Source organism: Cervus elaphus, chromosome 24 (genome assembly GCF_910594005.1).
Source record: "Cervus elaphus chromosome 24, mCerEla1.1, whole genome shotgun sequence".
In the NCBI taxonomy this organism is placed as follows: Eukaryota; Metazoa; Chordata; class Mammalia; order Artiodactyla; family Cervidae; genus Cervus; species Cervus elaphus.
The window spans coordinates 12,059,349-12,120,296 of NC_057838.1; the positions used below are offsets into that span (position 1 = coordinate 12,059,349).

The 60,948-nt window shown below is 35.9% G+C and overlaps 2 protein-coding genes and 2 pseudogenes across 2 annotated transcripts; all 4 read left to right on the plus strand.

The window, feature by feature from the left end:
- Window positions 1-4,485: 4,485 nt before the first annotated feature.
- Window positions 4,486-5,418, plus strand: LOC122683196 (olfactory receptor 4C46-like). Its single transcript, XM_043886811.1, has one exon. The coding sequence runs from the start codon at window positions 4,489-4,491 to the stop codon at window positions 5,416-5,418; it is 930 nt and encodes a 309-aa protein (XP_043742746.1). The 5' UTR covers window positions 4,486-4,488.
- An 8,789-nt stretch (window positions 5,419-14,207) lies between these two features.
- On the plus strand, window positions 14,208-15,136 carry LOC122682482 (annotated as a pseudogene).
- Window positions 15,137-22,714: 7,578 nt separating this feature from the next.
- Window positions 22,715-29,788, plus strand: LOC122683197 (annotated as a pseudogene).
- A 20,780-nt stretch (window positions 29,789-50,568) lies between these two features.
- Window positions 50,569-51,501, plus strand: LOC122683052 (olfactory receptor 4C46-like). The gene has a single exon (XM_043886566.1). The coding sequence runs from the start codon at window positions 50,572-50,574 to the stop codon at window positions 51,499-51,501; it is 930 nt and encodes a 309-aa protein (XP_043742501.1). The 5' UTR covers window positions 50,569-50,571.
- Window positions 51,502-60,948: the final 9,447 nt, after the last annotated feature.

Consider the following 60,948-nt stretch of genomic DNA (forward strand, 5'->3'; position numbering starts at 1 on the left):
ATTTCTATAAAAGCAATTAAAATTTGAAAGTAGAAACAAGATGTTATGTAAAATACCATAAAACATGAACTTTGATGAGCATATTAAGAGCATATTTAAAAATGTAGTCAAGATTTATATATGAAAACCATAAAATACTATTGAAAGTAAATCTCTAACTAAACGGAGATATATGCTATGTTGATAGATTAAGAGATTCAATATGTTTACCATATCAATTTTTATAATTTTAGAGCAGTTCCAATAAATATAGCCCACAAGATTCTTGAAGAAATTAAAAATCATATTTTGAAATATATATTGAAATATAAACTTTTAAAAGAAACTGGGATGAAAAATAACTCTCAATAAAAGGACAAAATTGGAAAATAATTCTACCAAAATTGAAAACTTAGTATAAACCTCTCATAAACATGTTGTATAGTATTGAAACAAATAGAATATACATAAAAAAGGTAAATGTAGAGATTATTTTTAAAAAGACATCAAGTTAATTCAATGCAAAAGAATAGATTTTTCAACAAATGCTGATTTTTCACAAGTGATTATTGTGTCAGGTCTAAAATATTGATCTACCTCCACATCAAGTGTGTTTGTTCTAGAATTTTTCCAGGCTTAAGTTTAACATCTAATTATTTGACTCATTTTGCATTATTTTTTGCATAAAGTAGTAGCTGAAGTTCATTTTTTTCTTATATGGATAATCTAGAATATATAATAGTGCTAATTAGCATTATTACTAAGAAAATGTAAAGATTTCTTTTTTTTTTTTTAATTTTATTTTTTTTTTATTCTTTGAATCAGCCATGGATTTACATGTATTCCCAATCCCGAAGATTTCTTTTATAGGCACATTGTGGAGAAGGAAATGTCAACCCACTCCAGTAATCTTGCCTGGAAAATCCCATGGGAAGAGGAAGCTGGTGGGCTACAGTTCAGGAAGTTGCAAAAAGTTGAACACTGCTGAGGACAGACACACACATAGGTACTTTGTATATATATGCTATATATATATATATACACACACACACATATATACATATATACACACATATATATATCATGTAAATATATTTATGTATAAAAGTTTATGCACACAATTTTATATACTACATAAATTTGTGTGTGTGTGTGTGTGTATATATATATATATATATATATATTTGTACCTATATCTAGAATATATAAACCATCTTTACAACAACTTAGTAATAAGAAACTCAGATATCATTCTTAGATCATGCAAAAAATTTGAAAATAAACTTCCAAGGGCAAATAAACAGATACATGAATGGCCAATAGAATATTTTTTAAAATATGTTCAACATCGTTAGTCATCAGGGAAAAGAAACTAAAACCTCAATAATCTATCACTGCACATGTCCTAAAATGACTAAAAGGAAAAAAATAATCACGCAAAGTGATAAGAATGGTGAACAATTCTTGTGTTTGAATTTAGACCTCCCTTCCTGAGCTTTAGATATCTCTCCACATGTTTAATGTTGCCTAGGGTTCCATAATGACCGACTCATGGATTCCTGAGATGACTTAACTGGAGGCATTTATAGTTTCTGTCCATTCTAAAAGTACTATGATAACTGCAAAAAACTGGTTTGACATTAAGTGTTTTAAAACCACTGCCATTATTACGTCCTCATTGCTTTTGGCTGTCTTGGCAATGGATACCAGGTTTCCAGTAATACCTTAGTGTGGATAAGACAGACGTTTTCTTTCCAAAGTGAGTGCACAAGTTAACTACATCATAGGCTGCCAGGCTGGAATTAAAGCCACCCTTGCTATTCACAGGACATCAGCCTTCTTAGAAAGCTTGGTTCAGATAGAATAAGAGCACTCACATGTTTTGGTTGCAAGTGCAGGGAATACAATTCTCCACTCAGGAATGAAAGTTTTATAAATGCATGTCTCCAGAATACCTGCTTCTAAGACAAAGCTTTAACAGCAAAGCAAATAATTAATTCACTGGAGAGAAAATAGCATCTACAAGACAAGAACGTTTATGGAAATCTCTTTAAATATCCATGCATCACAGATGAAAATGTTTTTCCTGTTTTCATCTTCAGAGCAAGATTCATCAAGTATGCAACAACACATTTGCATATGTTTTTACCACTCTTTCTGCCTCTTGTCTGCAGGACTAAAACTACTTGTTTTGGCCATTTCCCCATAATGTTCCAAACTAATGCATTCTAAATTCAAGCCCCAGATTTTCTTTGTAAACTTTGTGAGCCTTTAGGCTAGAAAAAAAGACTTAGACTTATAAAAATGATTCTATTTCTACTGTGAATAATCTGAACAGGGTCTTTTGGAATATGTCATATATTTCATACTGAAAGCTACTTATCCCAAGATGAGGTGGGATAATTTGAAAATGGAATTAGTTCTGAACACTTTGAAAATCATTAAATATCATCTAAGACCAGAAGGTAAGTTTTTTGATAGTGTCAATCATAGAGATTGTCATTTTCTGTATGCAGTAATCATTATGTTTCAACAGTTTTCAAATATAGTAATAGAGCAATTTAACTTCACCCCATTCTTCAAAAGGTAGTTTGTAAATATCATTAACATAATTTTACAAAAGAAAAAATTATGGCTCATAGAATTTAAGAAATTTTTAAGATCTAGCTAAATATCAGATATAGTTCTTTGGCCATGAGATACTTCTTTTAATGATTAAGACTAATCATGTGAATGAAAATAAAGCTGAAATATAATTTACACATATGTAAATAAACATAAATATTAAATTATATAAATGATCACTTGTTTAGTTCAAACATGAAAGTGAAGAACCTTTCCTGGGATTAACTGCTGTGCATAATAAGGGTCTCTATGACTTCATTAAATATACAATTGGAGATGACTCTTCCTCACTTTAATTGGTTAATCTATTTGTATTATTGCACAAAATGTCAATTTTTCTTAATGCCGTGTTCATAAATAGAAGAATAAATGAAATGCCTTTATGTGTTCTCCATAGTGTGGTGGATATATTCATACATGTTTCCTCAATCTCTTTTTATAACAACCTGTGAGGTAGACACTATTGTTCTCACTTGATTAGAGGAAACAAGGATGGAAGCTGCAAAGAAATGTACCCCAGATCAAGGAGTTGTAAGTAGGGGAAAACAAGATTCTTATCTGGTCTCTCTGATTCTCAGAACAACATACTTTACCACTGGGACTGTGATTTTCAACATTTTGCAGAAGAATCTGTGAGATTGTATTTTATAGGGGACTTGGAGAGAGAACAAAAAGGCTAAGGGGACACAAAAATAAAATGGATCTACAAAGAAGGCAGCACCGTATGTTATTGTTCTGTTGTTCAGTTGCTCAGTCACGTCCAACTCTTTGTGACCCCACGGACTGCAGCATGCCAGGCTTCCCTGTTCTCCACCATCTCCTGGAGCTTACTAAAACTCATTAATTGACTAACATTTGAGGATTCAAAAAAGGTATATTGTGTGTGGATGTGTGGATGTTCTTGTGTTATTTGCCTGATATACACTTGTCTCTAAAGTTATTAAAGTAATTCAAGTCATCATGGTCATATCAAAAGAGTTTACTAGTTAAATATTGTTTATTATGACATAATATAGAACATGAGTTAAAAATCTGAAGCACAGTCAGTATTCATTAAGTTTTAGTTAATGATTATTATTATGACTAAAAGTAGTCTTTACAATTTTTTAATCCTGTGCAAAAAATGAAATAATACTATCCACATAGGTTGCTATCATGCATGATGATGTCAGTCATTGAAAGTATGTTTGCTAGCATTATAAATTTACTGGAATTAGGCAACACAATGCTCATTTGATTACAGTAACTGTGTTCTTTCATTTCCTTCTCATCAGCAATGCTCTGTTACAATTTATGCCACCTATTACAATTAGTCTGATCCTGGGGTTGCCTTATCTGTTCTCCTTCACTTTTCTGAACCTCAACCTGTTTCATAAAAATCACACAAAGACCTCTATTAGAGTTATATCCAGCATTCCCTCTTTCTCAAATGCTTCTTCATCCTTCCACTAGTATTCCAGTTACTTTCCCTGGTTTCTCATTTTCTAAGATTAAAAGGAAAACTCTTTAACTTTGAATTGATAGCCTTTGCATCCACTTTCTATTTCTTTTTTCAGGCTTAGTTGCCACTATACATGAGACCTACTCCTTCTACTAAGGCCCTAAGTCATCTTACGTGATTCAGTGTATACAGATCCCCTCTTGCCTCTGTGTTCACTAAGTTCCTCATGATTCTAAGCATTATCTTCTCCTAGAAAAGAATTTGAGCAATTTTTCAAGATATCAGAAGCTCTTTTTTTTTTTTTTTTTATCTCAAATAAACTCATAAGGTTACAGAACTCAATAGAATTTAGGTATTTATTACCGGAGATAAAGAATTCAAGGTTGCATTATGAAAAAGTGACATTTTTTTCATGTAATGTAATTAACCATAATATTAGATACATGGAGAAAAGGAATAATGTAACAGAGTTTATTCTACTGGGACTCACACAGAATCCGGAGATGCAGAAAGTCATATTTGCTGTGTTTCTGGTCGTCTACGTTGTCTCTATGGTAGGGAACGTGCTCAACTTGGTCACCATCACCACCAGCTCATTATTGGGGTCCCCCATGTACTTTTTCCTGGCTAATCTCTCTTTTATCGATGCTTGCTACTCCTGTGTCAATACCCCTAAACTCATTATAGATTCACTCTATGAGAAGAAAACCAGCCCCTTCAATGGATGCATGACTCAAATATTTGGGGAACATTTCTTTGGAGGTACTGATGTCATCCTGCTCACTGTGATGGCCTATGACCGCTATGTGGCCATCTGCAAGCCCTTGCACTATACGACCGTCATGAATCGGCGGCTGAGTGGACTGCTAGTGGGAGTGGCATGGGTGGGAGGCTTTCTTCATGCAACCATTCAGATTCTCTTCATCTTCAGGTTACCCTTCTGTGGTCCTAATGTCATAGACCACTTTATGTGTGACCTGAACCCCTTGCTCGATCTTGCCTGCAATGATACCAACACTCTAGGGCTCTTTGTTGCTGCCAACAGTGGGTTCATCTGTCTGTTAAACTTCCTCCTCCTGATGGGCTTGTATGTGGTCATTCTGCATACCCTGAGGACCTACAGCTTGGAGGCGAGGCAAAAAGCCCTCTCCACCTGCATGTCCCACATCACAGCGGTCATCTTTTTCTTTGTGCCCTACATATTTGTGTACATGAGACCTGCAGCTACTTTACCTATTGATAAAGCAGTGGCTGTATTCTACACTATGATAACTCCCATGTTAAATCCCTTAATCTATACCTTGAGAAATGACCAGATGAAAAATGCCATTTGGAAATTGTTTAGTCGGAAAGCTATTTTAGATGTAATATAAATGTACCAGGACACCAAAGTCAATTGAACAGAGGCAAAGTTCAAAAGTATATTTTTGACCAAAGAAAGAAACTAGTATAAATTATAAATTCTACAAAGTGGGCAGAATAAACTGGTGTAGAAATGGGACCAAAAAATAGGCTTTTGCCAATTTGGAAAACTACCAAATTTTTACCTATTTATCTAACTTCATTAATGTTTATGGATTCAAAACTATTTTTCTAATAAAACAAAAGTAACAAAATATGCTGATATTTATTCATCATTTCAATTACAATCCAAAGTGTAGACATAGTTATTATCGCCATATTACAAGTGAGTCAACAAATGGCAATAAATATGTTTCAAAGCAAAAATACCGAGGAACCAGTAACCAGAACCTACCTGAACTGTCAGACCACGTTCTTAAATGCTGTGAGGCAGGACCAGGCCATAATGATCAACAAGCAACATAGTTACATTTGTTAACATTTATAGAAACAGTTCTGGTGAAATATATATTGATATAGATATATATTATACCTTAGCATATATACTAGCATAATGTATATATGTATACTTAGTTGTTGTTATATATGAATAAATGCTAATGATTTTAATTAATAATACTGACCATTTTTTATGTGTCATGGCTGATGGTTTTATGTCAAGTAGTGTGTTATTGTGGTGTGTAACTATTCTAGGAATATAAAAGCAATGGACCATTTAACATCTAAGTAATAAGTGATATACCATATTTCAAAATTTCCTATTGCATTCAGAATCACTTCGAATCACTCATGTAACCATCTTATCCTGATAAGGAATCAGAAGGATGGATGATTCAAATAAAATATGATTTAATGTCAGATGGGAATTTCAATTTATTAAGTATATAAATAGTCATACTCCATAAAGTATTGCCTACTTGCTAACATTTTTTTTACAATTAGCCCAATGTCTGGTTCATAATAAATTCTGAATAAATAATAAAAGTGTAAAGAGAGATGAATAACACTAATAAAATGAAGATAAATAAGGTTGTGAAAGAGATTAGGAAATTTTTTCTACTTTTACATGTTTCAGAGTCTGGGATGAATTCTAGTTTTATCTCCTTGGAAACCACAATTTTTATTTATTCCCACTTACACTATGAAAAAGAAAGAAACTAAAGCTGTTTCTGTAATCAAATGAGCAAATTATTTACCTTTTATTCTTTGTGCTATTACCAAGATTTCATTATTGTGTTACTGTGGACTTTTTCTGTTATCTGTGAATCAGTTTGCTTTTGGGTAACATTATATTATGAAAAGTTTTTCTTTTTTTTTAATAAGTAGCTTCAGTTACATAGGAAGTAATTTCAGTATAAATGTATTCCATTTATCACTTTCATCCTTCATTCATTAAACAACAAATAGTTTTGGGTCCAAGGAATGAATAAAGCACATTAATATTTGCTTGGGTTTCAGTGATAAAGTGGAGAAGGAACTGACACCCCACTCCAGTGCTTTTGCCTGGCAAATACCATGGACGGAGGAGCCTGGTGGGCTACAGTCCATGGGGTCACGAAGAGTCGCACACGACTGAGCAACTTCACTTTCACTTTTCACTTTTATGCATTGGAGAAGGAAATGGCAACCCACTCCAGGATTCTTGTCTGGAGAATCCCAGGGATGGGGAAGCCTGGTGGGCTGCTGTCTATGGGGTCGCAGAGAGTCGGACACTACTGAAGCAACTTAGCAGCAGCAGCAGCAGTGATAAAGAGAAATTCAAGAGACGCCTTCTCAAAGTTTAGGACCACTGAGAGACCCCCAAAAGTATAGGTGGTTACAATGCAGTTTTACAAAAAATAAGACAGTGGAAACACGGGATGCTATGAAAGCATGCTTGATGGATATACAACAAAGACTTTGGAATCAGAAAGTCTACAGAGTGAAAAAAATGTCAAAAATGAAACTCAAAGTATGAGAAAATGTTTCCAGAGTAAACAGGCACCAACTGAAGTAAGGGTGTTCTTGGAGATGGAATATATAACAAAGGCTAGAAGGTGAATATAAGAATGCAGGAATCCTAATAATTTTGATAGAGCTGTGAAATCAGCTATTCATTTAATTTTTTTATTGTATTCCTGCTATATGCCAGGAAACATGCTGGGCATTTAGCTTATAAAGTGAAAATAGCAAGAGGTAGACATAGGGAAGTTAAAGAAGGGTCTCATAATTGTGTCAAGGCTTGATGCTATGTACTATGTGGAAAAGACTGAATGGTCTTTTAAGATAGCAAATGATGCAGTTAAAGTGGAGATTTAGGTGATGACTCCGGATACAGTACAGAAAATAAATTGAAGGGAGCAAGACAGGCAGCAATAGGGCAGTTAGAAGGTTACTATAATTATCTGGGTATGACAGGATAGAGGCTTGAGCTGTGGCGGAACCAGTGATGACACAGAATGTGGTGGCCAAGTTGCACCCGGTCAGACCTCTCTCACTGGGCCGGTGTACCCAGGAGTAGCTGCCATATGGCTGAGCAGCTAAGAACTCACAACCCCATCCTTTCTGTACAATTGCACCAGAGAAAATTGGAACTGCTTCACTGGGGATTACTCTCACCATCCCAGGGTCCACCACTGGCCAATAAATGACTGGATTGGGGGTGAAAGGCTGGTCTCCTTGCCTTAAGGTGGAACCAGTATCACAGTACAATAAATACTGCAGACCTCTCTGGGTTCCTGGGTAAATCCAAACACTAACTGAGACTCTATTCCTTTCCCCCTGTACTAGAGACAGCTTCCCTCAACATTTCTCCTTAGAAATTACTTTTATAAATTTCCCTCTCTGCATTTGCACCTAAGAAAACCAAAGTAAAATGGAGAAATACAGAAGGGTTCCAGAAATATTCCAGTGATATAAGCAAAATAATTTCATATATAAAATGAAGATTTGAGAAAGAAGAGGCATGATGAAATCCAGATTCTATCATAGATCACCGGAGGTTTGAGTAACCCAGGAAGAGGGAACAAAAGAAAACCAAGTCTTCTTTGCCAATAGAAGAGATCTCCCCCCAGCCAGAGGACCTGACCTCTCATCGGCTATCTGAAGGACTAGCCCTGCATTGGTTGAGGAAACTGCAGCCATTGTGAAAGACAGTGTTACATTCCTGAATAAGTGAAAAATAATATTACCCAATGATCCAGCTTTTCCAGTTCTGGACATATTCCCAAAAGAATTGAAATCAGGAATTCAGATATTCGTAGGGTAGTAGCACTACTCAGAGCAGCCAAAATTGTTAAGGAACCTAAGTGCCCGTCAACACATGAGCAGATTAACAAAATGTGGTATACAGTTAAAACAATATGATTCAACACTTAAAAAGAATGGGTCTCTAACACATGCTACAACAGAAAATATGAGGATGAGTTAAAATAGGCCATTCATTTTTCATAAACTTTGTATTTTATAAGTGGTTTATATTTATAGGCAGGTTGTAAAAAAAAATAACAGTTTTCATATACCCTATATTGATGCTGGGAGGGACTGGGGGCAGGAGGCGAAGGGGATGACAGAGGATGAGATGGCTGGATGGCATCACTGACTCGATGGGCATGAGTCTGAGTAAACTCTGGGAGTTGGTGATGGACAGGGAGGCCTGGCGTGCTGCGATTCATGGGGTCAGAAAGAGTCGGACACGACTGAGCGACTGAACTGACTGACTGACTGATATTCAGTTTCACCTGTATTCATCTTACGTTAGTATGGTACATTTGTCACAACTAATTAACCACTGATATTACATTATTTTTAACTAAAATCTGTAAATTAATTAGATTTATTAGTTTTTATTGATGCTGTATTTCTCCTCCAGAATCTGATCCAGGAAACCATCTCACATTCAGTTGTTAAGTTTTCTCCAGCTCCTCCAAAAATGAAAGTTTCTCTGACTTGTCTTGTTTTGGATGACTTTGACCTTGATAGTTTTAAGGACTAGGCAGATACTTTGTATAAAATTTTGCATGGGGCCATTAGAGCAGGGTTATGGTTATTGGGAGAAAGACCAGAGACATAAAGTTCCACTTTCATCATATCATATCAGTGGGTACATACTCCCAATGTGACCTGCCACTGTTGGTGTTAAATTTGATCATCTGAAAAAAAAAAAAAAAAATTTGATCATCTGACTCAGGTAGTATTTGCCACATTTATTCATTATAAATTTACTCCTTTCCCTAATTCCATAGTGTTGTCTTCGGAATGAAGTCACTTAGATGTGTGCTTAGCTGACACTGAAAAATTGGAGCAACTGAGTACAAAGTATCTGCATACATTATTTGGAATTTTGTGTATTCTCCTCCATCTAGTAATTGGTACAGTTATTTATATCATTATAACTCATGGGTATTTATTTTATACTTTGGATTATATTTCAGTTGTCTGTTATTTGCTTTGTTGCTGAAATGTTTTTTTCCAGTTTGGGCACGGGGGACATCTTTTCTTTGACTTCTGTGTTCCTTTGGCTTATTCTCATCACTGTGCAGATGTGTGTGCTTTAGGATTTCCTTACTTTCTGTTGCTGCTCTGGTTCATGTTTACATTCCTTGCTGCAGACCTAGAATCTGCCAGTTTTTTTTTTTAAGAAGTCCTGATTCATTACTTGAAGAATGTTATCAGTAAACAAGACCTGTGTTCTGGATGACCATCTTTGTTTTAATTCTAGTCCAAAGATGACACTTAGGGCCCATGTAAACATCTTTATTTGAAGGTATAAGCCATATTTTTTCCATAGGTAATAAGACAAATTGAAAATTAAGTTGTTTATCACATGTGGTTCATTTCTCTTAATTGGAAGGGAAGGGGCACTTTAGGGAATCACCTTCTGCAGAATTCTATATTTTGTATCATTCATATTTATGTACTCCTCCAAGAAGGCAAAAGAGAAGTACTTCCCTGGTCAAAGTCTTGTGTGAGAGTGGCTTTCAGAAAGTGTGGGATGAATCTGGAATCCACTTAGTCTGTCTTTTGGCATGCTGGCGAGGACCTAAGTCTCCTTGTGAGATCAAAGAATTCCTGTTCCAGATGAACAGGTTTTTAAGATCATTTAAAATGATTTTTCATTTGAGTCAAGGGTGTCCAAATTACCTTGGGATGAAAAAACAACAAGTGAACATCCTAACTTCTGCATAAATTCCTACAAACATGGTAAGATCTTAAAAACCTCAATGGCATCTGAATATAGTATAGTGTGAAACCCTACTAGACTGTATATATAGGTTATTTTCTTAAAGCTTCCATTCACTTAACAGATACTGGTTAAGACCCTGCTCTTTTCTAGGCACTCAAATTCAGTTGTTTATGAACAAAAATTCCTGTCCTTACTTAACACTTAACTTCCTAGCATACAGTGCTGTCACCTTATTTTGTTTACTTTAAAATGTATTTTTTGATGTGGACCATTTTTTAAATGTTTATTGAATTTGTTCCAATATTTCTTCTTTTTTTATGTTTTAGTCATGAGACATACAGGTTCTTAGCTACCTGACCAGGGATAAAACCCCCACTCCTTGCATTAGAAGTCAAAGTCTTAACCACTGGACCACCAGGGAAGTCCCTGTTATGCTCCTAATAATGAGTTAACCAACAACTGGTATAAATAAAACTGCCACCTCTTATTTATTCAGTTCCCTTCACATATATTTTAAGACCATTCTCATCTTTTGCTCTCAGAGAAAAGGTTGTAATGATGGTCTTTGATCCTGTGAGTAAAAGTATCTGTAGGCAATGGAATCACTAGACCCATATGCTGAGTGCAGTTGTAATATTATAGATGTTGAAAATTATCCCCTAACTAGTACAGCCACTATGGAGAACAGTGTGGAGATTCCTTAAAAAACTGGAAATAGAACTGCCGTATGACCCAGCAATCCCACTCCTGGGCATACACACTGAGGAAACCAGAATTGAAAGAGACACGTGCACCCCAATGTTCATCGCAGCACTGTTTATAATAGCCAGGACATGGAAGCAACCTAGATGTCCATTGGCAGATGAATGGATAAGGAAGCTGTGGTACATATACACCATGGAATATTACTCAGCCATTAAAAAGAATACATTTGAATCAGTTCTAATGAGATGGATGAAACTGGAGCCCATTATACAGAGTGAAGTAAGCCAGAATGAAAAACACCAATACAGTATACTAATGCATATATATGGAATTTAGAAAGATGGTAACGATAACCCTGTATGCGAGCCAACAAAAGAGACACAGTTGTATTGAACAGTCTTTTGGACTCTGTGGGAGAGGGCGAGGGCGGGATGATATGGGAGAATGGCATTGAAACATGTAAATTATCACATGTGAAACGAATCGCCAGTCCAGGTTCGATGCATGAGACAGGGTGCTCGGGGCTGGTGCGCTGGGATGACCCAGAGGGATGGAATGGGGAGAGAGGTGGGAGGGGGGTTCAGGATGGGGAACACATGTACACCCGTGGAGGATTCAAGTCAATGTATGGCAAAACCAATACAATATTGTAAAGTAAAATAATAAATAAATTAATTAAAAAAAGAAAATTATCTCCTAAGAGACTGAGCCCTCTTAGCCTCCTACCAAAAATGTGTAAATTGACTACAACCCACAACTTGTCAGCACTACACATCAACAGACTGCATCACAAAGATTGCTTTATTCAAAAATGGGTTAAAATGTTATTCAATTTGAATGTATTTAACTGTGAATGAAATTAAGCATAATTATCTATATTTAGTTGTATTTCACAAGAAGAGCCTTTGTTAAAATGGATTCTTTTGCCCATTAATTATTTTACTGTGCTTTTCTAAGATGAATAAATGAAATCTATTTATACTTAAAATTATGCTTTCGTCTGGCATGTAAGTTGTAAATATACTTTACCAGTTGGACATATATAATTTGTTACTGACTGTTTGTTTGGAGACTATAAAGACACATAAGACAAATTTTTCAGTGATTCACATATAGCCAGATATGAAAAAATGTTCTCTTTATTTTTGCCTTCCTTTACTTGAGGTAACAATATAAGCCATTGAAAATATATATTACAAGAATTCTACTGAAAAAATTACAGGTATTGCTTGTAGCTTTCTGGGTCCACTTTATAAATTCCTAGTACTTAACCATAAGCCTGAAATATTTTTAAAAAGTTCTGAATATGGCATATGTTCATTTTTGAAATTTTTCCTTCATTTAAGAGATGGTGAATCTCTGAGTTCAAATTTAACTTTGAACAACATAGTATAATTTAAAGACTAAAATTAAAATAAATAAATAAATAAGAGCTGAATTTAAGATTGTCAACATCTGGAGACTTTCCTGGTGGTCCAGTGGTTAAGATTTTGCCTTCCAATGTAGGGGATGTGGGTTCAATTCCTGGTCAGGAGCTAAGATTGCACAAGCCTTGCAGCCAGGAAAAACAAAACAAAAAACAGAAGCAGTATTGTGATAAATTCAATGAAGACTTTAAAATACTAAAGAAACCACATTAAAATTGACAAATATTAAAATTGTAAACAACTAGACAGGTTTAAGAAGTAAAGTAAAAATTAAACTTAGTCAAGGCAACAGATTCAAATAAATGTAATGATAGGCTGGATCAACTGGCTGTGAGCTCACTGCTGAAATTGTATGCTTTCTATTTCTCCCCACTCAGTCTGTCACGTGTGTCTGTGTGAATGCAGTGTGTGCGTGTGCATGTATTTGTGTGTGTGCTCTCCTGTAGTTCAGGCACTGAGTTATATCCGCCTCTTTACGACTGCAGATACTGCAGCACACCAGGCTTCCCTGTCCTTCTCCATCTCCCAGAGTTTACTAAAACTCGTGTTCTTTGAGTCCATGATGCCATCCAAGCATCTCATTCTCTGTTATCTTCTTCTCTTCCTGCTTTCAACCTTTCCCATCATCAGGGTCTTTTCACTGAGTCAGTTCTTCTCATCAGGTGGCCAAAGTATTGGTGCTTCAACTTCAGCATCAGTCCTTCCAATGAATATTCAGGACTGATTTCCTTTAGGAATGACTAGTTTGATCTCTTTCCTGTCCAAGAGATTCTCAAGAATCTTCAGGTTTTTTTATGAAAGACATTCTGAAATGTTTAGACAATCATTACTCAAAGCAATATTGACTAGAAGAGTATTTTATCACTGGACATTTTGTTGAAGATGTGACAGCATATTGAGTAAATTAGGTAAACTGTTTCTCTACTTCTGCAATGGGGAACATTAATATCAATATGTCCTTGATAGAAATTGAAGATAACCTTCAGCTGAAAAAGTTATTCACTCTTGTGAAATAACTCAAATTAATATTCATGGCATCTGAAGAATTATTTACTTACTATTTTCAATTTCTTACATTATTATTTTCAGATGCATTTAAGAAACATGCTGAATGAGTATTATGAATTCCATTTAATTCAGATAAAGCATTGTATTGCAGTAAATGATTATGCATTGGAAGGTGGCAGTCCATGATCATGTGTACCTATTAGGGCTCTATCATGCTAGTGGTAAAAAAACCCACCTGCCAAAGCAGGAGACAGACACTGGTTCAGTCCCTGGGTCAGGAATATCCCCTGGAGAAGGAAATAGCAATCCATTCTAGTATTCTTGCCTGGAGAATTCCGTGGATAGAGGGCCCTGGCAACTACAGACCATGGGATCACAAAGAGTGGGACATGACTAAAGTGACTTATCACACATATAGCATTCATGTCATTTTCTTTCTGTTTTTCTCCTTTGCAGATACTTTCTTATCTGAGTGTTGCCCTCACTACATGAAACAATGCAGCAAAATAACAGTGTAATGGAGTTCATACTGTTAGGATTGACTCAAGATCCTAAGAGACAGAAAATGGTATTTGTAATCTTCATTTTCTATGTAGGAACATTGATGGGTCATTTGCTTATTATTACGACCATAAAATTCAGCCGTACACTTGGGAGCCCCATGTACTTTTTCCTATTTTATTTGTCTTTGGTTGATACCTGCTTTTCAACTTCAGTAGCCCAGAGATTAATTGTGGATGCCCTGTTTGCAAAGAAAAGCATATTTTACAATGAGTGCCTGACTCAAGTCTTTGCACTGTATTTATATGGATGCATGGAGATTTTTGTCCTGGTCCTCATGGCCATGAATCGGTATGTGGCTATCTGTAAGCCCTTGAATTATGCAACCATCATGAGCCGGCATGTCTGCATCATCCTGATTGTTCTTGTATGGATAGGGTCTTTTACACATTCTGTGGCTCAGATTATTCTGGCCTTGAGATTGCCCTTCTGCGGATCCAATTTGATTGATCACTATTGGTGTGATATGCAGCCACTGTTGAAACTTGCCTGCATGGATATTTATGTGATGAACTTACTGATGGTGATTAATAGTGGGCACTTTGTGCAAGCAATTTTATTATTCTGATGATCTCTTACATTGTTATCTTGCATTCGCTGTGGAACCACAGTGCAAAAGAGAGGAAAAAGCCCCTCTCCACCTGCACTTCCCATGTTATTGTAGTTGTCTTATCATTTGGTTCATGTATATTTATATATACTCAGCCCCCAACCACATTCCCCATGGACAAAATGTTGGAAGTATTTTACATGATTGGAACACCCTTCCTCAATCCACTCATCTACACATTGAGGAATGCAGAAGTGAAAAATGCCATGAGAAAGTTATGGCATGCCAGAATTACCTCAGAAAGCAAAAGATGAATTGTGGGCCTGGATTGATTGTTTAATTGAGTCATGGTTTTAGTGAATCTGTACAAATTAACATATATGGCAATGCTTGACTCTTGTGGGAATAGCATAAAAAAATCAAAGTATGCTTTGCTTTATTTTTTTTTTTATTTCACAGGCAAGATGAATACCAAAGCTTCTCATTCTTACATGGACCAAACTTGCCAATTCTAATCATGATCCCCTGCCAGAGTTTATTTTTCAATCAGTTCAGTTCTGTTAAGTTGCTCAGTTGTGTCCGACTCTTTGCAACCCCATGGACTGCAGGACACAAGGCTTCCCTGTACATCACCAACAGAGCAAAAACAGCATTTAAAAAAAAATTCTCATGCATTTGTACTTTTTGGGACATTGCAAAGTTCAGTGTCTAAACTGGCAACTCAAAAGTTTACTGTGATGCATTAGGAGGCCCATATGTATAAAAGAGAATAGAAGTGTCATAATTTTGTTACAAGCTCATCTAGTCTAAATATCCCTCATGCCAGTAAACAAACAGTCACAGACACATACACTTACTATACAGGGGTTTGTGGTTATTTGTACTTCAGATCACTGAATGGATGAACAAATGTAGGAGATATAAGAGAAGAAAATATGCTCACATGCATATGAAAACATAAAGTTTAGATAATAGAACAAATGTTATACAGGGAAAGAAAACTTAGAAGTTTGTATGTGCTTCAGAAGTATTTGCAGCCAAATTAAATAGGGGAAATGGTGTGATTTTAAATGATTTTTGGAAGATGTTATTAATATAAACAGAGTGTATAATTGTGAATAGTCATCTGCCCTCAAAAGTGATTCACCTAAAGGAGAAACTCTCAATTCTAAGTATACTTTCATTTCTCTCAGGAAGAAGTAGAATTCCTGATATTTCCAGTCCCTTTTTTGCTATCTCAGTTATGTCTCAAATATATTATAAAGTGGAATATGTCTTTCAAAAGCACAAATAGCAAATTCAGAACAAATAGCAATTTTCTGAAGTTCCCAGAGTAAACCCATCCTGGAGATTGTTTGCTGAGAAATATAAGAAATATAAGAAGGAAGGTTTCAAAACAGTTTCAGATGTCTTCCTTATCTCTAATACATAATAAATGCCTCTAATCCACTTTATTTAAACATCTACAATGTGAACTAAAACACAGGAAACATTAGGAACTGATGAAGTGGTCATGAACTGGTTTTATTCTAGCTTTGAAATGGGGAGTAGAATATAATGATTAAGAGCATTAGCTTTGGGTTCAGCCTTTATGAATCCAAATCCTTGTTCTATCACCTCATAGACCTGTAACTTCAGGAAAGATAGATGGACTTCTAGGCCTCAATGTTTGTCTATCAAATGGAAATTAAAATAATCTCTATGTTATTGGCTTGTCATAAGGGTTCAAGATTGCATTCATAATGAAATATAGTATGTGCTATTGTTACATAAATGAATATTAAATATACTTACTAAAATTTCTATTTTTAATTAATGGCCACCACATATGTTTGCCAGCAATATTTTATTTTATTTAGAGAATACAAGTTACAGTTATAATGGAAGGAAAATCAAACTGAAGATATCCATAAGCATTGGCTTTATGTGTGTGTGTTGTTTTGACATTTTAAAATATATTGGTACATTGTCAATTTACAATGTTCTGTTGGTTTCAGGTATATGGAAAAGTGAATCTGTTATGCATATACACATATCCACTCTTTTTGTTTAGATTATTTTCCTATATAGGCCATAACAGAGTATTGAGTAGTTCCCTGTGTATACAACAGGTCCTTTATAGCTACCTGGTTTATATATGGTAGTGTGAACATGTCAATCCCAAGCTCCCAAATTATCCCTGCCCCTCCTTATTCCCTTGTAAGCATAAATTTATTTTCTACATCCATGACTCTACTTCTGGTTTATAAATAAGTTCATTTATACCCTCTTTTTAAAAATCCCACATATAAGTGATATCATACGATATTTGTCTTTGTTTGACTTACTTTACTCAGCATGACAATCTCTAGGTCCATCCATGTTGACTCAAATAGCATTATTTTGTTCTTTTTATGACTGAGTAGGGCTTTCCTGGTGGCTCAGACAGTAAAGAATCTGTCTGCAATGTGGGAGACCTGGATTCGATCCCTGGGTTGAGAAGATCCCCTGGAGGAAGGCATGACAACCCAGTCCAGTATTCTTGCCTGGAGAATCCCCTGGACAGTGGAGCCTGGTGGGCTACAGTCAGTGGGGTTAAAAAGAGTCGGACAGGACTGAGCAACTAAGCACAGCACAGCATGGTTGAGTGACATTCCATTGCATATTTGTAACCACAACTTTTTTATCCATTTCTCTATCGATGGGCATTTAGATTGCTTCAATGTCCTGACTATTATAAACAGTGCTGTAATGAGCATTGTGGTGCATGTACGTTTTCAAATTGTTTTTCTCCTAGAGGTATGCACAAGTGTGGGATTGATGGGTCATGTGGTAGTTCTATTTTTAGCTTACATCATGATAAACGCTGAGCTGGAGGAAGCACAAGCTGGAATCAAGATTGCCAGGAGAAATATCAATAACCTCAGATACGCAGATGACACCACCCTTATGGCAGAAAGTGAAGAAGAACTAAAGAGCCTCTTGATGAAAGTGAAAGAGGAGAGTGAAAAAGTTGGCTTAAACCTCAACATTCTGAAAACTAAGATCATGGCATCCGGTCCCATCACTTCATGGCAAATTGATGGGGACACAGTGGAAACAGTGGATGACTTTATTTTTGGGGCTTCAAAATCACTGCATATGGTGATTGCAGCCATGACATTAAAAGACACTTACTCCTTGGAAGGAAAGTTATGACCAACCTAGACAGCATATTAAAAAGCAGAGTCATTACTTTGTCAACAATGGTCCATCTAGTCAAGACAATGGTTTTTCCAGCAGTCATGTATGCATGTGAGAGTTGGGCTATAAAGAAAGCTGAGTACCAAAGAATTGATGCTTTCAAACTGTGGTTTTGGAGAAGACTCTTGAGAGTCCCTTGGACTGCAAGGAGATCCAACCAGTCCATCCTAAAGGAGATCAGTCCTGGATATTCCTTGGATGGACTGATGTTGAAGCTGAAATTTCCATACTGTGGCCACCTGATGTGAAAAACTGACTCATTTGAAAAGACCCTGTTTCTGGGTAAGATTGAGGGCAGGAGGAGAAGGGGACGACAGAGGATGAGATGGTTGGATGACATCACTGACTCGATGGACATGGGTTTGGGTGGACTCTGGGAGTTTGTGATGGACAGGGAGGCCTGGCGTGCTGCGGTTCATGGGGTCACAAACAGTCGGACATGACTGAGCGACTGAACCAAACTGAAGGAAACTTCATACACTTCTCCATAGCTGCTGCAAAATATACCTTCCTGTCAACAGTGTTGGAAGGATCCATTTTCTTCATATCCTCTTCAGCGTTTAAACAGAGATCAATGAAAGAAGAATAGAAAGCACAGAGACAAACCCATGCACCTGTGGTCCCCTAACTTATGACGAAGTAAGCTAGAATATATAATGGAGAAAAAACAGTCTCTTCAACAGGTGGTGCTGGGAGAACTGGACAGTTGTATACAAAACAATGAAATTAGAACACTTCCTAACACCATACACAAAAATAAACTCAAAATGGATTAAAAACTTGAATGTAAGGCCAGACACTATAAAACTCTTAGAGGAAAACATAACCAGAAAACTCTTTGACATAAATCACAGCAAGTTCTTTTTGGATCCACCTCCTAGAGGAATGAAAATACAAACAAAAATAAATGAATGAAACCTCATTAAATTTTAAAGGTTTTGCACTACAATGGAACCCATAAAATAAAAAGACACCCTTAGAATGAGAGAAAATAATTGCAAGTTTATATATATATATATATATATATATATATATATATATATATATATATTGGGTATATATATTATATTTTTCACATAATTGTTAGAATTATAGTTAATGAACATATATGTACATTATATAACTAATTAAATGTATGAATATTATTTATACGTGTGCACATGTAAAAATATATATACATATACAACATATATATGTGTGTATATATGTATATGGACAGGGAAATGGATAGATAGTCCATCAAGTCCCTATATCAATAAATATTGATTAGTATAATTATGCTGCCTTTCAATCATCATTGCCTTGGCCATCTCTCACAGCACTTAAGTGCATGATCTAAGATGTCAGTTAGATTCCGGTTACATGTTCTTCAATATTTCTGTTTTGGAATGCACTCCTGTCATTTGTTTCAGTTCAGTTCAGTTCAGTCGCTCAGTCGCATCCAACTCTGCGACCCCATGAAGCACAGCATGCCAGGCCTCCCTGTCCATCACCAACTCCCGGAGTTTACTCAAACTCATGCCCATTGAGTCGGTGATGCCATCCAGCCATCTCATTCTCTGTCGTCCCCTTCTCTTCCTGCCCCTAAGCATCAGGGTCTTTTCGAATGAGTCAGCTCTTCACATCAGGTGGCCAAAGTACTGGAGTTTCAGCTTCAGCATCAGTCCTTCCAATGAACACCCAGGACTGATCTCCTTTAGGATGGACTGGTTGGATCTCCTTGCAGTCCAAGGGACTTTCAAGAGTCTTCTCCAACACCAGAGTTCAAAAGCATCGATTCTTCAGTGCTCAACTTTCCTCACAGTCCAACACTCACATCCATACATGACCAGTGGAAAAACCATAGCCTTGACCAGATGAACCTTTGTTGGCAAAGTAATGTCTCTGCTTTTCAATATGCTATCTAGGTTGGTCATAACTTTCCTTCCAGGAAGTAAGCGTCTGTTAATTTCATGGCTGCAATCACCATCTGCAGTGATTTTGGAACCCCCTAAAATTAAGTTTGACACTGTTTTCACTGTCTCCCCATCTATTTCACATGAAATGATGGGACCAGGTGCCATGATCTTAGTTTTCTGAATGTTGAGCTTTTAGCCAACCTTTCCCTCTCCTCTTTCACTTTCATCAAGAGGCTCTTTAGTTCCTCTTCACTTTCTGCCATAAAGGTGGTATCATCTGCATATCTGAGGTTATTGATATTTCTCCTGGCAATCTTGATTCCAGCTTGTGCTTCTTCCACCCAACATTTCTCACGATGTAGTCTGCATATTAGTTAAATAAGCAGGGTGACAATATACAGCCTTGACATACTCCTTTTCCCATTTGGAGCCAGTCTGTTGTTCCATGTCCAGTTCTAACTGTTTCTTCCTGACCTGCATACAGGTTTCTCGAGAGGCAGGTCAGGTGGTCTGTTATTCCCATCTCTTTCAGAATTTTCCAGTTTATTGTGATCCACACAGTCAAAGGCTTTGGCATAGTCAATAAAGCAGAAATAAATGTTTTTTTTCTGGAACTCTCTTGCTTTTTCGCTGATCCAGCTGATGTTGGTAATTCAATCTCTGGTTCCTCTGCCTTTTCTAAAACCAGCTTGAACATCTGGAAGTTCACGGTTCACGAATTGCTGAAGCCTGGCTTGGAGAATTTTGAGCATTCCTTTATTAGCATGTGAGATGCGTGCAATTGTGCAGTAGCTTGAGCATTCTTTGGGATTGCCTTTCTTTGGGATAGGAATGAAAACTGACCTTTTCCAGTCCTGTGACCACTGCTGAGTTTTCCAAATGTGCTGGCATATTGAGTGCAGCAGTTTCACAGCATCATCTTTCAGGATTTGAAATAGATCAACTGGAATTCCATCACATCCACTAGCTTTGTTCATAGTGATGCTTTCTAAGGCCCACCTGACTTCACATTCCAGGATGTCTGGCTCTATGTGAGTGATCACACCATTGTGATTATCTGGGTCATGAAGATCTTTTTTGTGCAATTCTTCTGTGTATTCTTACCTCCTCTTCTTAATATTTTCTGCTTCTGTTAGGTCCATACCATTTCTGTCCTTTATTGAACCCATCTTTGCGTGAAATATTCCCTTGGTATCTCTAATTTTCTTGAAGAGATCTCTAGTCTTTCCCATTCTGTTGTTTTCCTCTATTTCTTTACATTGATCACTGAGAAAGGCTTTCTTATCTCTCCTGGCTATTCTTTGGAACTCTGCATTCAAATGGCAACATCTTTCCTTTTCTCCTTTGCTTTTTGCTTCTCTTCTTTTCACAGCTATTTGTAAAGCCTTCTCAGACAACTGTTTTGCCTTTTGGCATTTCTTTTGCATGGGGATGGTCTTGATCCCTGTCTCCTGACAATGTCACGAACCTCCGTCCATAGTTCATCAGGCTCTCTGTCTATAAGATCTAGTCCCTTAAATTCATTTGTTTACCCATCTGTAAAATAAAGATAATATAAGTGCTTGCCTTTTCATATTGCTGTAAAGATTACTGTGTTTATTTTTTTTTTGCTTATCTTTTGTGCATTTATTTTTGATTAATTAATCTTTGCTACTTTGCAACTTTATTGCTGTGTGTCGACTTTCTCTGGTTGTGGTAGCCCGGGACTACTCTTTGTGGTAGTGTGTGGGCTTCTCACTGTGATGGTTTCACTTGTTGAGGAGCACAGGCTCTAGGCACTTAGGCTTCAGTAGTTGTGGTGTGTAGGCTCCATAGTGTGGCAAGCAGCCTTAGTTGCTCTGCAGCATGTGGAATCCTGCTGGACTGGGGTCAGATATTGTCCCCTGCATTAGCAGTCACATTCTTAACCACTGGACTACCAGGGAAGCTTCATCATTATATTTTTAAAGAACAGACTTTGGGACTCTGTGGGAGAAGGCGAGGGTGGGATGTTTCGAGAGAACAGCATCGAAACATACATATTATCTATGGTGAAACAGATCACCAGCCCAGCTTGGGTGCATGAGACAAGTGCTCGGGCCTGGTGCACTGGGAAGACCCAGAGGAATCGGGTAGAGAGGGAGGTGGGAGGGGGGATCGGGATGGGGAATACATGTAAAATCCATGGCTGATTCATGTCAATGGATGACAAAAATCACTACAATATTGTAAAGTAATTAGCCTCCAGCTAATAAAAATAAATGAAAAAAAATAAAAATAAATTTCTTTAATGCATTTTACTGGGATGAAATCTTATGACTACATATACAGTAATCAAGCTTATAAAACTAGGCCCCAATTTGGTTTTAATAAAGCATCAAATATTTAAGAGTAGTCCTAGACTGTTTTTGATTTATGACATTAGGGCCACAGAAGGGTAATCTCATGATAAAGAGGAGCTCTACGGTTGAATGAATAAAGCCTTCCACCCATGTCGCTTCCACTAGCAGTCCACACAGTTGCCGATTCACGATGGTCGTAAGGTGCAAGAGCTTGCAGATGGCGATAGAGAGGTCACAGGCCATCACGGTGAGCAAGGGCTTGCAGATGGCCACACAGAGGTCACAGGCCATCATGGTGAGCAAGGGCTTGCAGATGGCCACACAGAGGTCACAGGCCATCACGGTGAGCAAGGGCTTGCAGATGGCCACATGGAGGTCACAGGCCATCACAGTGAGCAAGGGCTTGCAGATGGCCACGTAGAGGTCACAGGCCATCACGGTGAGCAGGACGATGACATCAGCGCCTACAAGTACATGTTCCCCAAAGATCTGCATCATGTATTCATTGAAAGGGCTGATTTTGTTTTCTTAGAGTGAATATATGATCAGTTTGGGAATAGTGACATAAGAGTAGCAGACATCAACAAAAGAGAGATGGGCCAGGAACTAGTACATAGGTTAACCAATAAAGAGCTGGTGGTGATGGTGACCATAGTGAGCACATTTCCTAACATAGAGACAATGTAGATGACCAAAAATGCAACAAATATGATTTTCTGTATCTTTCAATTTTGTGAGAGTCCCAGTAGTCATGTTGTTTCTATTATACCTGTATCTCAGGTCATGATTAGTTATACCAATGTATGGCCCTGGCTTCTACTTGGATGGATAGGAAGAAGTACTTTAGGATTCTTTTGTGCTCAAGGCCATTTGTGCACTAACTTAGTTATGACCCCAGGAATCTTGCCATTATATGAGCCTGATGGACAAAGAGGTCAGTATTTCACTGGTATTTAACAGCTATTTTTATGCCTTCATGAGAATGGAAAGATGTAATTGCCTATATGGAAACTTTTTCAGAATTTACACATAAGGCCTAGAATGACAGTAATCAAGCCACAAACTTACTGAATTCTAGAATCTCTGTGAGAAAGAAATGGCAAAAAACTTCAGTACTCTTGCCTGGGAAATCCCATGGACAGAGGGGTTGGGTGGGATACAGTCCACAGGGTCACAAAGACTCTGACTTGACTGAGTGAGCAAACCAACAGGAACATGATAAGAAAACTCAATTACAGAAATCATATGGCCATATCCAGGGGGAACTTGTGAAATAATTCAAACACAATGCTGTATTTTATACCAGATGAATCCTACAATACAAAGCATTTACTAACCTACACAGAAAATCAGATTTCTGAGTTAAGTGATCCATTTCCTAGTCTTGTTGATCTTTTAGAGATTTGGTTTGGTCTGAAAGCTCATGGTAGAAAATCATTTTAAAAAAAAAAGATTTATTCTACCTAAATTCAAGACATAGTATAAAATTACCACAAAACAAGTTATGTGCTATTTAAACATATTAGAATGTTCATAAAATCTAAATGTATGAATTTCCCAACAAAAATATCAAAGAAATTCAGTGTGGAAATAATGGATCTTTCAACAAATGCTGGATCAATATGATACCCACTTGCAAAAAAGTGAAGTTCAACATTACTTCACTCTATACACTAATATTAATGCAAAATAAGTCAGTGAACTAGATGTAAAATCTAAAACCATAAAAAGTCTAGAAGAAGTGTCTTTTTTAGAAGAAGTATTTTTATCATGAGGTTGTTGCTCAGTTGGTAAGACTTGCTGGACTCTTTGCGACTCCATGGCCTGCAGCGTGCTAGGCTCCCATGTCCTTAGTGGGACAAACTCCAGAGGTTTGCTCAGTTTTACCTCTGTTGAGTCAGTGATGCTACCTAGCTATCTCATTCTCTGCTGTCCCCTTCTCTTTTTGCCTTCAATCTTTCCCAGGAGCAGGGTTTTTTCCAATGAGTTGTATTCTCGCATCAGGTGGCCAAAGTATTAGCGCTTCCCCATCAGTCCTTCCAATGAATATTCAGGGTTGATTTCTTTTAGGATTGACTGGTTTGGTCTCCTTGCTGTTCAAAGGACTTTAAAGAGTCTTCTCCAGCACCACAATTTGAAGGCAATGACTCTTTGGCCTTCAGCCTACTTTATGATCCAACTATCACATCTGAACATGAGTACTTTAAAACCAAAGCTTTGACTATATGGACTTTTGTTGGCAAAGTGATGCCTCTGTTTTTTACATTGACTAGATTTGTCTTAGCTTTCTTTCCAAGGAGCAAGTGTCTTTTATTTTCATGGCTATAGTCACCAACCACAATGACTTTGAAACCCAAGAAAATAAAATCTGTCACTGTTTTCATTTTTACCCATCTATTTGCCGTGAAATGATGGGACCAGATGCCATAATCATAGTTTTTTGAATGGTGAGTTTTAAGCCAGCTTTTTCACTCTCCTCTTTCACCTTCAACAGTCACTATAGCTCCTCTTCACTTTCTGCCATTAGAGTTGTATCATCTGCATATCTGAGCTTGTTGATTTTTTTTTTTTCTCCCAGCAATCTTGATTCCAGTCTGTGATTTGTCAGCCCAGATTTCTCATGATGTACTTGCATATTAGTTGTGCCAGCAGGCTGGCAATATACAGACTTGACATACTCCTGTGCTAATTTTAAACCAGTCTGTTCTTCCATGTCCAATTCTAACTGTTGCTCCTTGACCTGCATACAGATTTATCAGAAGACAGATAAGGTAGTCTGGAGAAGGGAAAGTCTAATTACTCCAGTATTTTTGCTGTGAGAACCCCATGAACAGTAGGAAAAGGCAAAGAGATCTAGAGGTTGATCAATATTTATTAGATATGACATGAGAAGCATGAACCATAAAACTACCAAAAAAAAAAAAAAAAGAAAGACTTTAAAAAATTAAAGAAAATTCACAGACTAGGAGAAAAATGTGTTTGTGTATAACAGATCAATCATGCATAACATTTGTATACAAATACCTCATACTTTGTATATGTATAATAAATCTGACAAAACACGTATATCTGGAATACATAAAAATCATTAACAACTAAGTTAAAAATACTGACTCAGTGGACATGAATCTGAACTATGGGAGACAGTGAAGGACAGGGAAACTGGTGTGTTACAGCCCAGTAGTTGCAAAGAGACAAACATGATTTGGGGACTGGACAAAAAGATACACAAAACTCATATTTTTAAATTATACAAATAACCTGAAAAGAAATTTCCCAATGAAAGCACATACCCGTAAAAATAGTTTCTAAAAATGCTCAAAATTGTTAGTCATCAAGAAATGCAAACAATAATTTCAGTAACTTATTGCTTCATAACTCTTAGCATAACTAAATAGAAAAATAATACATAGTGATCCCTTCTTGTGCTTTAGATATCTCTTCAGATGTTTAATGTGTTTCATGCTGACCATCATACATGTCCCAGATATTAATCATCTGGATCCTATTAGAGTTTCTGTTTACTTCCATTACTCTCTGACGAACGGGGAATAAAAGGTTTTGATTTCAGGCACTTTGAAATGGTTTCCACTAATTCTATGCCCTCACTGCTCTAACTTACAAGCAATCAGTCCTAGATTCCCAGAAATGTTTAATATTGATAAGAAAATAGAAGTTTTCTCTTTGATATGAGCCCACAGTTTAACTATACATCACAAGGGACAGGTACCCATGCTAGAAATATGCCACCCTTTCTATCACATGCCATTAAATTTTCTTTGAAACCCAGATTCATATACAGATTGTGGACTCACATGATTTGGTTGCAGGTGCAGGGAAAATGATTTTCCACTCTAGAATGGATGTTTCTCAAGTATGTCTCTCCAGAATGCCTATTTCTAAGACAAAATCATTCCATCAAAAGAAGTAATTAATTCCCGGGAGAGAAAGTGTCCTTACAAGACATGCAATACAAGGTCCTTGAATGTTTGGGAAAACCTCTTTAATATCCATGCATTTTGTGGACATTTTCATGAATTTTTGTTGTTGTTGTTTTCCTCTCTAGAGCAAAGTTCGTCAAGGGTAGATTAAACCATTCAAAAGTGTATTCACCATGCATTCAGCCTTCTGCCTATGGAACCAGAACCATGTATAGAAGATCATTTCTACATCGTGTTATGAGTGAATGGATTCTAAATCCAAGTCCAGGGTTTTCTGTAGAAAGTTTTAGAAGTTTATGCTAGGAGAAAATAGACTCATGAAAAGACTTACTTCTCTACTGCTGATTTGATACAAATTATCTAAGCATTCTCTTTTAAGTGTGCCGTATTTTTCATATCAAAAGTCACCTATCCCAAGAAGGGGTCAATCGGAAGACGGGATTATTTCTGAACACCCTGAAATATCACTAAGATGATCTAAGACCAGAAAGTAAGCCTTTCAATAGTGCCAATGCTTATTAAAGATGGTTATACTGCTGTTCTTAATTGTTGTTACTTTCCATATAAAGCAAACTTGATGTTCCAACATTTTAAAATAAAGTAATAGAGCATTTCATCTTCAGGTTTTGTTCACAATATGGTTGGTAAATATCATTAACCTAACTTGACAGATGGAAAATTTTGAGGCTCATAGAGATAAAAAAATTTAGAAGATACAACTCTCTAATACCAGATACAGTCCTTTTGCAATGAGATACTTAAGATTGATCATGTGAGTGAAAAGAAAATTTAAATACTCTTTACACAGAAAAAAATAATGTGAATATTAAATGATATAAATCATCTTCTGTTTAGACCAACAAGAATATGAAGAACTCTTCTTGGGATCAACCATGGTGTATAATATGGGTCTCTGTGGCTTCTTTAAAAGTAAAATTGGAGATGACCGTTCTTCACTTTATTGCATGGCTAAATGTCTCTTTGTATTATTGCTCAAAATGTCTATTATTCCTACAACAAGGTGCACAGACAGTCAAAAATAAGTGATGGCCCTTTGTGTGTCCTCCATGGTATGGTGAATATGTTCATATATGTTTCTTCTCCAATTTTCATAACTGCTTCTAAGCAGTTACAAAAGACATCAATCTTCTCACTTGATTGTAGAGGAAACAAGATGTAAGGTGCCAGAAATATACTCCAGATCAAGAAGCTGCAAGTGGAGAAGCACCTGATGATATGGCCTTTCTGATTCTCAAAACAACATGCTTCACTGCTGCACCAACATTTTCGTTGTGCAGGAGAGTCTGCAGGACTATTCATTGCAGGGGAATTGAAGAAGGAGAAATTAAGGTGAGGAAAATAAGAGGAAATGAAACAGCAGTGAAAGGAGTGCCACATAGTTATTGATATTAAAGAGTTCAAAATATTATCCTGTGTAAGTGTGGTGTGTGTGATTATATGTGTATTTCTGTGTTGATGAATTTGCCTCATAGGTATGTTTCTAAGTTATATTGAAGTAACTATGGTAATTATGATCTTATCAAAAGGAGTTTACTAGTTAAACATTGTTTATTGTAGTATAATAATCTAGACAATGGGTTAAGAATACAGAGAAAAAATCTAATAATATTCAGATATTAAATATCTGTCTAACCTTGCATGAGATCCTTAGCTTTTCTAGGTTTCTATTCCTTAATGTGTAAAGTAAGTATAAAATGACAGTAGTCATCAGATCACAAATTTGCAATGAGAATTGCAACCAATTTCTGCAAAGAAAAATTAGAGCACTGAGAACACTGAGGAAGTGTTCAGAAAGTTTTAGCCAATATTAGTATTACTTTTATTTACATCTAACATAATTTCCTGAGATTGTTTTTCATCTGCAAGAGGAATGAAATAATAATACACACACATGTTGCTACCATACCATGCATATAACAATCAATCATTAAAAGTATATGCATTAGTTATTATAAAGTCATTGGATTTAGGTGATATGCGTTATCACATATATTGTGGTAGCTCTGGTATTCTGCCATTACTTTCTATTCAATATATATTAAAGTTTAGGTCAACAATTATAAAAATCTGGTATCATGGTTTCTTTTCTCTGGCTTCTATCTCCATACAGAACCTCAACCAGCTTCATCAAGATCACACAAAGATCTTTACTAGAGTTAAAGCCAATATTCTCACTTTTTCAAACCTCTCTTTATCTTTACACTCATATTCTAAATTATATTTACTGGTTGGCCATTTCCTAAAAATAAAAGAGAAATTGCCTAGCTTTGAATGTGTATCCTCTGCATGCATTTTCTACCTCTCTTCAGGTTTAGCTGCCACTGTATGTGAGATTTACCGCTTCACCTTAGGCTGTGAGTCATCTCACATGCACAGATCATCTCTCACTTCTATCTGCATATTTTTCATGTCTGTACTTTAAAAAAATCACCTTCCTGAGCAGAGAATTTGAATAATCACTGTCTTTTCTTGAATGATTACCGTCTTTTTTTCTATCTCATACAAATCATAAGAATCAAAACCCATAGAATTTAGGCATTCATTATTACATTGGCAAGATTAATTAATTCAAGGTTGAACCAATAAATTGTGACTCTTTTTCAGGTAACATAGTTAATCATAACCTGAGATACAGGGATAACTGAAACAATGTGACAGAGTTTGTTCTACTGGGACTCTCACAGAATCCAAAGATGCAGAAAATCATGTTTGCTGTGTTTTTGGTCATCTACATTGTGTCTATGGTAGGAAATGTGCTCACTACGGTCATCATCAAAGCCAGTCCACTGTTAAGGTCCCCCATGTACTATTTCCTGGCCCATCTCTCTTTTGTTGATGCCTGCTATTCCTGTGTCACTACCCCTAAACTGATCATAAATTCCCTCTATGAAGAGAAAACCAGCCCTTTCAACGAATGCATGATGCGGATTTTGGGGGAACATCTGTTTGCAGGTGTTGATGTCATCCTGCTCACTGTGATGGCCTATGACCACTACATGGCCATCTGCAAACCCTTGCACTATACAACCATCATGGATCGGTGACTTTGTGGGCTGCTAGTGGGAGTGGCATGGGGGGGAGGCTTTATTCATTCAACCATACAGCTCTTCTTCATCATCAGATTACGTTTCTGTGGCCCTAGCATCATAGATCACTTTATGTGTGACTTAATATTTTTGCTCGATCTGGCCTGTGCTGACACTCACCTTCTAGGACTTTCTGTTCCTGCCAACAGTGGTTTCCTCTGTCTGTTAAATTTGCTTCTCTTGATTGGCTCCTATGTGGTCATTCTGTGTACCTAGAGGACCCATAGCTGAGAGGCCAGATTCAAGGCCCTCTCTGCCTGTGTCTCCCACATCACAGCAGTCATCCTGTTCCTTGGGCCCTGCTTATTTGTATACCTGAGACCAGCGGTTACTTTGCCTGCTGATAAATCAGTTGCTGTATTCTACAGTATGATAACTCCCATGTTAAATCTCTTAATCTATACCTTGAGAAATGACCAGATGAAAAATGTCATTAGGAAATTGTGTAGCTGAAAAGTGATTTCACGTGATCAATAAGATGTCCATGAAGCCCAAAGTTCAGTCAACCGATGCAAACATATCATTGTTGGTGACCTCCAGCAAAAATACCTATGAAATATAGAAAAAAAAAATAATAACCCTTATAATCATAGATTCTAAAAGAGGAAAAGAAGAGATGGATGCAACAAAAGAGACAAAAACCTAGCCTAGGACTATTCTTTGAATATTTGAAAAGTTCTACCAAATTGGCACTGAGTTTTACCAGCTTCATCCATTGTATATGTATTCACAAGCTTTAATCCCAATAAAATTAATTAAAGAAATTTAAAAATATAATGAGGAGCATCCCTGGTGGTCCTGTGGCTAAGGATCCAATTGCCAATACAGGGGACATGGGTTCAGAAAGATCCCCCAGGCCAATGGACAAATAAGTCCATATGTCACCTCTACTGAGCCTGTGCTCCGAAGCCCACGGGCTGCAACTACTGAAGCCCAAACACCTGGAGCTCACGCTCTGAAACAAGAGAGGCCACCTCAGTGAGAAGCCTGAGCACCACGAAGGAGAGTAGCCCCTACTCTCTCTAATCAGAGAAAGCTGACACGAGGCAGTGAAGACCCAGTGCAGCCAAATTAGTTAATTAATAAACATAAAAAAAAAAAAAAGTGACAGCAGCAATCCTTATAGCAGTACAAAGAGATAGGCACTGCTATTATCCCCATTTTCTAGGTGAGAAAACAAACAGACAGAAGTATGTTTTAAAATAGAAATATTGAAAAACAAGTAACCAGAATCTAACTGAAATCTCAGACCATGTTCTTGACTGCTATGATAATATGACTGGGCAATGATGACAGAAAATTACATAATTATATCAGCTACCATTTATTGATACAGAGACTTTGCTGGAAAATCTATCTTACTGTTCATATACATACATATATACATACATACATGTTTGCAGTGGTGTGTTCAGTCATGTCCAAATCTCTGTGACCCCATGGACTGTATAGCCCACCAGATTCCTCTGTCCATGGGGTTCTCCAGGCAAGAATACTGGAGTGGGTTGCCATTAACTCCTCCAGGATACACACACACACACATATATATACACACACACATATATACATTCACATATATATTAATACTATTTATATCATTGTTACAGTTATATGTATTAGTATATATACTATTTTATATACATATATCAGTTATATATCATCATATGCAAATAATTATAATAATTTTATTAATGACTCTGCTCTTTTTAATACACTAGAGTTGATGGTAATTGTGACATGTTGACTGTAACCCTGGGATATTTAGTTTTTAGGCAATAAAGGCAATATGCCATTTAACCTATAAGGCATAGGATATTACACCAATTCAAAATTTACTTTTAGCATCAGAATCATTGTGTATTGTTCATGTCACCACCTTAGGTTCATAAATCATCAGAAAGACTGATGATTCAAATAAAATAACATTATAATGTCAGAAAGTTCAATTTACTCAATAAATGGTCATACTCCATAAACTAATTACCTACTTGATAACAATCACTCTGTAGTAGCACAATGATGGCTCATGATAAATACTGAATGCATAAATGTATGTATAAATGAAAACAAAAATCCATTAAAACACACAAAAAAAGTAGCAATGTAGACTTGGAAATTTTTCCTACTTAACCTTTTTCAGAATCAGAGAATTCTGCTTCTGTTCTTGGAAATGACAATTTGTTTTATTCCTGCTTAAACTAGGACATAACTGAAGTGACGTAGCATGTAAGCTAGGAATTTTTAAAAAAAAGAAAATTAAGGTACCATTATATAAACAAAACCTCTACCTTGATATTCCATCTGCTCTTGGAAAGAGTACATCATCATAAAGATACTGTTGGTTTTTGTTATATTATTCTGTTAATAAGTTTGCTTTCTGGTAACATTTTCTTAGGAAGAGTGTTTTTAAAAGTAGCTCTGTATAAAAAGAAAGAAGGAAAATTCAGTGTAAATATATTCAAATCATCTTATTTATTCTTCATTCATTAAAAAGCAAATATTTTCATATTCAAGAAATGTATCCAGCATATTAATAGTTGCTGGGATTCAATTGTGAATAATGAGAAAGAGAAATGAAGCTTTCACAGTACTTAAATCCATTGAGAAATCCCAAAAGGGGGAAGAAAATTATAATGCAGATGCATGGGGTATGTCAAGCTACCACTTTGAAGCTGAAAATATTGTCTTCATTTGTCTGCTCCTGGGCAGGAATCCCTTAGAAGAAATGGAGTAGCTATCATAGTCAACAAAAGGGTCCAAAATGCAGTACTTGGAATGCAATCTCAAAAATGACAGAATGATCTCTGTTCGTTTCCAAGGCAAACCATTCAATATCATGGTAATCCAAGTCTATGCCCCGACCAGTAATGTTGAAGAAGCTGAAGTTGAATGGTTCTATGAAGACCTACAAGACCTTCTAGAACTAACACCCAAAAAAGATGTCCTTTTCATTATAGGGGACTGGGATGCAAAAGTAGGAAGTCAAGAAACACCTGGAGTAACTCAAAGGCAAATTTGGCCGCAGAGTACAGAATGAAGCAGGACAAAGGCTAATAGAGTTTTGCCAAGAGCATGCACTGATCATAGCAAACACCCTCTTCCAACAGCACAAGAGAAGACTCTACACGTGAACATCACCAGATGGTCAACACCAAAATCAGATTGATTGCATTCTTTGCAGCCAAAGATGGAGAAGACTTATACAGTCAGAAAAGCAAGACCAGGAGCTGACTGTGGCTCAGATCAAGAATTCCCTATTGCCAAATTTAGACTTAAATTGAAGAAAATAGGGAAAACCACTAGACCACTCAGGTATGACCTAAAGCAAATCCCTTATGATCATACAGTGGAAGAGAGAAATAGATTTAAGGGACTAGATCTGATAGACAAGATGCGTGATGAACAATGGACAGAGGTTTGTGACAATGTAGGGGAGACAGGGAGCAAGACGATCCCCAAGAAAAAGAAATGCAAAAAAGCAAAATGGCTGACTGAGGGGGGCTTACAAGTAGCTGCGAAAAGAAAGAAGCAAAAAGCAAAGGAGAAAAGGAAAGATACCCATTTGAATGCAGAGTTCCAAAGACTGGCAAGGAGAGAAAAGAATGCCTTCTTCAGTGATCAGTGCAAAAGAATAGAGGAAAATAATGGAATGGGAAAGACTAGAGATTTCTTCAAGAAAATTAGAGATACCAAGAGAACATTTCATGCAAAGATGGGTTCAATAAACGAGAGAAATGGTATGGACATAACAGAAGCAGAATATATTAAGAAGAGGTGGCAAGAATACACAGAAGAACTGTACAAAGTTATTATGACCCAGGTAATCATGATGGTGTGATCACTCACCTAGAGTCAGTCATCCTGGAATGCAAAGTCAAGTGGGCCTTAGGAAGCATCACTATGAACAAAGCTAGTGCAGGTGATGAAATTCCAGTTGAGCTATTTCAAATCCCAAAAGATGATGCTGTGAAAGCACTGCACTCAATATGCCAGCAAATTTGGAAAACTCATCAGTGGCCACAGGACTGGAAAAGGTCAGTTTTCATTCCAGTGCCAAAAAAAGGCAATGCCAAAGAATGCTGAAACTACTGCACAATTGCACTCATCTCGCACGCTAACAAAGCAATGCTCAAAATTCTCCAAGCTAGGCTCCAGCAATATGTGAACCGTGAACATCCAGATGTTCAAGTTGGTTTCAGAAAAGACAGAGGAACCAGAAACCAAATTGCCAACATCCACTGGATCTTCAAAAAAGCAAGAGAGTTCCAGAAAAACATCTATTTCTGCTTTATTGACTATGCCAAAGCCTTTGACTGTGTGGATCACAATAAACTGTGGAAAATTCTGAAAGAGATGGAATGCCAGACCACCTGACCTGACTCGAGAAATCTGTATACACGTCAGGAAGAAACAGTTAGAACTGGACATGGAACAACAGACTGGTTCCAAATAGGAAAAGGAGTATGTCAAGGCTGTATATTGTCACCCTGCCTATTTAACTTATATGCAGATTACACCATGTGAAATGCTGGGCTAGAGGAAGCACAAGCTGGAATCAAGATTGCCAGGAGAAATACCAATAACCTCAGATATGGAGATGACACACCCTTATGGCAGAAAGTGAAGAAGAACTAAAAAGCCTCTTGATGAAAGTAAAAGAGGAGAGTGAAAATTTTGGGTTAAAGCTCAACTTTCAGAAAACTGAGATCATGGCATCTTGTCCCATCACTTCATGGCAAATAGATGGGGAAACTGTGGCAACAGTGGCTGACTTAATTTTTGGGGGCTCCAAAATCACTGCAGATGGTGACTGCAGCCATGAAATTAAAAGATCCTTGCTCCTTGAAAGAAAAGTTATGACTAAGCTAGACAACATATTAAAAAGCAGAGACATTATTTCCCAACAAAAGTCCATCTAGTCAAAGCTATCGTTTTTCCAGTAATCATGCATGGATGGGAGTGTTGCACTATAAAGAATGCTGAGTGCTGAAGAATCAATGCCTTTGAACTGTGGTGTTGGAGAAGACTCTTGAGAGCCCCTTGGACTGCAAGAGATCCAACTAGTCCATCCTAAAGGAAATCAGTCCTGAATATTCATTGGAAGGACTGATGTTGAAGGTGAAACTGCAATACTTTGGCCACCTGATGCCAAGAACTGACTCATTTGAAAAGACCCTGATACTTGGAAAGATTGAAAGAAGTAGGAGAAGGGGACAACATTGGATGTGATGTTTGCATGGCATCACTGACTTGATGGACGTGAGTTTGAGCAAACTGTGGTTGGCAATGGACTGGGAAGCCTGACTTGCACAGGTTCCACAGGGTCTATGTAGTCTATGGGGTCGCAATGGGTCAGATACAACTGGGCAACAGAACGGAACTGAACTGATGATGTATGTAGGTTACACCCGGAATACAATATTGTTTAAAATTAGAAACATAATCAATTATATTCACTTACTTAACAGAATAAAAGAGAAAATTACCATTTCAATAAGTGCATACAAATGCATGCATTACTATTTAGATTTATGAATAAAAAATGTTGCCAAACAAGGAATGAAAATTAACTTACTCAACCTGATAAAAGAGCATCTGCATAAACCTATAGCTGTACTTAGTGGTGCTTTTCCTCTGAGATTGGAAACAAGACGAGACTTTCCCATGCAAATTCTCCTCTGGATTCTACTTTAGACCCAGCCATTGCAACAACAACAACAAAAATAAAATAAAAGAGTTACAGATGAGAAAACAAACAGGCAAAATTTTACACATATATTTATGCCAGATAATATCAATATATAGGTATAAAATATTAAGGACTGTACAAAAAAAGAAATATACTTAAGCTGTTAAATTAACATTTTGCAGGATACAATGTCAACACAAATATCAAATGAATTTTTATAAAAACAATTAACACTGAAATTAGAAACAATGCACTATGTAAAACACTATTAAACACAAAATTCGATGGATATATTTTTAAAATATTTTTAATATTTGTATATGAAAAACAGAAAATAATGTTGAAAAAATAACAAGTAAAGGTAGAAATATACTCTGTTGATAGATTAAGAGACTGAATATATTCACCTTATCAATTTTTCTATTTCAATGTAATTCCAGTAAATATATCACAGGATATTTAAGAAACTGACAATCATATTTTAAAATGTATTAATATATGGAAATGTACAATTTTACATGAACCTGCTATAGAAAATCACTCTGAGGAAAAAAGCAAAGCAAAACACAGAGGACTGATTCTACCTTTACTCAAGACTTACTATAAGACTCCCATCAACCATACTGTGTAGTACTGAAACGTAATAGAATGCTCATAAATAAAAGTAAATGTAGGATCTTTTAAAAAGATATCAAGGCCATTCAATGCAGGAAAAACAGATTTTTCAACAAATTCTGGTTCTATTTGATATACATATATAACAACAACAATAACAAAAATGAACCTCAACCACTGCCTCACACTGTACATTGAAACTAATACAAAATGAGTGAGAGGTCTAGATATTAAACTCAAGCCTGGAAAAAGTCTGAAAGAAATACATTTGAGCTTGAATTGGACCAAAATTTAGACATGGCATCATAACCCAAGCCATAAGAAAAACTGAAAAGTTGAAATTTGTTAATAACTTAAATCTTCTGCTAGTCATATACTGTCTCTTTTAAATGAAAAGGAAATCCACAGGCTATGAGAAAAAGAATGTATGCACACATACATATACATAAAAAGTGACTCAGTCGTGTCCGACTCTGTGACCCCATGAAGTATACAGTCCATGGAATTCTCCAGGCCATAATACCGGAGTGGGTAGCTGTTCCCATCTCCAGGGGATCTTCTCAACCCAGGGATCTAACCCAGGTCTCCCACATTGCAGGCAGATTCTTTACAGCTGAACCACAAGGGAAACCCGCATATATATAATATATACACAAATTTATACACTGAATGGAAGAGAGATCTCACAAATAAACCCAAACATTTATGGTCTATTAATCTTAGGTTATACATTAACATAAGGAGGCAATAATATACATTAAAGAATAGACAGTCTCTTTAGCAATCAGTATTGAGAAATTTGAAAAGCCACGTGTAAATCAATGAAATGCTGGGGCCCTGGGTTCAATCCCTGGTCAGGGATCTAGATCCCACAACTAAGACTCAGTGAAGCCAAAAAAATCAATGAAATTAGAACATAATTTCACACTATATACAAAAATAAACTCAAAATGGCTAAAGACTGAAGTATAAGACATGTCACCATAAAACTTCCAGAAGAGAATATAAGCATAACATTCTCTGACATAAAGTGTGCCAATGTTTTCTTAGGTCAGACTCCCAATGTAAAAATAAATAAATAAATAAAATAGAAGCAAAAATAAGCAAGTGGCATCTAACCAAACTTACAAACTTTCATAAGCAAAATAAACCATAAAAAAACAGAACCAAACCCAACAGAGAACCCAGAAATAAACTCACACACACATGGTCAATTAATCTTTGATAAAGGAGGCAAGAATATACAATGGAGAAAAGATATCATACCTGAAACTAACATAACATTGTTAATCAAGTATGTCCCAATATAAAAATACTTTTTTTTTTTTTAAGGACAGTCACTTAATTAAATAGTTCAGGGAAAACTGGACAGCTACATGGAAAAAATATAATTAGGACATTCTCTAACATCATATACAAAAGTAATACCAAAATGAATTAAAGACCTAAATATAAGATTAGGTACTATAAAAATTCTAGATGAAAACATAGGCAGAATGTCCTTTGACATCAATTGTAGAAACTTTTTTTTTTCATCTGTCTCCTACAGCAAAGGAAATAAAAGTAAAAATCTCAATAGATCTTAGAATAGTTTATAAGCTTAGGTTTTACAAGTGGAGTAAAACTTAAATATCCATTAATCACCAGAGATGAAAAATGGATGATCAGACTGCAGTATTAAAGCATTTTTAAATTCTCATGAAAGCAAATACATTGGCTTTTGGAAAAGCTAGGATTAGGGAGGACAAAGAGAACAAAGAGAAGACAGCTACCATTCAAATACAGATTATATATATAGAAGAACTGTCGTAAATAGAGTAGGTAGATCAATAAGCTGCAATACCAGGGTAAGAACAAGTTTATTCATTTTCAGGGATTAAAATTGATGGAACTGATTGTTGGGAAGTAGAGTATAGAAAGGAATGATAAAAGAATAGATATCCATACACAATTTAAGGTAGAAACAATATATCATAAGCTAAGAATCTAATGAAAATATCACAAGAAATCAGCACTAAATGTACATTGGAACTTTCATTCAGTTTTAATTTTCATTTTTAAATAAAAATTCTTTATTTTTCTTTTACGACACTTCAGTTTTGTAGGTTACATAGGCTCAGTGAAAATGTTTACCAATTCCTCTCCATGATACGCAAGTCTATATTCTAAAAGTTTCCTCTGGATATGCTTCAGACAACCTCTTACATTGATCTACTTGTCTATACTTATAAAAAAATCACAACTAGACCACTGTGGATTTATAATAACCATTTAAATTAGGTAGTGTAAGTTCTTCAAATATTTTTAATAAGGTAATTTTTAAGAAGACATATCACCTCTATTTCAATATAATAATTAGAATATTCTTTTGAATTTCTCTCATACACGTGTATATAAGTTCTGTTCTGATTTCTTGAAGGGGGTTTCTTTCAGAGTAATTGAAGGAAGATAGATGTTTTAAGTGAGATCTAGCCTTTTGATATATAAACATGGAGCTCTCTATTATTTACATCTTCTATACTTTTTATAAAAAAATTCTCTGAATTAATGTACATTTACTACGTTTTTGGGGAAATTTATTCCTGAGTAATTCATATAGTTGATCCCACTACATATGGCATTTAAAATAATGTATTGTTGATTACTTATTACTGGTATAAAAGTATTTTTATATTGATTTTATAAATTGAAGTCTTACCAAATTCAATTTTTGCCTTTCTATAGTTAGACTCAATGAACATGAGTTTGAGCAAACTCTGGGATATAGTGAAGCACAGGGAAGCCTGTCCTGTGGGGTCTTTCAGTCACAAAGAGTCAGACACAACTTAGTGACTGAATAGCAACAAGAAATAGACTTAAAAAAAAATCACCCAGACTAGAAAATAAAGCAAAATGATCTTTAATCACAGATGATATGACTGTCTCTGTTGAAAAATTTAAAGAATAAACAGATTTTGTAGAAAAACTACAAAAGTGGATAAGTATAAGAGAAATACTGAATTCAAAGAATGAATTCAGATGTAATCTTTTATGTCCCATTTTTGTCTAGCACTTTGTTTAGGATAGATGTTATTTCTTTTTTAATTTCTTTTAGAATTTTAATGAAAGTATATGTACAGTAAATTTGTTTATGAAGACTGGAAATTGGAAATTCAATTTCTTTAAAACACATAGAGATACTGATTTTGTCTATTATTTGTTTTAATATGTTTCATTATTTTATATAATTATTGGAACTTCTCATTTTATATGTTATATTTATTGGTCTTAGTGTGTTCATAACATGCCCTTATTGTCCTTATAAAATGATATAAAGTATTGCAATTGAACCTCTACCATTAAGAAATAAAATATTTTGATAATAAATGATCTAAGTCACCTAGTTACCAAAATCTGAAAATTTGAAAACAAAATAAATCTAAAAATATTGATATATGATACTACAAATCTAGAGAATGAAATCAAAGACACAGTTAAAAAACCCTAGATAGAAAACAAGACAAAAGTCAAAAGTCTTTTTGTTGAAAGGATTAATAAAAGTCAGAAACCCATTTACACCCATGACTGATTTATGTCAATGTATGGAAAAAACCACTACAATATTGTAAAGTAACTAAACTTCATTTAAAATAAATTAATTAATTTAAAGAAATAAGTCAAGAGAAGAGAGATAAAAAAATAAAGCTACCAATATGAGGAACAAAATATTTTATATAACTGTAAGTAGTATAGATTTATAAATACATTTTGAAACTTTTTTTGACAAAACCCACTAAAGTGGCCATGGCTTATGATCTGACAATTTACTTCTAGGTAGTGATTTATGATACCATAAATTTAAATGACTTTCCCCAATATATCTTCAATTAAAGGAGTAGATATAGAATTTAAATAGTATTAGAAGAAAGAATAATAAAATGAGCATATGTCTCTCAGAATTACAGCACCTGATATTGTTTACAATAAATGTCAAAGAAGAGATGAAGAAATTAAGCTCAATTATGGAGACATGAATTGCATTTGGCCTTAATGAAATTATATACCCATTTTAGAGTGAGCAACCAAACACTTTAAGGCAAAATGGGAAATCTAAAGAGCCAGAATTTCATCTGCAATGGACATTTTGTTTTAGGGAAGGCAATTTTTGCAGAGACTGAGATATTATTTCTCAACATTTCATGTGATATAGTTTCACTATGGAAGTTATAATACTTTCATACCAAATAGCACACTGATAATGTCTCATAAGTCAGAAAAAGAAAATACCCTCCAAATTATAGCTTAATTATTATTTGTGAACAAAGAATGCCTCACGCCATTTAAATAAACAAAGGATATTGCCAAGTCACTCATCACTGCAGTGACCCAAAGGTGTGCCCTAAGGGAATTCAGGATAGAGAAAAATAGGATACTGGTTGTGGATAATAAAGACGCATATCAGAGTGTGACTTCAATAAACCCAGACTCTTGCTGCTTTTCATACTTAGAAAACATTAAAATTACTAACTTATAATTACTGGTGATATTTTTATTTAGACTATAATTTGTTGCTGTTGTTGGGTGAGAATCGCCAGACTCATCAAGGGGGGAAGAAAAAAGGAAGAAGACTGAAAACAATAAAATTAGAAATGAAAATGGAAAAGTTACAACAGATATTGCAGAGATACAAAGGATCATAAGAGACTACTACCAATAATTCTATGCCAATAAAGGGGACAACCTAGAAGAAAGGTACACATTCTTAGGAAAGTACAACCTTTTAAGACTGAACAAGGAAGAAATAGAAAACACAAACAGACCTATTATAAGCACTGAAATTAAAACCATGATTAAAAATCTTCCAACAAAAAAAGCCCAAGGCTAGATGGCTTCACAGGCAAATTCTATCAATTATTTAGAGAAGAGCTAATGCATATCCTTCTCAAACTCTTCCAAACAATTAGGGAGGCACACTCACAAACTCTTTCTATGAGGTCACCATCATCCTTATGCAACAAAGATATCAGGGGAAAAGATTACAGACCAATATCACTGATAGATGTAGATGCAAAAATTCGCAACAAAATACTATCACTAGCAAATAAAATCCAACAATACATTAAAAGGAACATATGCCATGATCAAATGGGTTTTCTTGAATCACTTGAACCAAGTTCTCTTGAACCAAGTTCCCTTGTACTGGACCAATCTAGACAGCAAACTGATGACCCCAAACTCACCTTACAATAATGCTCTAATAGAAAAGAAACACACACATCAGGATTAAAAATAGAGGATATCAGTAGTAGATAGCTATCCCAAAATTCTAGATCTGATCTATTTGATTTTGTTAAATGTTTTCTTGACTTCTTGGACTTTTGTTCATGAATCTAAGCTTTCTGTATCTTAGTCACAACCCTGTGTAAATTTTAGAAACCAAATTGTTGGCTTTGTGGTCAATTACCTACTTCCAGTACTTCTGGTTTGCTTTGGTGTTTTTTTTTTTTTTTTTTCCCCAAGGCTCTGAATAGATAGTTCTTTCAAAAATTTATTTTATAGAAAAAAGTTATATTTTTGTTGAGGCCACTACTGCTATTAGTAGATAGTCAACCAGAGTACTTATTCCGACTCTGGCCATAAATAGGAGTTTTCCCCTAGTGTTATTCAAACTCAATAAGACTCATGAGCTAAATTTCAGGCAAAATTATAACTTCCCAATGATTACAAGTGTCCCTCTCTCAGTTATTGGATTAAATAAATCCAATATACATATATAGCTAAGAACTGGCTATGGTCATTTACATTTAACCTCTCCACTCATGCTGGGAGTATATAGATAGATAGATAGATAGATAGATATAGATATAATCAGTGTAATAAATATAATCAGTATACTAAATATAATCAATGACTGTTGAGCATCACTTGGACCGCAAGGAGATTAAACTAGTCAATCCTAAAGGAAATCAACCCTGATTATTTATTGGAAGGACTGATGCTGAAGATGAAACTCCGATACTTTGGCCACCTGATGCGAACAGCTGACTCATTGGAAAAGACCCTGATGCTGGGTAAGATTGAAGGCAAGAAGAGAAGGGGACAACAGAGAATGAGATGGTTGGATGGCATCACCGATTCAACAGACATGAGTTTGAGCTAATTCTGGGAGATAGTGGAGGACAGTGGATGACAAAAAGTAGGACACGACGTAGTGAACTAGGTAATTAGGCTACATGCCTTGTGAAAAATTTTAATATATAATGTCTCTGAAAGACAGTGATTGGTATGGGACAGACTGAGTCATACTGAAAGTGAAAGTCGCTCAGTTATGTATGACTCTTTTTGACCCCATGGACTAGTCCACGGAATTCTCCAGGCCAGAATACTGGAGTGGGTAGTCTTTCCCTTCTCCAGGGGATCTTCCCAATCCAAGGATCGAACCCAGGTCTTCCCCATTTCAGGGGGATTCTTTACCAACTGAGCCACAAGGGAAGCCCATGAGCCACACTTCTAGAAATATGATACTTGGTTGCATCTAATGGAACTCAATGGTTTTGATGCACTGATCTATGGCCCTGGCTTCTGCCAGGAAAGATAGGAAGATATACTTTGGGATTCCCTTGTGGTCATAGCATCTTGTGTGCTAATTTAGTTACTACTTCAGGAAATTTGCCATCAGTATGAGACCAATGAACCAAGACACCTGTATTTCACTGGTATAATGACTTAACAGCTATTTTTGTGCCTTCAGTGGGACTGGAAGATGCAATTGCACACACAAAAATCTTGACAGAATTCACCCAGAAGGCCTTAAATGACAGTAACTAGGCTACAAAAGTACTAAATTCTGGAGTCAAAATTATGAGGAAAACTATATTACAAAATCATGTGGCCCTCAATAACCATATAGCATTTCAAGGGGGCACCTGTGCTGTAATTCAAATTGAATGCTGTTTTTGCTTTTAACACCAGATGAATCCTACAATATTAAGCATTTACTGACCCACACACAAAATCAGATTTTGGGCTCAAGTTACCCACTTTTTGGTCTTGCTGGTCTTTTAGAGACTTGTTTTGGTTCTGAAAGTACATGGTGTAAATCTCTACTTATTTCTTTATTAGTGTTACTAGCTTTATTTCTTATATCCTGTCTGTTTTGTAAGATTATTATCTCTTGCATTATTCAGTGTGTAACCAAGCCTCTGGCAAAATTAATAATGGCTAAATATCTTGAGGTGGTTCATTATATATATATAGATAGATATAATAAGATATATATATTATATATATATATCTATCTTATATATATAGAAGATGGTAATAGTGCAACTCTAGATATGAGAATAATCAGAAAGGAAAGTACTTCTTAGATAATAATAGACTAGTAAAATAGGCAATTTGGAGAGTTTTAAATTATCAACATTGCCTAATCCAAAAATTAGTACTTTGAGTGGCTTCTCAGCACAACCCTCAGCCACAAGGATGTGACTTCCTAGTAAGAGACAGAAAATTGATTATAAAATGCTAACCAAATGCTGAATTGAATTTATGACCAAGAAGAAGTACTATGGACAAAGAATGTTGCCTGTCATGTTGATAGACAAAGGATCTTGGGGATATGTCAGCCATCAGCTGCTGCAGTCATTCCCCACGTGGTGGACCATGAGGGAAATAGGATACCCAACCTAGATCAATAAATGCATATATTATATCATATAGATGACCAGGTAGAGAGGTGGATGGACAGGCAGATGATATATTATGTATTATTACCATGATATTAATGCAAATATGGTAGAAAATAATGTTCAATATCAATTACTAACTATTACTACTTATAGAGTCATAAAAATGATAGAATTGGAGAAAATTAAGCGGAATGTAGGTAGAATATAGGAAATGATAAGGATAAGAAAAAATCAGTGAAATATAAAATGAAAAATAATACCAAAATCAATAAAAGATAAATCAGATTATTTGAAAACATCAATAAAACTGATAAGCCCTTAACCAGATTAAAAAGTAGAAGTGGGAGTAGAAGGAGAAAAGGTGAAAGAGAACAAGAGAGAAAGAAAAGACATATTTCTCACTTCAAGAATGAAAACACAGAATTACAGATTCAGATTCTACAGATATTAGTAGAAAGGTAAGAAATATCATGAACAAATTTGAGCCAGAATATTTGACAACTTAAAAACCACTTTACTGTAAAAATATAATTAAATGTAATTATAAACCTGAACAGTCCTATATTAGTGAAAGAGATTGAATTTGTACTTCAGAGCATAGTCAAAAATAACTCCAGGTACAAAATATTCAGTTTCTAAATTCCATAAAATATGTTAAAAATAAATAATGCAATTTCTACACAAAGTTTTTCAAAAAATAGAGAATAGTAGGCATATCATTTCATGCAGGAAGGATTTCTTAAGTAACAAATTGCATTACAAGAAAGAAAATGACAAATATCCCCTATCAAAATATGCAAAAAGATATTAAGAGACATACCCATATATGAAATATGCATGCATTTTAGTTTTTATCAGAATTAAAAGCCTTTAACATTCAAAAATATTCATTAAAATAAAAGACTAAAGGTGAAGACTATAATGCCACTTCCATAGATACATACGAATTCATTCAGCTCATTTCAGTCGCTCAGTCATGCCCGACTCTTTGCAGCCCCATGGACTGCAGGATGCCAGGCTTCCCTGTCCATCACCAACTCTTGGAGCTTGCTCAAACTCATGGACATTGAGTCCATGATGCCATCACAACCATCTCATCCTCTGTCATCCCCTTTTTCTCCTGCCTTCAATCTTTCCCAGCATGAGGATCTTTTCCAATGAGTCAGTTCTTCACATCAGGTGGCCAAAGTATTTGAGCTTCAGCTTCAGTTCTTCCAATGAATATTCAGGGCTGATTTCCTTGATGATTGACTAGTTGACTCTCCTTGCAGTCCAAGGGACTCTCAAGAGTCTTCTCAAACACCACAGTTCAAAAGCATCAATTTTCTGGCACTCTGATTTCTTTATAGTCCAACTCTCACATCCATACATGATACTGGAAAAACCACAATTTTGACTAGATAGAACTTTGTTGGCAAAGTAATGTCTCTGCTTTTTAATATGCTGTATAGGTTGGTCATAGCTTTACTTCCAAGGAGCAAGTGTCTTTTAATTTCACGACTACTGTCATCATCTGCAGTGATTTTGAAACTCAAAAAATAAAATAAAGTCTGCCACTGTTTCCATTGATTCCCCATCTATTTGCCATGAAATGATGGGACCACATGCCGTGATCTTAGTTTTCTGAATGTTGAGCTTTAAGCCAACTTTTTCACTCTCCTCTTTCACTTTCATCAAGAGGGTCTTTAGTTCTTCTTCACTTTCTGCCATAAGGGTGGTGTCATCTGCATATCTGAGGTTATTGATATTTCTCCCGGCAATCTTGATTCCAGCTTGTGCTTCATCCATCCTGGCATTCCATATAATATCCTCTGTATATAAGTTAAATAAGCAGTGTGACAATATACAACATTGATGCACTCCTTTCCCTATTTGGAATTAATATGAGTTAATAGATTTCAGTTCAGATTTATAAATAAAAATATTTTAGAAAATGAAGAATAGAAAATAATTTGCCCAGCCTGATAAAGAGTGTCTGTATACATACTACAACTACCATCATACTAAATGGTGAATTGTCTCTAAGATTGTAAACGAACAAGTTAGGCCAGTCTGAATTTCTCTTCTGCAGTGTAACCTAGATTCCAGATATTGCAAAGGTAAGAAAATGAAATAGAGGACATAAAGGTGAGAAGAGGCAACAATTAAAAAATATATCAAGGTAGACAGAATTATTATAAAGGTATATATATTCAGGACTCTAAAAACAATCAAATATACCTACTCAGTTAATTTAACAATGTCACAACATACAATGTCAACACAAAATATCAAAATTATTTCTGCAAAAATAGCAATTAGAAACTGAAATTGAAAACAAAATGCTGTGTAAAATGTTAGTAAAAACAGTAAAGTTGAGGTATACATTTTAAAAATATATACAGGGTAGCCAAAAAATTGATTCTACTCTTTCCAAAAGTTGTTGGAGAAATCTGACTAAACATTTTGACCAACCCAATATAATTGTATCATTTTGTTTTACAGTTGAACCTAACAGAAAATTATAAGCCAACTATACTTCAATAAAAATATAAGTAAAGGGGGATATATGTCCACAGAATATTTGAAGAAACTGACAATTCTATTTTGAAATTTATATAGAAATATATTATTTTTAAAAATCTGAAATACAAAATCATTCTCCATAAAAGAAATTATTCTACCTAAATTCAAGACATACTGTAAAATTCCCACAAACCAAGCTGTGTGCTATTGAAACATAAACAGATCTAAATATATAAATTTTCTAACAAAGCTATTGAAGTAACTCAATGAAAATATATATATATTTTTTTCAAACAATATTGAATTAATTGGATATTCATATACAAAGAAAACTAAAGAACCTCAATCACTACTTCACATTATACATAAAAATTCATATAAAATGAGTCCAAGAACTGGATGTGAAATCTAAACTTAAAAATTCTAGAAAAAATGTTTTTGACCTTGAGGTAAAATAGTATTTATGAGGTACAATACAATAAATATGAACTATAAAAAATTAAAAGAAGAATCCTGTTGCTTTCCTGCTCATCAGATGTCACCCCTTTTAAAAAATAAAAGGAAAGCCAAAGACCAGGAGAATAAAAAAAAAAAAAATTTTGTAAATATATTTAATTACATATATTTGCATAACATTTTATATACAAATCTTATGTGTATAATACAAATGACAAAATACATATACCCAGACTATATAAAAATCACTTATAGCAAAAAATAAGAACCCAGAATTCAATTTTTAAATTGTATGAAGAAACTTGACAAGATACCCCTCCTCCATAAAGAAGATACACTCATGGCAACCTTTTTTAAAAATGCTCAACATCATTGGCCATCAGGGAATACAAAGTAAAACTTCAATAATTTATCATTGCATACCTCCTAGAATAACTAAAAAAAGTAATACAAAGTGACCATAATGTGAAAAACTACTTGTAGTTTGATTTATGGCTCCCTTCTTATGCTTTAGATATCTCTCCAAATGTTTGTTTAGTATTGCCTAGTGTTCAATACTGACCACAATATGGATCCCAGAGATCAATTATCTTTATTCTATTAGACTTTCTGTTTACTTCCATTGCCCTCAGAAGAATGTAGGGGAAATTAAAAAGGTTTTTATTTCAGGCACTTTGAAATGGCTTCCAATAATATTATGCCCTCACTTATCTAACTCTTGAGAAATCAGTACTAGGTTTTCAGAAAAGATTTAATATTTATAAGAAAACAGAAGTTCTCTTTCCAACATGAGGGCATATGTTATGTCACAGGTCCCCATGCTGGAAGTAAGCCATCTTTTCTAGCCACATGTCATTAAGTTTTCTTAGAAATCCAGGTTCAGACAGAGAAAGGGGACCTGCGCATTTTGGTTGCAAGTGCAGGGAATACTGACTCTTTTCAACTGACTTATTTGAAAAGACTGACGCTGGGAAAGATTGAAGGTGGGAGGAGAAAGGGATGACAGAGGATGAGATGATTGGATGGCTTCACTGACTCCATGGACATGAGTTTGTGTAAACTCTGGGAGTTGGTGATGGACAGGGAGATCTGGTGTGCTGCAGTCCATGGGGTCTCAAAGAGTCGGACACGACTGAATGACAGAACTGAAATGAACTGCGGTGAATACAATTCCCCTCTCAAGAATGAGTGTTTCTTAGGTCTGTCTCTCCAGAATAGCTGCTTCCAAGGCAAAGCCTTTCTATCAAAAGAGATAATTAATTCCTGGGAGAGAAGACAGAATCTACAAGAAAAGTCCTTGGACTTTTGTGGAAACTGCTTTAAATATCCTTGCATCACAGGCGAAAATGTCTTTTTTTTTGTTATTTACATTCTCCAGAGCAAGGTTCATCGAGGTTGGAGTGACCCTTTTGAATGTGTTTCCACCACGCATTCTGCCTTCTGCCTATGGGACCAGAGCCATCTACAGATGATCATTTTCCACAGTGTTCTGAGTGAATCCATTCTAAATTCAACTTCCAGGTTTTCTGTGAAATTTTTTTGAGGCTGTAGGCTAGAAGGAAAGATTTAGACTCATTAAAAGACTTATCGACTGTGAGACTGAATATTCTGTTTTGAATGCATCATATTTTTCATGTTGAAAGTTACTTAGCCCAAGAGGAGGTCAATTTGAAGACAGGATTATTTCTGAACACCCTCAAAGATCATTAAATAATTTAAGACCAGAAGGTAAGCTTTTCAATAGAGCTGATGCTTATTAAAGATTGTTACTTACCACATACAGTAATCATCATATTTCAACTCTATTTAAATAGAGTAATAGAGCATATTATCTTCACCCCTTTCTTTAAAAGGTAATTAATTGGTAAGTATCATTAATCTAAATTGCAGATGAAAACATTTGAGGCTTACAGAGATAAAGAAATTTACAAGATCCAGCTCACTAATACCAGATACTCTTCATTTGCCATGAGATATTTATTTAATAACTAAGACTGATCATGACAATGCAAACAAAATTTAAAAACACTTTACACACAAAAAGATATAATGTGAATATTAAATCATAATCTGTTTATTTCAAACACAAACATGAAGAACTCTTCCTGGGATAAACCACTGTGCCTAATATGGGTCTCTGTGGCTTCTTTAAAAGTAAAGTTGAAGATGATTCTTCCTAACTTTAAAGCATGGTTAAATGTTTCTCTGTATTATTGCTCAAAATGTCAATTTTTTTCCTATTCCTGGGTGCACACGCAAAAAAAAAAAAGTCAATTTCCTTTGTGTGTCCTGAACTGTGTGATAGATATGTTCATAAATGTTTCCTCAATCACTTCTCATAACAGCCTGTGAGGTGGTAATTAATGTTCTCACTTGATTTTAGAGGAAACAAACTGTAAGGTGCCAAGAAATATACCCCAGATCATGAAGTTGCAAGTGGGGAAAAACAAGATTCTTACCTTGTCTTTCTGATTATTAAAACAATTTGTTTTACCACTGGGATTGTCATTGTCCATACATTTCAAGAGAGTCTGTGGGATTATGTTTTTGATTTAATTGGAGAGAGAAGAGAATTGGAATTGAAGAGAAGAGGATAAAGTAGACCTTCAATGAAATAAATGCCACATGGCTATCAATAGTAGAGGCTTACCTCATAGCTCAGTCAGTAAAGAAGCTGCCTTCAATGCAAGAGACCCAGGTTGGATTCCTGGGTCTCGAAGATCCCCTGGAGAAGGAAATGGCAAACTATTCCAGTAAGCTTATCTGGAGAATCTCCTGGGCAGAAGGGTTTGGCAGGTTACAGTCCATGGGGTCGCAAGAGTTGGACATGACCTAGTGAATAAACCACCACCATCAATAAGTTATACTGTGTGTGTATCTAGTGTTTGTGTGTGTATTTGTATCAGTGTTTGATGATCAATTTCCTTCATATATACTTGTCTCTTATGTTGAATTGAAATAATTATAGTTATTATGACCATATCAAAAGGAATTTAGTAAGCATTGTTTATTATGGGTTAAGGATATGGAGGAAAAAATCCAATCATGCTTCTGTTATTTATTATCTGGTTGATCTTAGGATTCTTAAATTCTCTTTGCTTCATATTTCTTAATGTGTGAAATAAGCATAAAATGAGGGTAGCAATCATCTCATAAGTATTTAATAAGAATTAAAAAAACAAATGCCTACAAAATACCTGAGAGTAAAGTAAGTGTTCAGGAAGTTTATGGTAATAAGATTTTTATTATTACTGTCATTATTATTATTACTAACATGAGTTTCTGAGATTGTTTCTCATCTGCAAAATTAATGAAATAATAACATTCACACAGGTTGTTGCCATGCCATGCATATGGAAGTCAATCATTAAAAGTATGTAATTAACTATTAAAAAGCTGTTGGATTTGTGATGCATGCTTGCTCAGTTGTGAATGAGTTCAAACTCTTTGTGACCTCAGTAGTCCACCAAGCTCCTCTGTCCAAGGGATTCTCCAGGCAAGAATACTGGAGTGGGTTGTCATGCCCTGCTCCAGGGGATCTTCCTGACTCAGAGATCGAACCCGAATCTAGATGCATCTCCTGCATTACAGGCAGAATCTTTATCACTGAACCACCGGAGAAGCCCAGATTTGGGCGATATGCTTTCTTAAATGTATTTCAGTAGCTCTTGTATCTTTTAATTACTTTCCCATGAGCAATACACTGTTATACTTTATGTCAACAATTACAACTAATCTGTTGCCAGGGATTCTTTTCTCTGGTTTCTATCTCCAAACTGAACCTCAAGGCACTTCATTCAAGACATACAAACACCTTTACTAGAGTTATACCCAAGAATCTCTCTTTTTGAATCCCTCTCTATCTTACACTCATATTCTCAATTACTTGTGCTGGCTTCCCATTCCCTAACAGTAAAAGTGAAATTTCTCAGCTTTGAATCCATAGGCTTTGCATGTGTTTTCTGTCCCTCTTTTCAGCCTTTGTTGCCACTCTACATGAAATCTACTGAATCACATTAGGTTATGAACCATCTCACATGATTAAGGGCCTAGAGATCATCTCCTGCTTCTGTCTGCATAGGGGTTTGCATGTCTATATATTAAAAATCACCTTCACCTAGGAGAGAATTTTAATAATCTTCAAAAGATCAGGACTTTTTTTGTTTGTTTTTTTTTTTTTTTTTCCTGTCTTAAAACATATTATTAAATATCAGAACTCAATAGAATCTGGGCATTTATTATTTTTTACATTGACACCCTTAATTCAAGATTGAGCTAATAAATTGTGACTTTTTTCAGGTAACATAATTAATAATAACCTAAGATACATGGATAATGGAAACAACGTGACGGAGTTTATTCTACTGGGACTCTCACAGGATCCAAAGATGCAGAAAATCATATTTGTTGTCTTTTTGGTTGTCTACATTGTCTCTATGGTAGGAAATGTGCTCACAATGGTCACTATCATCACCAGCCCATTACGGGGGTACCCCATGTACCATTTCCTGGCTCATCTCTCATTCATTGATGCCTGCTATTGCTGTGTCAATACCCCTAAAGTGATCATAGATTCCTTCTACGAAAAGAAAACCAGCCCTTTCAATGAATGCATGACCCAAGTCTTCGGGGAACATCTGTTTGCAGGTGCTGACGTCATCCTGCTCACTGTGATGGCCTATGACCGCTACGTGGCCATCTGTAAGCCCTTGCACTATACAACCATCATGAATCGGCGGTTGTGTCAGGCGCTAGTGGGGGTGGCATGGTTGGGGGGCGCTATTCATTCAACCATACAGATCCTCTTCATCCTCAGTTTACCCTTCTGTGGCCCTAACGTCATAGATCACTTTATGTGTGATCTCAACCCTTTGCTCGATCTTGCCTGCACAGACACTCACATTCTAGGATTCTTTGTTCCTGCCAACACCGGTTTAATCTGTCTTTCAAACTTTCTCCTCTTGATCGGCTCCTATGTGATCATTCTGCGCTCCCTAAGGGCCCATAGCTTAGAGGCTAGACGTAAGGCCCTCTCCACCTGTGTCTCCCACATCACAGCAGTTATCCTGTTTCTTGTGCCCTGCTTATTTGTGTACCTGAGACCAACAGTTACTTTACCTGTTGATAAAGCAGTTTCTGTATTCTACACTATGATAACTCCCATGTTAAATCCTTTAATCTATACTTTGAGAAATGACCAGATGAAAAATGCCATTAGGAAATTGTGTAGTAGGAAAGTGATTTCAGGTGATGCATAAAATGTGCATGGAACCCAGCATTCATTCAACTTATGTAAAATCCAAAGGACATTATTGATGACCTTAGCCAAGAATACCTATGACATAAAGAAGAATAAAACTGCAAATGATCGATTCTGCAAAGAGAGGAGAAGAAATGGAGTCAACAAAAGAGAGGAAAAACATAGCCTTGGACTACTGTTTGCATATTTGAAAAGCTCTGCCAAATTAGAGTCTAGTTTTACTGTCTCCATTATTGTATAAGGATTCATAAGCTTTCATCATAATAAAATAAAATAAAATAAATGTTAAGATACAGTGGTACTTAGCAGTAAGCTTTTTAACAATATGGAAAGGTAAGCACTATCATCATCCCCATTTTGCATATCAGAAAACAAGCAGTAAAGAGTTTGTTCTCAAACAATAACATTGAAGAACCAGTAACTAGAAAGTATCTGACCTCTCTAACCACGTTATTAATGGCTGTAATATATATAGCCAGGAGATGGTGATAGAAGTGTAGTAAAATTATACCAGTTACTATTTATTAATACAGGGATTGTTCTTAACTATTTGTGTATCTTTCTGTCCATATACATACAAATGTACATACATATATGTATATATATTTATACATATGCAATATATATTATCAATATTGTATACTAAACTAGTTATATATTAGTATTAATATATATCCTACTTATGTGCATATATGTTTAATTATATATAAGTAAATTCTAGTGATTTTCATTAAGGTTTCCCTGATAGCTCAGTTGGTAAAGAATCCACCTGCAATGCAGGAGACACCAGTTTAATTCCTGGGTTGGGAAGATCTCCTGGAGAAGAGAAACACTACCCACTCCAGTGTGAAATCAATTAGTATTAATACATATGCTACTTATGTGCATATATGTTTAATTATATATAACTAAATTCTAGTGATTTGAATTAATAATCTGCTAATTTTTATACATCATGTTTGTGTGCATGCTCAATCACTTCAGTTGTGTCTGACTCTGCACCCTATGGACTGTAGCCTACTAGCCTCTTCTGTCCATGGGATTCTTCAGGCAAGAATGTACTGGAGTGGTTTGCTGTGCCCTCTTCCAGAGGATCTTCCAGACACAGGCATTGAACCCAAGTCTCATGTTTCCTGCATTGGCATGCAGGTTCTTCACACTAGTGCCATCTGGAAAGCCCTTTATGCATCACAGTTACTGGGAATATGTTGACTGTAATACTGTGTATGTAATTACTATAGGAATATAAAATAATGAACTATTTAACCATTAAGGGGTAAATAACAAGTGTAACACCATCTACAAACTTCCTTCAGCACTAAAAATCATTCTGTAAAGGTCGCGTCACCAACTGAGGCTCATAAACCAACAGAAAGAGTGATGTTTCAAATAAAAGAATGTTTTAATGTCAGGTAGGATATTCATTGTATTAAGTACAGGGTCATATTCCACTAAGGGCTTGACTTCATGATAAATTCTGCAAATAGCACGAGGTCGAGCTCATGATAAATATAAGCATAAATGAAAATGAAAACGTTCACTAAAATACAGAAAAAACTATGAGTGGAGACTTGGAAATTTTTTCTAACTTATCTTTTACAGAATCAGAGACGAATGTTTTTTTCTTTTGGAAACCACAATTTGTTTTATTCCTGCTTATTCTAGGAATAGAAAAAAAAAAAAAATTGAAACTTAGTATGTCATCATATGAGCAAATATTTTACCTTGATAGTTTCCCTGTTCTTAGGAAGACTTCATCATTCTATGAACTTTTTTTTTTCTTTAGGAAGTTTACTTTTGAAAGGTTGCTGCTGAGTCATGAAAGACACCGGGATTCTTGGCCTCCGGAGGAGAGAAATTCAATCCAGGGCCAGTGACAAGGCTTGGTTGCTCAGAGCTTTTGTGTGATAAAGTTTTATTAAAGTATAAAAGAGATAAAGCTTCTGACATAGACATCAGAAGGGGGGAAAAGAGTGTCCCCCTGCCAGCCTTTAGCAGTATGTTATATACCTATCAGAAAGCTGTTAATTGGAGAAAGGAGATGTCTCAAAACTCAGAGTGGCACCAGGCCCCTCACCCACAGTATGCATTTTGAGATAACATTGGCACCAGGTGAGTCATCCCAGGTCATAAAATGATGGACATAAATCTTGAAGAAAGGCAGGTTTCCAAGTAAATATATAGTTTCATTAACATAGATTAGAAGAACAATGCAACAGTAAAACATACAGGTTTGTTGAACCCTTATCTGTTCTGAGTCTTAAGCTGAACCAACTTGAAGATAGACAGAGTCTAGGGTAAACACATAGCTCATTAACATAACTAATGAAAAACATTTCCATAAGAAAAAGGCATTGATTAGCTCAAGGTTTGAGAAAAGTTAAGTTTAGGTGGAGCCAGGTGTCATTATGGCAATAGAAGTTTAAGAGAAACCTCCCTTTAATTTTGTATAGAGAAGGGAAGAAAATCTGACACTTGTAGTTTGTCTCCTTCTGCCACTTAAGAGAGAGATAAGAACCTCTGACACTTGCAGCCATTTCCTCCATTTGGAGACCCCTAGCCTTCCCGCTTGTTACCCTCTCACTTTCATGTAATACATAGCTCTTATGAAAAGCAGTTTGAAAAGTATGTAGCTTTGTCTTACAAAAGGCGATTTTATTCTAAATATAATCCATTCATCTTGTTTGTTCTTCATTCATTAAATAACAAGCATTTTTGAACCAAAGAAATGTAACAGATACATTGATAGTTTCTGAGGCTTTAGTGATGAATAAAGAGAAATCCAAAAGATGTGTTCTGATCCACTGAGATCTGATAGACAGAGGGCTTGAAGAACTGTGGACAGAGGCTCATGACATTGTACAGGAGGCAGGGATCAAGACCATCTCCAAGAAAAGGAAATGCAAAAAGGCAAAATGGTTGTCAGAGGAGGCCTTACAAATAGCTGTGAAAAGAGGAGAAGAGAAAGGCAAAGGAGAAAAGGAAAGATATATCCATTTGAATGCAGAGTTACAAAAAATAGCAAGGAGAGATAAGAAAGCCTCCCTCAGTGATCACTGCAAAGAAATAGAGGAAAGCAACAGAATGGGAAAGACTAGAGATTTCTTCCAGAAAATTAGATATACCAAGGGAATATTTCATGCAAACATGAGCTCAATAAAGGGCAGAAATGGTATGGACCTAACAGAAGCAGAAGATATGGAAAGAATATACAGAAGAACTGTACAAAAAAGATCTTCATGACCCAGATAATCACAATGGTGTGATCACTCACCTAGAGCCAGAAATTCCTGGAATGCAAAGTCAAGTGGGCCTTAAGAATCAACACTATGAACAAAGCAAGTGGAGGTGATGGAATTCCAGTTGAGCTATTTCAAATCCTAAAAGTTGATGCTGTGAAAGTGCTGCACTCAATATGCCAGTAAATTTGGAAAACTCATCAGTGGCCATGGGACTGGAAAAGGTCAGTTTTCATTCCAACCCCAAAGAAAGGCAATGCTAAAGAATGCTCAAACTACTGTGCAATTGCACTCATCTCACAAGCTAGTAAACTAATGCTCAAAGTTCTCCAAGCCAGGCTTCAACAGTACTTGAACCATAAACTTCTAGATGTTCAAACTGGATTTAGAAAAGGCAGAGGAACATCTGCTGGATCATTGAAAAAGTGAAAGAGTTGCAGAAAAAAACATCTATTTCTCCTTTATTGACTATGCCAAAGCCTTTGACTGTGTGGCTCACCACAAAATGTGGAGAATCCTTAAAGAGATGGGGATATGTGACTACCTGAACTGCCTCTTGAGAAATCTCTAGGCAGGTCAGGAAACAACAGTTAGAACTGGGCGTGGAACAACAGACTGGTTCCAAATAGGAAAAGGAGTATGTCAAGGCTGTATATTGTCAACCTGCTTGTTTAACTTATACACAGGATATATCATGAAAAATGCTGGGCTGGATGAAAAACAAGCTGTAATCAAGATTGCCAGGAGAAATATCAGTCACCTCAGATATGCAGATGACACCACCCTTATGGCAGAAAGAGAAGAAAAACTAAAGAATCTCTTGATGAAAGTGAAAAAGGAGAGTGAAAAAGTTGGCTTAAAGCTCAACATTCAGAAAACTAAGATCATGGCATGTGGTCCCATCACTTCCTGGCAAATACGTGGAGAAACAGTAACAGACTTAATTTTCTTGGTCTCCAAAATCACTGCAGATGGTAACAGCAGCCATGAAATTAAAAGACTTTCTTTGGAAGAAAAGTTATGACCAAACTAGACAGTATATTAAAAAGCCAAGACATTACCTTGCAAAAAAATTTCCGTGTAGCCAGGTTTTTCCAGTAGTCATGTATGGATGTGACAGTTGGACTCTAAAGAAAGCTGAGCATAGAAGAATTAATGCTTTTGAACTGGGTGTTGGAGAAAACTCTTGAGTGTCCCTTGGACTGCAAGGAGATCCACCCAGTTCATCCTAAAGGAGATCAGTCCTGGGTGTTCATTGGAAGGACTGATGCTAAAGCTGAAACTCCAATACTGTGGCCACCTGATGTGAAGAACTGACTCATTGAAAAATATCCTTATGCTGGGAAAGGTTGAAGGCAGGAGGAGAGAGGGATGACAGAGGATGAGATGGTTGGATGGCATCACTGACTCAATGGACATGTGTTGAGTAAGCTCTGGGAATTGGTGATGGACAGGGAGACTTGGCATGCCACAGTCCATGGGATCGCAAATGGTTGGACATGACTGAGTGACTGAACTGAACTGAATTGATCCACTGAGAGACACTTAGAGTAGAAAATTACAACACAGTTGTACAGGGCAGGTGAAACTATCCCTTTTAGGGTGAAAAATACATCTTATGTCTGTCCCCTCTTATAACCAAAGAAGTCACACAATGTCCAATGGGCCTTATTGCGATTTGGAGACAGTATATTTTTCATTTCAGTAATTTTCTTTGGTGCATTCATCAGCTGACTCACAAAACTTCCAGCTTTGAGTGGGGCCCAGAGAAAGAAAAGGCTTTACAACAGGGTCATGCCATCTGTAAGCTTCTCTGTCATTCTGGACAAATGATCCAGTAGACCCATGGTGCTTTATGTGTCAGTGGCAGCAGGGGATGCTGGAATCTTTGGCAGGCCTCCACATGTGAACTGCAGTGCAGGCACTTAGGATTTTGCTGCAAAATGTTGCCATTCTTTTTAGATAACTACTCTCCTTTTGAGAGATAACTCTTGACCTGCTAGTGGACCTTACTAGGAATTGAACATTTAACCAAAACCCACTAAGTACTAGGCAAGGTGAGCTGTCCATCTTTAACTTGCTGGTATCTGACCCATCAAAGCCATGATACTGGGTGTGCACAGCAGTACTCCATCGTCACATAGGAGTTCTACACATGCGATCTGGCCCAAGTAGCACCTGAGGGAAATTTCCATGGAAAAGTACAAAATGTTCATAGTCCCCACTCTCATTACTCTGGCTTCTCTCTCCCTGCCTGGACTTATGGATTCATTAACTATCATTAATTGATAAAGAAGCCTTGGGACTTGTACATGGAGAATCCTGCAGTGCTAAGCAGGTATAACCTAAAAGTGGGAAGCTGTCGGACTACAGCCTCATTATGAAAAGTCCCTGAAGGTCCGGAAGGATGGTAATCCTCCCAATGGGTTCAAGTTCAGGCAGTTCACCTAGTTGCTCACTTTACTTGAAAGTAGATACGTCCAGATGTGTAATGCATACTGAATCATGGGTTTTGACCAAATATTTCGCTGGATGCTTAGGGACCTGGAAGGAACATAATTGAGAGGTTAGTGAAAACAAATTTGGTCAAAGCCCAGAAACTCTTTGTCAAAATCCAGTCATTTATAACCAGTTAGATGGGACATGGGTAACACTTTGACGAGAAATAATCTCAGGAAAATGAACGATCAGGAATTAGTGGAGTACGATGTACCAGAGACAATACTTTGCCAACAAAGTTCTGTATAGTCAAAGCTATGTTTTTTTTCTACTAGTCACATAAGAATGTGAGAATTGTACCATAAAGAAGGCTGAGTCAAAATACTGATGATTTCAAATTGTAGTACTGGAGAAGAATCTGAAGAGTCCTGTGGACTGCAAGGTGATCAAACCAGTCAATGCTGAAGTTGGCCAATACTTTGGCCAACTGATGTTAAGAGCTAACCTATTGGAAAAGACCCTGATGATGGGAAAGATTGAGAGCAGGAAAAGAAGAGGCTGATAGAGAATGAGATGGTTAGATATTATCACTGACTCAATGGACATGAGATTGAGCAAACTCCAGGAGGTAGTGAAGGACAGGGAAGCTTGGCGTGTTGTAGTCCATGGGGTCACAAAGATTCAGACACAATTTAGTAACAGAACAACAACCAAAGCAAAAAACAAACAAAGAGTATGCCAGAAGCCTATTTGCAATGGGCCCAAGGATTTTGTAGTGAAACGTTTCAAGATGGATTCTGAGTTTAATTATAAGTAGTTTACATGGAAGAATTGGAGGGAGAACCTGAAGAAAGCATTTATGCATGGGAAATAAGAAGTAGCTTGGAAAAGAGCTACTTGTAAGAAAAGCAGGCACTTTCAAGAAAGTCTGAATACAGTAACAAATTATTTGCAGTTGGAAGAAAACAACTTTAAGTAAAATATATTGTGTTCTGCCCATACTTAGGATTTAGGAGTGACTGTGGAAAACCTGTGGATAAGGCAATGGCACCCCACTCCAGTACTCTTGCCTGGAAAATCCCATGGATGGAGGAGCCTGGTGGGCTGCAGTCCATAGGGTCGCTAAGAGTCGGACATGACCGAGCAACTTAACTTTCAATTTTCACTTTCCTGCATTGGAGAAGGAAATGGCAACCCACTCCAGTGTTCTTGCCTGGAGAATCCCAGGGATGGGGGAGCCTGGTGGGCTGCCGTCTACAGGGTCGCACAGAGTTGGACACGACTGAAGTGACTTAGCAGCAGCAGCAGCAGCAGTGGAAAAGCTGAACATGCTATCTCACAAATTTATCATATAAATTAATCATCTGGAGGGGGAAGTTCAGAACTACACAAAATTGTTGAAAATTTAAAAAAAAAAAACAAAACATCAGGGATAAAGAAATTAGGGAGCATAAAATGGTAACGTTACTTGGGAATTCAATCAGAAAGAACTTGGTCATATGAAGGAAGGCATAACAGGCAGAACTTGAGAACATTCAGTGAAAAAAGAGCCAGGACACTAGGCAAGGCAAACAGAGCCCTCAAAACTTCTTCCTTCCTTCTAAGAAAAATGTGAAGTTAGGGAATATGCTTGCTCCCAAGCAAACAGTTCCAGGCAAAGCTATAAATACTTTCAGAGAGAAAAATCACCAACAACTACCTCTCCCTTTATCTCTCAAACTTTGCCTTTTATACTGAAAGCTATAAAATATTATTTTAAGGAAATTAAAGAAGACCTATAAATAGAAACATATCTCACACGCATGGATTAAACAATTAGTATAATTAAGATGACAATACTCCAGGAAATGAATTGCAGGTTCAGTGCAATTCCTATCAAGACACTAATAGTATTTTTTGGCAGAAAGAAAAAGCCAATCTTAAAATTTGTAAGACACTCCAAGGAACCCCATAGAGCTAAGCAGTCTTGAAAAATAAAGAAAAAAAAAAAAAAAATGAGAGGACTCAGACTTCTCTATCTGAAAGTATTAACTGCTACAGTTAAAACAGTACTAGAATGAGAAGGCAGAGATCATAAGAATTGAAGGCCCAGAATTAAACACACACATTGATTGTCAATTGTGAGTTCATAAAGTTGCCAATACCACTCAATGGGAATTGAACAGTCTCTTCAACAAGTAGTGCTGAGAAACTGGTATCAAAATACAAAAAAAAAAAAAAAAAAAAAAGAATTCAGCACTCTACCTCACACCATATGTGTTAATTTACTAAAAATATATCAGAGACCAAATGTACAACTAAAAACTCTTAGTGGAAAACATAGGGAGAAATGTTCATGGTGTTGGATTAATCAATGGTTTCTTAAAAATGGCAACAAGACCACAAGCAGCAAAACTAAAACAGAAGAATCAAATCCCATCAGAATTAAAAATTCTTGTGCATCAAGTGACACGATCAGGAAAGTGGAAAATATTGATGGTGGGAATAAAAAAAACTGATAAGTAGTGAAGACACAGTTGATATTTCTCAAAAGTAAAATATAGAATTGTCACATGACCCAGCAATTCCTCATCTAGATAAATACTCAAGAGAATTACAAAGATCATTCCAAATAAATGTGTAGAAATATTCATAGTATCACTATTCACAATGGCCATAACAATCCACATTTCTAATAATTGATGAATAAATAATGAAAATGTTGTATACCCATATAATAGACTATCATTCAATTATATAAAAAATGAAGTACTAATACATGTTCTAACATAAAGTTTGACAACATGCTAACTGAAAGAACAAGGAGAGTGTACATTGTTTGGTTTTGTGTATGTGAAATGTCCAGAATAAGCAAATTCAAAGAAATGGAAAACTGATTAGTTGTTTCTGGTTCCTGGGGTGAGAGAGAAATGGTAACACAGTAATTGATTGACAAGAGGTGACAAAAATATTCTACAATTAATTGACAAGAGGTGACAAAAATATTCAGCAATTAGAAAGTTATAATGTTTACACAACATTGGTAATGCATCAAAACTCAATGCATTGTACATTTCTAAACAATTTCAATGAAGAATTTTATGTTATATGAGTTATACCTTATTTTAAAAAATAATAAAAATTTAGCATAAATGAATAACATATCTAAAGTTCTGGAAATCAGTAAAATCCACGCAGGAAAATATTATATATATATATATATATATATATATATATATATGGCTTCTCAGGTGGCTCAGCAGTAAAAAAATCCTCCTGCCAATGCAGGAGACTCAAGACACAGATTCAATCCCTGGCTCGAGAGGATCCCTTGGAGTAGGAAATGGCAACCCACTCTGGTATTCCTGCTGGGATCATCCCACAGGCTGAGGAGCCTGGGAAAAACCAATCCATGGGGTCGCAAAGAATTGAACATGACTGAGTGAGCACACATACACACACATATCTCAGACATATGAAAAATATTATCTGATATATATAATATTCAGTATATAATACATATTGCATGTGATATATTCATCTAGTACACATGTATGGTAGAAAATAAAGTCCAAATCAATTATCACAGGTTTTGACTTATAGAGAAAAATTAAATAGGAAAATTAAACTGAAATTAAGTAGAAGACAGTAAACAATGGGAAAATAATCAGAGAAAATGAAAATTAAAAAAACAAAAAAACAAAAAAGTTGTTGTTTCAAAACATCAATAAATCTGATACAGCCTTAGCAAGAATAATTAAGGGAAGTGGGAGTGGGAGGAATAAAAG

Excerpts from the sequence above, each read along its gene's own strand:
- LOC122683196 (XM_043886811.1), top strand. The coding sequence starts at position 4,489 with ATGGAGAAAAGGAATAATGTAACAGAGTTTATTCTACTGGGACTCACA.
- LOC122683052 (XM_043886566.1), top strand. The coding sequence starts at position 50,572 with ATGGATAATGGAAACAACGTGACGGAGTTTATTCTACTGGGACTCTCA.